Source organism: Mauremys mutica, chromosome 3 (genome assembly GCF_020497125.1).
Source record: "Mauremys mutica isolate MM-2020 ecotype Southern chromosome 3, ASM2049712v1, whole genome shotgun sequence".
NCBI classification, from domain to species: domain Eukaryota; kingdom Metazoa; phylum Chordata; order Testudines; family Geoemydidae; genus Mauremys; species Mauremys mutica.
In genome coordinates, this window is record NC_059074.1 from 140433698 (window position 1) to 140494645 (window position 60948).

At 42.2% G+C, this 60948-nt stretch overlaps 1 protein-coding gene and 1 long non-coding RNA gene across 5 annotated transcripts; both read left to right on the forward strand.

The window, feature by feature from the left end:
- Nucleotides 1-7144: 7144 nt before the first annotated feature.
- Nucleotides 7145-10125, forward strand: LOC123365941. Of its 2 annotated transcripts, none has more exons than XR_006577838.1 (3): nt 7145-7202; nt 8037-8166; nt 10060-10125. It is a non-coding gene; the product is annotated as an uncharacterized LOC123365941 (long non-coding RNA). The 2 variants fall into 2 exon arrangements; XR_006577837.1 differs by lacking the exon at nt 10060-10125 and adding an exon at nt 8504-8702.
- Nucleotides 10126-17989: 7864 nt separating this feature from the next.
- EFCAB2 (EF-hand calcium binding domain 2) lies at nt 17990-57910 on the forward strand. Of its 3 annotated transcripts, XM_045008896.1 has the most exons (8): nt 18249-18383; nt 18468-18507; nt 37036-37120; nt 47175-47247; nt 52831-52910; nt 53877-53919; nt 54020-54086; nt 57446-57910. In XM_045008896.1, exons 1-8 carry the CDS (start codon nt 18366-18368, stop codon nt 57559-57561), a joined length of 522 nt encoding a protein of 173 aa, XP_044864831.1. In that variant the 5' UTR covers nt 18249-18365; the 3' UTR covers nt 57562-57910. The 3 variants fall into 3 exon arrangements, with proteins under 3 accessions (XP_044864829.1, XP_044864831.1, XP_044864830.1); XM_045008894.1 differs by lacking the exons at nt 18249-18383; nt 18468-18507 and adding an exon at nt 17990-18186 and having other exon boundaries at nt 57446-57908; XM_045008895.1 differs by lacking the exon at nt 18249-18383 and having other exon boundaries at nt 18401-18507.
- The last annotated feature ends 3038 nt before the right edge of the window (nt 57911-60948 follow it).

Here is a 60948-nt window from a genome sequence, read left to right on the forward strand (position 1 = left end):
CATTGTCTAAGTTCAGCTCCTGTAAAAGTTCTGTCTGCCTCAGTCATGAGCTTCCTCTGTAGGCTGACAGTTTCGTTGTTTTGGTAGAACAGAGATGTTGCAGAAGGTCATAGTCATAGAAGGAGAGGCAATCATTCAGGTAGTTAGGCTTTGATTATTAGTTCAGGAAACTTGAACTTGACTACATTCAATAGAGCATCAGTGCAGAGAGTGGAGGTGTGGTGAAGTGCTCATAACAGCCTATGTTGCTAAGCAGATGGGCTATTGCATTTTGTTCCAGTTGAAGTGTTCTCAAGGGCTTAGTTTCTAGCTATAATGAATTACAATAATCAAGCCTGGAGGTTACCAATACATGGATCGCTATGTCTTAAAGGATGGGGCACAGTCATCTGGATAGTTGCAGGTTGAAGAGGAAGATTTTGCTGCTATGGCTACTTGGGCATAGAGTTCAAAAGGCCCCCAAGGCTGAGGAACCTCAGTAGTGGCTCTTGACAGTGAGAGATGTTAGTGAGGGGGTAAGTTCATTCAAGTGCTTCCCTCTGCCTATTAGTATCACCTCTGTTTTGTCTTTTGCCAGCTGGGCTGCTTTTATCCAAGTGCTGATTTTGATAGGCATGGAGAAAGCTGGGAGATAATGGTGTTCATGGTTAATGTGAGGGAGCAGGAATGGTGTTCTCTGCATATTGCTGACACTTCAGCCCATGTTGTCTCACCAACTCTCCCAAGGTCTTCAGGTAGATACTGAAGAATACTGGGGAAAGGATTGAGTCTTGTGGGACTCACAGATGAGACATTTGAAGGTAGAGAAACATTTACCCATAACTCCTCTCTGGGTTCAGTCTGAAGTGAAGGATCTGAGACACTTCTTCGTGGAAGTGGAAAAGAAGTATTTGGAAATCAATAGGCTCAAGTGCTGCTGAAAGGTCCAGCAGTGTAAGTATGGATATATATATATATATATATATATATATATATATATATATATATATATATATATATATATATATTATATATATATATATATATATATATATATATATATATATATATATATTTAATTTATCACTGGGGGGCAGGAAGTTATCCAGCAGGGCTGTTTCTGTACCATACCCTCACCAGAAGCCTGGCTGAGAGGGAACTGGAATTCTGACACCTTACAGGTGTCGCTATACCTTTTTTTGTTTTTTTTCTCTTTAGCTTCTAGTTAACTTGCTTAGAAAAAGGAGATTAGATAATGATTGGTAGTTTGGAAGGCCTCTAGTGTAAAATAATAGTTTCTTTAATATTGCTTGTATAAAAAATGAAGAAGGTATCTCTGTTTTTTATGAATACCATATACTCCATAGTTTACCTGCTTGGTATTATTCTGAGAGTCTGCATGAAGTTACATCAAAGGAGGCTGTTGGGGGAAACAAACAGGAAACGAAACAATGATAGTGAGAATATCAAGGATCATTAGGAAAATGATGAGGGATCTATTAACTGGGAAAAGCCCACCTACCTGGCTTCTGCCAGGCTATCAGGTTTATTTTTCCCAGGCCTTTGCCTAAGATGAAATGGACACTAACCCATTAAAGCCCCTTGTATCAAGAGGAACAAGTTGTTGGTGGGCAGAAGCAGCTGTAGGTGAATCTTTGACAGAGAAACACTGTTAAAATTTTTCATGCGCTGTTTGTCTCTCTCAGGCCAGGAGTAGGGATGTCTGGCTTGAGTGAAGCTTACCAAAAACATGTAAGGAAAAGAATCAAGTTTAGGTAAGACCCAGACATATAGGCCTTTTGTTGTTTTATTACTTTTCTCTGCTTGCTATGTACCTTTGGGCGAATAAATAAAACATTATTTTGAAGAAGCTATTTTTAAGTCACTTTAATCAGCTGTTAGTAACAGGGTCCTGGAAAAAAACTGTTCAGAGGTGCCAAACACAGTTGAGCCTTTTGTGTTTCTAAAATTGGTAAAGAATTTAGTACAAATGTGGTAGGACTGTGTGGTTCCACCCAGAGACAGGGCAAGGTAGTAGCACCTGTCACAAGAGAGGGGCACTTGAGAGGGACTAAAAAAAAGATCTAACATGCAGCTCGCCCTGTACCTGTGACAGCTTGTTTGGGGGTGAATGGTAAGTTCCCTATAAAAGGAGGTATTGACAGTCTGCTAGTAGAGGTCCTAGATGTTCATTCTTTTACCATCCAGAAATTGCAGGGGTCAGTGTGAATGGAATAAATCTTCGAAAAGAGGGTGTTCTTGGTGGCCTAAAAAGGTGATCACCAATAAGATGCCATTGATGCTCTTCTGTGTCTTATCCTTCCTTGCATTTGCACAATGAGAATAAAAAAACCCACCAAGCTTTTTTAGCTCTTGATCCTTCCATTTTGGGTTACGACTAAATACAGAGGCCATTTGTGAATGCCTAAAGTAAAGCAGCAATGAGCCATGTGGCTATGGAGCAATTAAGGGCTTGTTCTGAGAGTCCAGTGGAAAGCAAAGCTTTTCCCACATCTCAAGATTACTGTTGTCATATCCTGATTGGGGAGGGGTAGACATTTCTTCCCATCCCGAATTTGACAACCAGTTAAACCCTGAGCATGTGACCAAACTTTGTTATGGTTAAACCTCTAATCCTATTTACACTCTGAGATACTATTGGTAACTAAGTAATTGTTCATTTCCGTCCCCCACCCCACCGCCCTTGACTCCTAGAAGGTAGATTTTGACAGTGTATCTGGAGACAGAGGATTTCAAATGTTGATTGGCCTTTGAGAATAAAAACTCTTTACTTATATTTATTTTTTGAAATTGACTGGTTCCACATATTTTAAATGTATGAAGACAGAGATGGTCTCTCAAAGAGCTGGAACCCAAACTATTGGAGGGGCAATAATTTAAAAAATGAACTGGGTTCTAATTTGGATTGTGAATCATCAACAGAATCATTAAATAGGTGACTTTATATTACAGAGTCAATTCTATCCTCAGTTACACCTGACAAAAGGAAAAAGCAATGAGGTTTCAATAATGTAACTAATGGCAGAATTTGGCCTGTAGACTGTTAATTAAAAGTGATGATGCATGAGCCCAAAAGAACCCAGCTTGACTTTCAGATCCTAGATTGAGTTTGCAGAATTGGCAGCTAGAAACACATCCATTTACTTGTGAACTGAGCTTTTCTTGGTATGGTGTCACTGAGACAACAAACCTGCCATTTCCATTATACCTATTTTACAGAGTCATTTTTCCACAGCCAATCTGTTCTTTAAACACTTGAGCCTATTGGCATAAAGGCCCCAACTCAGGATGGCATCTTTGATGTTCTCCTCAGGGCACCCAGAACCATAAGCCTCTGGGCTATCTCTCTGCCTCAGCAAGAATGAGCTCTGCTGGGGCTTAAACTGTGTGTCAGCTCCCTGCCATACCCATCTGTCTGTCTCACCAGCCAATTCCTCGAGACACCGCCCATCTAAACCTGGCCTTACAGGTAACAATCAGTGAACTCTTCTTCCCGAGTTCCCCAGAGACATCTCTCTGTAGTGTCCAGTCCCTCTCACCGGACACTCACAAAATTATGTTCACTGACTCCAAAGAGACAATACTCGCACCAGCCTGTTGGTTTAGCTGAGGACTTACCCTTTATTTCAAAGTTACAGCACTGAGATATTCTTAGTTCATAGTAAAACTAAAGTTTGTTAATAAAGAGCATAGATTTAAGTGATACTAAGCAAGAAAAAAAGGCAGGATTACAAACAAAACATGTTTTCTAGTGTCCAAGACCCACTTTATCAAGCCACAATCTTTGCCTAAACAGCTTTCTCACTTACGTCAAGTTACCAGCATCTCTAGCCCTTCTGTCAGGAGGATCCAGCATTCTGAGAACTAGAGGGTGCTGTCTTCTTTATCCCCTAAGTAATGGATAACTAAAATATCTTTTTGATCCCCTTATATTTGCCAGAGTCCATTGCCTTTGTCTTAAGAGCTAGGAAAACCTCCTGCGGGTTCAGACTCTAGTATGTCCCTCAGTGTACTCACCAAGTTGTTACCTCTGCTGCTTGTTAACTTGTTGCTTTGCTTGCCTTATATATAAAAATGTACTTTCATTGGGTCAAGGTTTGTACGCCATAGACAGACAGGTAAATCCATATTCCTTTACCCAAGACAGGCTTATTTATCAATTCTCTCCACAACATATTTCAGCAATGTATTTCCAGCACACATACATAACTCTTTATACACAACCCATAAACACACCAAGCAAGGATATTCTTGACCAGAGTGTCACCAGTTCTTATACCCTAGAAGACACTGTTTGACTAAATATTCTGACAACAGTGTGTTGAATGTGCCCTTTGCCACCTGGCATAAAGGGACTCTTAGGGTTACAGCATCCCAGGGCAGGACATAAGTATGTGCTTAAGGCCTATAGGGCTTAAGCACATGCTTAAATATTTCCCAGCATGGAACCCAGAGTAGGCAAAGGCCATTTGCTAAGTTTAGTGGCTCCTGTCTATGCTTTCCTAGAATTTGTATATTAATATGAAGTTAAAGTATCTATACTCATTGTAGTATTACTAGAGGGGATTCACCATGACCATGTACAATTGTACAAATTTGTCTTGTTTATAATAATGATTTTAATGCAGGCACTCTATCATACCATTATTGGTCTTTGCTGCAATTGAACAATGTGTTCCCACCTTTTATGTTACTGCTAACCAGAATTCCTAAATCCATTTCATAGTTAGTAATTTTCAATATTTTATCCAGCAATGTATAGGTTGCCTTATTTTTAGATGCAGAATAAATGCATTTGTTCATGATAAAATTAACCATCCGTTTCATAGATCCTAAAGCTTTAGGTCAATTAGGGAATAACTTTATTTCCAATTTTTATGCCATGAACAGCTTTCTCCATACTGTGGCCACACCCTGGAAAGAGCATGGAGAAGGGTGCCAGAAATTCAGTGACTGAACTAAGCCAATAGTAGTTATAGTTGTGTTAATTTCTCCTGCTGAGATATTCCCTGTTGGTGCTGGTTATTCTGAAGGGTAGCAATGAAACTCTCATCATAGTCTGAAACAGCATAGTCTGGTTTTACAGTCCCATTTTGGGTATTTTCTTCTCACATGGCCAGCCTTTCTCAATGGACCTGGATCCACAAGATGATCTTTCTTTCCCCTTCAACTATTGAGACTCAAGCTGTTTCCTTCCCAAATCTGTGTGATCACTAACTTGTCTTCCAGGAATGAAGAATGTAATAAGAACTCCCTGGTTTGTTTTGTTTTTTTAGGGGGTAGAGTAGGTGCAAACCATAACATTTAAAGACAATACACATAATTAAAAACACATCATCTTGCTAATATATGTCTGGTTTAACTGAGGATGTAAATAGGTAAGCCAGTTCTGCACAGAACATAGGTATTTAATTTTATTATTGCCTCTTGTAGTGGTTACTAATTCACTTTCCTCATGAGGGAGAATGCATAGATTTTTTTTTGCCCTTACCTATATGGATTTTTTAAAATTGTAATTGTTCCAACAGAGGGAGCTTCCAAAGTCAATGTCTTATATGACAATTATTCAGAATGAAGATTTTGTGCTTAAATCTAGCAGCCATTCTATTTTATAGAGGTTTTTATGGTATGCTTGTCACCATTGCATCTGAGTGCCTTCCAGTAGGGAATTAAGCAGTGTGAATACAGGGGCGGCTCTATGTTTTTTGCCGCCCCAAGCACGGCAGGCAGGCTGCCTTCGGTGGCGCGCCTGTGGGAGGTCCGCTGCTAGCGCGGATTTGGCGGCATGCCTGCAGGAGGTCTGCCGGTGCTGTGCCATCAGTGTCCCCGCCGCCAAAGCCGTGGGACCGGCGGACCTCCCGCAGGCATGCCGTTGAAGGCAGCCTGCCTGCCGCCCTCACAGTGACTGGCAGGCCGTCCCCTGCAGCTTGCCGCCCCAGGCACGCACTTGCTGCGCTGGTGCCTGGAGCCACCCCTGTGTGAATAACATCTGTCACAAGTTGTTTGTTCTCTCATTCTCTTCCTAGGGGAAGGAGAATGAGCAGTGGAGTGTTTTATTTTAGTAGGGTGGCTTTTCTGGGTGTTTTTAATATACATGTTACTATGTATTTATGTTATAGAAGGCAAGGTCAAAGAAATGAACTTTGCACTTGGAGTAGAAGGTGATGAGGTTTGTGATGGTCCTTAGTTCCTCAGGGAGATCATTCCACCATATTCTTGGACCGGCCCCCGCAAAAGTTCTGTCTCCCACATAGATGAGTTTTAGCCTTGTTATGGAGCACTCCATTGTACCAAAGGACATGATCTTCATCTTGGACCTTTTAGACCGTATTTTAGAAATCCTGGACCCAGGCCATAGAGCACTTTATCAAGTACAAGGTCTCAGCCCTTTTCAGTCTACTGGAAGCCAGTGTAGAGACCAGAAGACAGGTTTGATGTGCTTACGGTAGCCTGTATTGCTGAGAAGAACCTCTGCAGCATTTTGTACTACTTGGAATATCCTAAGTGCTAAGGGCTTCATGCGCAGATATATTAAATTGTTTTAGTCCAGTTGAAAGATGACAAAGGCATGAATAACTAAGGGCAGATCATTGTCCACTAGGATGAGACAGACTCTCTTAGCCAAAAGTTACAGAAAAAGCTACTTATGGAGGCTGCCATGTGGGAGCTTAGCATCAGTGAGGAATCCACAAGGCCACAGAAGGTATGTCTACACTGCAATAAAATACCTGCAGCACAGCTGTGGCTGGCCTGAGTCAGCTGGCTTGGACTGCAGGGCTATACAATTGCAGTGTAGATGTTCGGACTTGGGCAGGAGCCCAGCCTCTGGGACCCTCCCCCCTTGCAGGGTCTCAGAACTCAGCTCCTAGCACAAACATCTCCACTGCAATTTTATAAACCCACAGCTGGAGCCCCATGAGGTCAAGTCAGCTGATCTGAGCCAGCCACAGCCTTATATGGCAGCGTGTCTGTACTTCAGACTACTACATACCATTGGGAAGATATCTACTTAATATTTTGTTCAGCATTCAAAATACAGTACTAGAGGCTGTATGGAAAGTACTGCCCAGGGTATGTGCAAAGGGCCCTGGAATGTGGGAACCTCACAGAGGGCTGTTTGTGATGCAATCTCTTGGGCACAAATGGATAGAGTTAAGAGTATAACGTCAAACTTTAGTGGATTCAGTTCTTATATCAACAATGTAAGCTTCTTCCATTGCTTTCCCTGCCATTATTTCCTTAAGAATTTGAAACTATTTTTCCTTAAAGCTTTAAAGGGTACATTCTTTTCAGAACTCTTAAAAATCTTGTGTATAGCAGCTGACATTCCAAGCTGTTCAATTAGTTGCTCCGGGTTTCCTTTAGCATTTGTCTGTGCCAAAACATGATTAGTAATTTCAACCCACTCATACTCTTGAGTGAGATGTTTGTGCATTAAGTTAAAAGGGACATAGTCACATAGTTTAGGTCCCAACACTTGATTATCACTATAATCGTTACAATTTTTCTACATGTCATTTTTCAAGGCATATTGCCAGGAAACTAAAGAAAAAAAAATCACTATTTTAAGAGACATCCAGCACTGTGTTCTGCTCTTGTAGTCAGCCGAGAGATTGAAGCCTTGAACAGTCAGGAGAAAAACAGGTGCTGACATTAGGCCACAAGTTACTTTTAAGCAGAAGGAAATTCTAGACTGGAACAGGAAACACACGCAAAAGAAATCTCAGTTTTACCATACCTTTCCCCCAAGCAGTTGAGAGTCCATTCACAGGATGGGACTAAATGCTGTTGCTGAGCTAAATAGAGCTGTAAGTGACAAAAAACTCTGCAGCCACATTAAAGGAAGCAGAGCTAATGCTTGTGGAAAGAAGGGACCTTTTAGCTCTTCAGTGTAATGCTCTCCTGAATGAGCTATTCTGGCCATTAATAAAGTCTTTTCTTGGGCATTGCACATTGGAATGTTGATATAGTTGGAACATGAAGGGGAGTCAGGTTTTTCTCTTGCTTGCTTAATTTGCTTTTACATATTCTTGCAGCCCTTATGTTTGTGAGAAATGAAAACAGGCCTGCAAGAAAGAGCTGACCTCAAAGGCCTAGTCTGCTGAGGAGGCCAAGGCACAAGCCTCTGGGGAATCATTGACTTGCTGGGATGATATCAAGGCACAGGTCTGTGTGAAGTCATTGCCTTACCTCCTTATTCTTGCATGCACTTATTCGAGGTTATAGGCTATTGTGAGAAATAAAAGATCTTGATGAGGAGCATAATGTTTCTGCCCAGTTTCAAACCAGGGATTTCACATTCTATGGGAGTGGGTTGGATACAAAAAAAAAATCTAAATAAAAGAGTAGAATAAGATTTTTAAAAGGCATGTGTTAGGTGATGGGTGAGGAACCTCCGGCCCAGATCTGGCCCGCTGCTTCATTTCATCTGGCCCACAGCAAGCTTCTGTGCCATGGGCCAAAAGCCCCAAGCCTCAGTGCCCGCCTCCCCCACCCTCACCAGGCTGGAGCTGCAAGCACCAGCATGTCCCTGCGGCCCCTAGACAGAGGAGCGATCAGGGAAGCTCCACAAGCTGCCCCCACCCACAGCGCCAGCTCCGCAGCTCCCATTGGCCAGGAACCACGGCCAACGGGAGCTGCAGGGTGGCGCTGGGGCAGGGGTAGCGCACACCACACAGAACCGCCTGGCTCCTCCACCTATGGGCCAGACATGCCAGCCACTTCCAGGAGCAGCAGAGAGCCAGGGAGCCTGCCTTAGCCCAGCTGTGCAACTGACCAGGAGCTGCCTGAGGTAAGTGCCGCCCAGAGCCTACACCCCAAACACCCTCCCACACCTCAACTCCTTTCTGGAGCCCACATCCTAACCCCCTGCCACAGCCCTAAGCCTCCTCCCACACTTCAAACCCCTTGTCCCCAGCCCAAAGCCCCCCCGTACCCCAAACCCCTCATCACCAGCCCCACCCCAGAGCCTGTACCCCCAGCCAGAGCCCTCACCCCCTCCTGAACCCCAGCCCAAAGCCCACTCCCCACCTCCCTCATTTCTGGCCCCACCCCAGAGCCTAGGGGAAGCTCTGGGCCACCACACCCTCCCCCCCACAGGGCTGGAGCTGCAAGCAGCTGCTTGCCCCGCTACAGGGGAAGCCCAGAGCCTCCATGCCCCCTCCAAGGACTGTATGTGACCCCCAACTAATTTTTTATATGGGTCAATGGCCCCGATAGAAATTTCTCCACCCCTGTGCTAGGTGAATGTGATATGCACTCTGTGACAGATACTGTGCTGAATTCAGAGGCTCCAATGAGTTTTTTTATTAAATTAGGCAGCCAGAGGAAAACAAAATGCCAATGCCAGGGAAAGAGGAGTAATAAAAAAAATGAAATTGCAGAGCTGGGAATGGGGAAAGGAGGCAATGAGAAAGGCCCTGTGTTAGTTCTGAATGATGATTTCTCACCATTCCTTAGTTTCAAGCATAACTGCTTGCAATGGGGTGCACGCACCTCTCACATGCTCCAGCTGGTCAAGTGTGTGCAGGCCTGCCCTTTCTCTCCCTCTAGCCCTCCTTGGGCTTAGGTCCTTAATTAGTCCCATAGTCTATCACTGGTCTCAGCACCATACTTCCTGGCCCTCTCTGGGTGTTTCAGACCCCAGCTCTCCTGCTGAGAGGCTAAAAGGTTTAGTTCCCCTTCTGGGGTGCCTCAAAGTCCAGGTCACTTCCTCCAGTGAGTAATAGGGTGAGGGAGACCCAGGCCCACCCTCTACTCCAGGTCCCAGGCCAGGGAACCTGTAGATAGCAGCCATCCATCATGTTCCTTCATCTAAGCCACACCACCACTCTAATTTCCTGGACCACTTTACCATGGCCCCACATCATCTTCACCCTTACCTCAGGGCCTTGCCCTCATGGAGTCTGAGCAACCAGCACAGAACTCCTTCTCAGGGTATGTCTATACTACCCGTCGGATCAGCGGGTAGTGTTCAATGTATCGGGAATCGATTTATCACATCTCGTCTGGACGCGATAAATTGATCTGCTAATCGACACCCACCTTACTCCACCTCAGCAGGAGGAATAAGTGCAGTTGACGGGGGTGCCGTGGCAATCAACTCGCCGCTGTGAGGATGGCCAGGTAAGTCGAACTAAGATGCTTGGATTCAACTACGCAAATAACATAGCTGAAGTTGCATATCTTAGTTCAACCCCCCGCCCCCCACCCCGCTAGTGTAGCCCAGGCCTCACTCTCCCTGGCTTCTGGCAGCACTGCCCTGTCCAAGGTCCTGCAATTTTCTCAGCCAGTCATACACACCATCCATGCTCCTCCAGCTCTAGCAAGGAACTGATCTCACACTGGCCCTGCAGCTTGTCTTATACTAGCCTGCTGGGCCCTGATTGTCTGCTCCCTGAAGCCTCTCTGATTGGCTGTGTCCCACACAGCCGCTCTAGGCAGTTTGGAAGACCTCTCTTCTGCCCTTTTCTGGGGTGGGGTGGGGTGGGGCCCTCCAGCAGGGGGCCTCTGAACCTAGTCTATCCCATCATGCAGCTACACTGCAGAAACCCTCCTAGTCATTTCCCCAGTGTGGACTGAGAGTTCTCTTTTGGTGAGGAGGTGGAACCACTAATAGTTGAGGTGGAGGCAAGCTTTGACGGATGTCAGAGTGCAATGTTTGTTTGGGATTCTTCCTCCTTCTCCTGTCCCAAGAGTCCCTTTTTATCTCTGTCCTGCCACCCTCCCCAAACCACCTCCCCCAAAACTTTCATCAGCTTCAGCTGGAATGGGTTCACACTCCTAATGAGGTCAATAATTTCTTTTTTAGTAATATTTAATATTTCTGTGCACTGGTAGCATAGATCAGATAGACCACAACATTTCCTGCTGCATTACAGAGGCTGTGGATGAACTCCTAGGGAAACAGATCCTAAAGACAAAACCTTGGATCTCATTGTGACGCTGGCAGACCAAGTGCCAGCTCATGCCAAGGCCCCAGGCCTCCCTGAACAGTGACAAATGCATAGCTGGAAACCACTCTGGCTTACCTGTGTGTTTAGTATAGCTAAAATAGGTATTATACTTGTAACAATGTGTTTAGACTTTATGAAATGCTTGTAAATTGCTGCAAGCATTAATCTCATTTATGGTATCTGTAACCCATATTGTAAGGTAATACTTAAGTGTCTATTTTGCAACTATAAAAATGTTTGCTCTGAAACTGTAAATCCAGTCAGGAAAGAAACATCACCAAGTGTGAAATACTGGTTTGCACCCATGAGGATGCGTTATCTCCAGCCCATCAGGAAGGCCTGTTGAATCCAAATGGGCCATTGTAAGCTACCAGAGAACAAGGACTTTGTTGATTACTCCCAGCATACCCATGAAGGGGGATGTCCAGAAGCACTCATCACATCAACTTGGACTCTATGGAGATGGGGATAAAAATCTCTGACCAGAAGGAATTAAAGTCTTTTAATGCCGTTTGGACTCTAAAGGCAAAGATTCCTAAACATAAGCAAGAGATCCCCAGGATTAACCTGGGTTAGCCCGAAAGGATTTATAGAGCTGACTTATTTCAGCAGCTCTATTGCCATCTGAAACCTAAGACTGCAGCTCATTTGTGTGTGCGTTTACCTGTTTTAACCTTGTAAATAACACTCTTTTCTTTTTCTTAGTTAATAAATCCTTAGTTTACTATAGGATTGACAACAAGTGTTGTTTTTCAGAGTGTTTCAGAATGCCCCAGGGTACTGTCTGTGACTCCATATTAAGGCTTTTGTGATGCCATATAAAAAGGGAGATGACTGTTTGCACTAATATAGTCACCACTGTTATAAAATTGCAATAAATCTTGTACAAAGTGTGCCTTGTAAGGTATCATTGGAAAAGTTGTGATCTGTTGAATAATGCTGTCTTGTTGAAATACATGTATTATCACTGGGTATGAAGTCATGAAACTTTGCTATGTGTTTGTGTCTCAAATATGTTGTGCTCCTGGGTAACACCTACAAAACAGATTTACATTGAGACTAGCCAGCCATGTGTTGATGGGCCATTAAGGAGAATCAACTCTTCCAGTGGGCCCCTCCTGAAGATGCCTCAGCAAGCACAGAGACAATGGATGCCTCATTACTCAGCAAGGCACTAGAACATGTGATTCATGACTCCATGTTTGAGACAGTATTTTTCCAGGTACATGGAGGTATAAATTGGAGACTGTGACATCATCTCTGCCTCATTCCTGCCTCTCATCTCTGGCCTGTGATTTCTAACAAAGGCAGCTTGACAGTTGTATTGTGCCTGAGGAGTTTACACTTATTGTTTTGTTGGTGAAATCTACATACAGAACCAGGGCCGGGTCCAGGATTTTTGCTGCCCCAAGCAGCAAAAAGAAAAAGAAAAAAAAAAGCCGTGATCGCGATTTGCAGCTCTGCCGCCGCCGCTTCAGTCTTCGGCGGCTGGTCCTTCGGTCCGAGAGGGACTGAGGGACCCACTTCTGAATTGCCGTGGAAGACCTGGACGTGCCGCCCCTCACCGTTGGCCGCCCCAAGCAGCTGTTTGCTGGGCTGATGCCTGGAGCCAGCCCTGTTCAGAACTCACAATAAGTCTGGGGGTTTGTGCCCTTCTTCTTAACAGTCTGCCCTGTTGTTGGTATTCTTGCTTGTGAGCCACTCCATGCAAAGACACACATGGAGAATATTATCAAATTGTGTGATCAATGAAGGAAGCTAAGAGAGAACAAAAGAAGATGGATGAAACTGCAAGAGAGCAATGTTCCCATATGACATGAGAAATAGATGCACTGATTAAAGTGGCAAAAGAAGATTGGCTTGGACAACAGTGGATTGATATACAGAATCCTTTGTAGCAAATGACATTAGGAAAGCCTACCAAACCATCAAAACTCTTGAAAGGTTTCCCTGGCAGGAAAAAAATACCATTTCACCCGACATTTGGGGTAAGTATTGCTGACAACTGTATAATATGATCAAGCGAACTCTAAGTTGGAAGTGAAAGAGGCAGAGGGGATCTACTTGAGAAGCTTGACTTACTCTGATGAACCTCCTCCTCCAATCTACAAAGTTGAAGATGTGATGTGGACACTGAAAAGCAATAAGGTCCCTGGAGTGGATAACATACAAGCAGAACTAATTCAAAGTGGTGGAAAAGGCATTCATCTGAGTATACCATATGCTTGTCAATGTGATTTGAGAGTCTGGTAAATGGTCCAAGACTTGGACACAATCCCTGATGGTTCCTATTCCTAAAAAGGGGGACCAAGCTATCTCATTATTGACACATCAGAGCAAAATATTATTGCACATCATCCTGAAGAGAATTGCACGCAAGATAAAGAACTTTCTGGCTAAAGAACAAGCTGGGTTTGGACCCAAAAGAGGTACAGTGGAGCAAATATTCAATCTGTATGTGCTGTGTGAGAAAGTGATGAAGATGATGGGAATGTGGCCCATGCCTCTTGATTTTGCTAAGGCATTTGACAGCATGTGGCGCATATCTCTTCAGGCAATCCTGCAGCTGAATGGAGTTGGTGAAAATGTAATAAGTCTGATACAATATCTCTGTGGAAATGCAATGGCTTCAGGGTGTGAGCAAAGTAGTTGGTTTGACTTGAGGATAGGTGTCAGACAGGGCTGCATGCTATCACTGACCCTCTTCAACTGTTATCTTGAAGAAATTTTAAGAAGAACCCCTGATGGAAACCTACAGGAGGGTGTACCTGTTGGTGGATGAAAAATTAGTCATTCACCAAATGGGATCATTCACCAGATGACATTCACCAGATGGGATCATTGCAAGAAGAGGTGCAAAATCAGCTAAAAAGAGTAGTGGTGGAAGGAGAAAAATTAGGTCTTAAGATATCACACAAAAAGACAAAGACAATGGTGGCAGCTAAGTCTGCTGAAAAGGCAAAAATATTCTTACCCAAATCTGAGGAGGCCCTGAAGTGCATTGAGCACTTCAAACACGTAGGTAGTGTGGTAAACATCACTTAGAGATCTGACATAGAACTGGAATCACAACTGTTGCTCTAGCGGCATTCAGCCACATTTGGAGAAGCAAAGGAATTACCATGAAGTGTAAAATGAAATTGCTGCCATCTCTTGTCTTCAGCATCTTGCTACATGTTTGTGAGATATGTCTACACTACCACTTTTGTCAGTATAACTTTTGTTGCTCAGGGTTGTGAAGAAAACACACAGAGGAGCGACATAAGTTACACCAACAGAAGCACCAGTGTAGACAGTGCTACAATGCCAGGAGAGTTTCTCCCACTGACCTAGCTACTGCCACTCATTGGGGGTGGTTTAATTGTGTCATTGGAAGAGCTCTCTCCTGTTGGAACAGAGCGACTACATGAGAGATCTTATAGTGGTGCAGCTGTATCAGTACACCTGTGCCGCTGTAAGCTCTTGTGTAGACATGACCTTAGGAAACAGGACACTGGAGACAGAAAGTCTCTTAAATTGAAATTCTACAGGCAATTGCTGTACATTAGCTATACCTTGTACCCCTGAGTAACGAAAAAGTAATTGCCCAAATTTACAGCATAACTGGAGCGATACCTGATATCATCAAGATGATCAAAGAAAATTTGAGTTTGCAGGACATGTGGGTGGAATGAGCCGAGGAAGATTGCTGAAGCAAGTTTGCAGGGACTGGTGCCAGGTGCCAGGGGCCAGGGGCAGGAGGGTATTCATGGCAAACATGGTTCGATGATGTGGCTAACTGGGCGGGATGCATTATGGTGTTTTTCTCAAAGCTGTGTGAAGACCAGGAAATGTGGAGGAAGATTGCTGGCCAAAGACTCCAATATGTTGTGTTTACTTTTAATTGTGATGTGATTCTGTGGTGCTTTGCACTAAGAGAGATTGTATGTATGTATGTAATATTTAGAGTAATTTGCCCAAATGTTTCCAATCCATTCATAACCATTCAAAAGCATCTACTTTACTCAGAGAGCATAAGATATTGTACCAGTAGGCTAATTATATGTTGTCTTAGGACTCTTATCAGGCCCATTTTTTTAATTCTACATTATGTTTGAGTAAAAGAAAAAGACAAAAATAACTGGTGCAAGGGGTACAAGGTGTGGTCATTTCAGCAAATAACATGTTATATATTAGAAAAACATAATTTGTTTTATCAAGCAACGAGGTCTGGCTTCTGTTCAATGTTATAGCTGAACTGGCTGGTCTAAATTTTTATTATTTTGCATGAACTCTGAACACTCCATAGCTGTATGTTTGTTTAGGAAAAAATAATCACCCACCTCTGCTTTGCTGCGCTTCAGCATTAGAAAAAGAAGCAGTTACTTAGGGCAAAGACAAAGGTCTAGTTCTGGGACTTTCATAATGAATGTGCTTGATGTGAAATCCTACATGAATACTGTGGATGTATCTCAGTGAATCCTTGACTTAAACATTAAAATTCCTAAATAATCTTGTTTTCTCATTTTAAAAAAATAATACTCCAAAATAACAAATGACACACCACTCTCAGTGCAGCTTAATTTTATTCTTTTATCTATATTTTATATTTTTCAACTTTTACAGTTGATTTTGAGTTTGAAAAAACATGAATTGCATACATGTTTAAGTTCTAAGCCAAAATTCCAACCTGGATTTCCCCTCAATGTCAGTGGATATACAGAATATTTTAGCTATCTCCATTTTTCTTTTTTTAAGAATAAAATATCTTTTAATTGTTTGATGCATAGATGGAGATTTCTTTCATTGCTACTAAATGCTATTTTTTTTAAAAACTGATACCGTGAAAGGGCAAGATTGTATAATTCACAGCACAACATTATTAATTTGGGAAGGCTACCCCAAAAGCAAACATTTTAAGGGGAGAAGGGGCTCTTGATAGAAAACTCATATATTAGGAACTTATGCTACAGACAGAATGAAAGGGGATTGCTTACTACTGAAATCTATGGGACTATGTGGCAATAAGAACTATACTTCATAGTGTGCAAGACTGGGCCCAGGGACTTTTCTTCTGATCAGTGTTGGTGCTGATTCTGCTTTTAAATCAGCATAACTTGTAAAGAGTGTATGAGGGTAAGTATAAATTTACCAGTATACTGATGGCAACAATAACATAACACTAAACATAAAAAACCAAAATTCTACAAATAAAATCCACTATCTGGGTGTAGCCAACCATTTGAAACTTTTACACAAAGATAGTGTGCTGCCTTCTCTGCACATTGTCTATTGGCCTGTAATCTCCCGAAGAAGATAAAACATAGTGGTCAGATTCCAAGAAACCCCCATTTAAAATATTTTATTCATTTTTATATTGTTTGATTGTAGTTGCAGTGTTTGTGAAGAGTCATAAGCATTGGGGCTAGGGAGAAACACAGGGAAGTGAGTTTATTTATTTATTGTTGTTGAAATTAATGGGAGCTGTGGTTTTCAGTGGTTACTAAATTAGACCCAAAAGGAGATTCCGCCATGGTTGCTGCATAGACATGGAACCGTAGGCACTGCAATGTAAACAACAGTGACCTATTTTTGCTTTGCAGGGTATGTGGACCTTTAACTGCACCCCAAAACTGTGCTGAAAGTTTGTATGATGGGTTAAGGCAATGGCTCTCAATCTTTCCAGACTACTGTATCCCTTTCAGGAGTCTGATTTGTCTTGCATATGCCCAAGTTTCACCTCACTCAATAACTACTTGCTTATAAAATCAGACATAAAAATTCAGAAGTGTCACAGCACACTATTATTGAAAACTTGCTTACTTTCTCTTTTTTACCATATACTTATAAAATAAATCAATTGGAACATAAATTTTGCACTTACATTTCAGGGTTTAGTATATAGAGCAGCATAAACAAATCATTGGGTGAAAAATTAGTGTGTACTGACTTTGCTAGGGCTTTTTCTGTAGCCCAGGGGTTCTCAAACTGGGGGTTATGACCCCTCAGGGGGTTGTGAGGTTATTATGTGGGGGGTCACGAGCTGTCAGCTTCCACCCCAAACCCCACTTTGCATCCAGTATTTATAACAGTGTTAAATATATAAAAAAGTGTTTTCAATTCATAAGGGGGGGTCGCACTCAGAGGCTTGCTATGTGAAAGGGTTGACCAGTTCAAAAGTTTGAAAATCACTGCTGTAGCCTGTTGTAAAACTAGGCAAAGATCTAGATGAATTGATGTACCCCCTGGAAGACCTCTGGATGCCCCCATGGGTACACGTATCCCCAGGAGCAGCACCAGAGTTTCTGGTGCCCTAGGCAGAATTCAGGGGGCGGCATTTTGTGCGCTCCCCACAGGGCGCGCGGGAGCTTCCAGTTCCACTCCCATCGCGCCGCCGAAGAAGGACCCTCCGCCGAAATGCAGCGGGCGACAGCGGCAGTCATTGGGCTGCTCAATTGCCTGCTGCTGTTTTCCGCGGCATGTCGGCAGAAGGTCCTTCTTCGGCGGCGCGACGGGAGCGGAACCAGAAGATCCCGTGTGCCCCATTGGGAGTGCACAAAATGCCACCTCCCCGAAGCCTGGTGCCTTAGGCGACTGCCTAGGGTGGCCTAATGGAAGCGCCGGCCCTGCGTACCCCTGATTCAGACCCCCTGGGTAAGGCACAAGGTGAACAGTGAGGTGCCCTGGGGTCCCTGCAGCTCTGTGACTTGGAACAAGTCACTTCCGCTCCCTTGGCCTGTTCCCCCAGCTGTAAAGCGGGCTGCCCTCTACCTTGCTCGGCAAAGCCCCCAGAGGGCTACGGCCACACCGCGAGGCTGCGCTCAGCAGGATGAGCAGGCGATGGGGGGTTAGCGCGGGGCAGGGCCCTGGCCGAGCGCTGCTCGCTGCGGGCTGAGAGCACACACGCCCGGCAGCGCGTCTGGCCTCCGCCCCCCCGACGCACACGGGTCTGGGGGCTGCAAGGTGTGGGCGCCTCCCCAGGAGCCGGGCGAGTGGAGCCGCCCGGGGGCCAGGTCTTGTCAGCAGCGGGACCCGACGGTGCCTCCGCCCCTCAGGATGAGGCGGCGCTGCCGGGCGCCTGGCCGGGCCGGACCGGGCCGGGGTTTGGCCGGGGGCGGAGGCGCTGCCGGGGTTTGGCTGGAGCTGGGAGCGCGCGGGCGGGACCGGGCTGGCAGGAGCAGCCGGCGCCCCGCGTTGCCATGGTTACGGCTGGGGGCCGACATGGCGGAGGAGAAGGAGGGAGCCGCAGCGGGTAAGAAACCGCCAGGGCAGAGAGCGGCTCAGCCCCCGCCCCGCCCGCGCTAGAAACACCCCCCGGCCCCCGGGCTCCTCGAAAGCCCAGAGACCCCGCCTGAGCCGGAACCGGAGGCGAGGGGCCCGGTGACAGGGTGGGGCGGGGGAGGGGTAAAGATCCTGCGGGGACACTGGGAGATGGTGCAGGGCAGGGAGGTGGTGCACAGGGGACACTGGGAGATGGTGCAGGGCAGGGAGGTGGTGCACAGGGGACACTGGGAGATGGTGCAGGGCAGGAAGACCAAACCTGCCCAGACCAACACATGGAAGGAACATCCTGGTAGGTTTGTTTCTTCACGTTCTTCGCTGGGGTCAAGAGTGTCACACACACACACACCCTTTTTATCTCGCCACTGTGCTTTTGTTTCCTGTTATGATGCATCATATTACAGTTATCATTACTAACTTCAGGGAGTTCACAGTCCAGAATTAAAAGCCAATATCAGCTCACATGTGAACCAAGGCTGAAACCTGTCTTTATAGTTTTAATTTTTGGATTTATGGTCTTGCTCAGTTTGTCATTGTGAAACTCCTGGTTTGCTAAATAAAAACAATATTGCCCTTTGCAGGGCTTTGTTACCATAATAAATATTATATATATATCACCTTCGTTCATAAAATGATTTAACAAACTATATACAGTACTGTACATGATGAAAATAATTCATCTACCACTGAAGTGTATTTGTCTGAGGTGAAGGATTACATTTGGCCAAGTACTCTAGGGCAAACCTTACAAAAAGTGTCATGGGATTGTTAATGACGGTGGAGAATAGACAGGAGTTTTGTTTTACCACAGCAGAAAGGCACTCACAGTAAACTGTACACAACTCAGTTTATCTACGTTGGGTGAACAAACAACCAATCCCCTCCTGGGATCTGACTTTTCCAGAGAATCTAAGTAGTTGGAATCAGATGTTTCAACCAGTTAGCTGTTCTGTCTGTACAATTTGTTATACTTAATTTTCAAATATAGCTAGTCATCACTGCCAAGAAAAAGTCATCAGTGTGATATTAAATGAAGTGATAATGGTCATGGTATTTCAGTATAGGAGGCATTAACAAAGGCTATGTTTAATGGACCACAAGTATGATTTATAACAAGAATATTCAAACATCATGAATGCTAACCTCATTATATCCCAAGATAAAAGCAATAACATTTGATTTCCCATGATTCTCAATATTTTTATTTATTTTAACCTTATTCCTCCTTTCACCCCCTACTAACAGTTGTGATTCATAATTTGCAAACTCTAAACATTGTATTTGAAATAATCAGATTTCAGAAGTGAACAATGTAACATTTGTTAATTAAGAAAAATGGTATGATCAATAGAGCAGTTCTACAGAAATATTTGTTGTTAATAACTGTGATGAGAAGTTGGAAATTATTGTTATATGTATTTCTAAGGAACCCATCACTGTCATATGTAGGCACCATACATAAATTAAGAAAAAACATCAACCTTCCTTCAGAATAAAGAACTGTTTTTTTCTCTCCCTCCATTCAGTTTTATGGGGCTAATAAATGAGTTCGTAAATCTATATAGTTCACTTGGTCTTGTAGTCAGGGCCACTTCATGCATAAATCTTAGGGGAATGCCTACCAAAAGGGAGAAGTCTTGCATCATGATCTGAAAGTAGTAAGACTTGGTCTCATCCTGATTTCTGCTTATAACAGATTCCACAGCTGAGAGCCTTCTACTTACTGAGCATTCACCAGCAAATTAGAATCTGGGTTGTATCAGCCAGTGTTCATGTTGAAGCAGCTACTATGGTGACTTGAAGAGGGCTTTTGAAGTAGGTTGACCCTCATTTAGACACATAGGACTTTAAAGATAAGGACCAGGACTTTTAATAATAACTGGAATTTGCCAGTGTCGCACACAGAGTATTGTGATGTACTTTCATTGGTCTGCTCAGCGGACTAGCTGCTGCATGTGTGTAGTTCAGGTAATTTGGTAGAGTGAGATGCAGTAACTCAGTCTCAAAATAGTTCCACATCTTCTAATATAACAATACTTAGTTCTTATGTAGTGGTTTTCATCCATACTTAGCCTCTTCTGTAAAAGCACTTTAAATTGTATGATTATTATTCCTATTTTACTGGTAAGGAAACTGAGGCACAGACTAGCTAAGCAGCTTTGCCCAAAGTGACACAGCATATAATTGGCAGAACTGGGAACAGAACTCAGGGTACATGACTAAAAATCAGGAAGTCTAGCTACTGACTCATAATACCACTTAGAGAAAGTGGAGTGGAAAAGGTCTATCTAGTGTCCTGGCCAACTAAAAGTAACATTTTAGCATTTCTAGCTCCATGTCTTTCTGGCCATAATTTAATAGGATATTGGGTTTTTGCACCATTTTGGCAATATAAGACCAGACAGAGGAGACGGTCAGAGTTCCTGGTGGATTGTGTGGCTAATGTTATTAATGTTCTGGCATTCTGCACAGTTTTCACAGTGAGAATATTTTTTCTGAAGATGAATCATTGTGATATTGAAGAAATCCTGCATCTCTTGTTCAGTTTTGTTTTCTCAAGTTTTGAACATCATCCAGAACGTTATTTCTAATAGGACTAGTTAAGAATAATAATATCTCCTTTGAGAAGGATAGTTCAATGGTTAAGGGCACTAACTTGGGACTTGGAAGATGTAGGTGCAGTTCCCTGTATTTTTAAACTTCCTGTGTGATCTTGGGCAAGCCACTTAGTCATTCTGTGCCTCAGTTTCCCATCTGTAAAATGGAGATAATACTTTCCTATTTCACAGGATTGTGAGAATAAATACATTGAAGATTTTGAGGTGCCCAGATAATACAATAATGGGGCCCATCTAAGTAGAGAGATTTACAGCCATTCAGTGGGCTTTTCTAATGTATCTAAGTGAGTTAGGTGCCTAACTCTCATTGAAAATCAATAGGAGATAGGCACCTAACTTGCTTTTTTAGCATTTGTGAAAATTCTGCTGTGATGGAGCTTAACTCCCATCACCTGCAAGGCAAGGGAAAGAACTTAGTCCTGCTCTGCACCTGGGGGGTAATTAAATAATTGCCTCCTGGCCAGAGAAGGTGGAGCTAGGCCTTATAAGTAGACTGAGGGAGGGTAGTTGTGTAGAAGAGAGTAGTTTCTAGCATGGAGATGTGCTGGGGAGGATGACAGGAATTGTGGGTGAATGCACACTACAGAAGCAAGATAGCTCTTGCAAGTGAAACCTTGAGGTAGAGCTAACAGGGGAACTACCATGAGGCCTGAGAGGGGTGGAAGGACTGTTATTTTTGAAGATTTGTTTGGACTTATTTGTGCTACTCTTGAAGGAGTATAGGCTTTTATGTGACTTGGTTGGAGGGCCAAGCCACAGAACACCTAGTGGGGGAGACAGGAGAAGATAGAGGCTAAAAGGCTATTACAGGTCCAAGGGAGAGCCCCAGTAGGTGGTACTAGAGCTAAAAACCCCATGCAATGCTGTGATCTGAGATGAGGGGAGGCCTATGAAGTGAGGATGTGCTACTGTGCATTTGCTATTCCTCATAATGCCCTTGTGAGGTAGTATTATTTTCTTTTTACCAATGATGAGCTGAAACAGTGTGGTAAAGTGACTTGCCTCATCAGTCTTCAGAATTAATCTCATGCTGAGATGAATGGGAATGGTTTGCTTCCCTTTTAGATGAAGTGTTTCTGCAGACTGTAGGTAGGAATCAATTAGGGCTCTCAGAATTGAGGCATCTAAAATCACTAGTTGCTAGAGCTGGATGGAAATCTTACAATGAAGCTACATTTTGTCAGAAAATGCTGACTTGCTGAAGTGAACGTTTGCCAGATCTGTTACAGATTTGATAAAACTTTTGCTGAAACATTAGGAAGCCCACATTGCAGGGCTGCCACAGACCCTAGGAGCCAGGCCTAGGACATCCAGGTCCATGACAGGGACCATAGCAAAGCTGAAAGCCTTGGCTCCCTGCCAAGAAGCAGCTGAATGAAATTGACATCCTTGTTAGTTTCACAATTGCTGTTCATTCAATAACAGCAATAAAACTGACAAGAATATGGATGTCCTACTTTGTTTTAGGATTGCCATATCTTCGTGTCTTCAGAACAAAACTTCCAAATTGGTACAAAAGTAAATTTGTAAATACTGAAACTACTTGTTAAGCAAAACTCCTGAGTTTTGGCCAGTTACACTAGTCACTTTTGACAATCTTGGCCCTAGTTTTTAACCAATTCACCAGTGCTCTACAGTATAAAATAGAAATTGCAGTGTGTATATTGTGGTTCAGAGAGCACAGTACATTAATTGCATTGCCAAATTAGCCTTTGGGGTATTCCCAGAAATTCTTTGTTGTAGGCTTCTAGTTTTCATGGTTAGTGCTTCCTTTGGGGCCTATTATTTTAAACTTTTTTTTCTTCATCTGAGTTTAAGTTTGAGTCTGTTATGGATGTACACAGCAAGAGACAGTATAGGACCAAATTCTGCCAATTCTTGTGCATATGCTGAACTTTATTTGCACAAGTCATCCTGTTAACTTAAATGATTATTCACAAGAATAGTCTCACTGAAGTTAATGGGACTACTTGTGTGAGTAAAGTTATGCATGTGCATAAATGTGTGTGGGATCAGGACCATAGTCTATACCTATTCTCATTATCTATTCTTTTGTTTCTTTATTGTACTGCTACTTTTTTCCTAATGGTCTTCTGAAAATGTATTTTATACTCAGCTGATTCTACTATTGCTCTTTTTTTGCTCTGTTTCTCTATATATACAGAGAAGCTGTATATACAGAGAAACTTCTGTCATTCTGTTCTTTCCCTTTTCATGGTGCTTAATTCAATCTTTTTTTTTGTGCTGATGGTTTCTTTACACTTTGACATAACATGTCAATGCTCCCAAGCTTTAACATCTCATAGGTTAATGCTGCTGTTGCAAGAACCTGAAAGCAAGATGTCAAATGGTGCCCTACTAGAGCCTCATGTAGAACTAGTGAAAATAGGTCTCTTTTCTTCTTCCAGTTAAGATTTCATAATCATATAAAAGGCAAGTGTTGAAATCCTTATTTTTATGGGAATGTCATGTAATTGATCAGACTTTCTATATAATAAAGTATCAGAGGGGTAGCCATGTTAGTCTGGATCTGTAAAAGCAGCAAAGAGCCCTGTGGCACTTTATAGACTAACAGACGTATTGGAGCATGAGCTTTTGTGGGTGAATAGTGGGTATTCACCCACAAAAGCTCATGCTCCAATACGTCTGTTAGTCTATAAGGTGCCACAGGATTCTTTGCTGCTTTTATATAATAAAGATGGTCTTGGGAAGGGGGGTGAGAGTGAAGTTAAGATTCATAGATATTAAGGCCAGAAAGGACCAATAGATCATCTAATCTGACCTTTTGCATAACAGAAGCCATAGATTTTCAGCCAGTAACAACTTGTATTGAGCCCAATAACTTGGTTTGACTAAAGCATATCTTCCAGAAAGGCATTCAGTCTTGATTTGAAGACTTCAGCAGATGGAGAATCTACCACTTCCCTTAGTAGCTTGTTCCAATGGTTATCAATTGCTTTTTTTAGTAGTTTGATTACTGTTTGAAATATGTATTCACCCTTGACAACTTCATTCCCCTACCTGCATTTTGCAATTTAACATTTCATATATATGATTATATTACATTTAAAATCAAATACAGAACATTGCCAACACACACATTCAGAAACCATGAGTGAGACCCCATCCTAAAATGACAAGAGTTTTTTTTTTTTTAAATCACAATTTTTAAGCCAAAAATAACCTAGGGTGGTTGTTCTTTGCTTCTGGATTTTGATCCTGTAGGTTACTCTTACATCCATTTCCCAGCTTTTCTTTGTAACATGAAGGGCTAGAAATGTACTACTTTTTTCAATCAGAGATACAAGGTAGGTGAGGTAATATCTTTTTTTGACCAGTTTCGATTGGTGGAAGTGACACTCTTTCAAGCTTCACAGAGCTCTTCTGGTCTGGGGTAGGTTACTGGTCTGAAATTCTGTTTTAATGCCCTGATTCCAGGAAATGGGACTTTAAAAAAAGCACTAAATATTGCAAAACTCATATTTAAATCACAAGAGCTGGCAATACTGACTACAGGTAGCCTACATTAGTGTAACAGATACCTTCTTCTGGCTCCTTCCACATGTGTGTTACCAATGTCTACACTAGAAGCCTTACAGCAGCACATCTGTACTGATGCAGCTGTGCTGCTGTAAGATCTCTTGTGTAGCCATGGGAGAGAGCTCTCTTGTCAACATAATTAAACCACCCCCAACAGACAGTGGTAGGAGAAGCCCTCCCACCAACATAGCGCTGTGCACACTACCACTTATGCCGGCTAAACTTACATTGCTTGGGCGGGTGTGTTTGTTTTTCTCCCCTCATAAAATCTATACTCCTGAGTGACATAGTTATACCAATATTAGTTTGTAGTGGAGACTAGAGCTCATTTAGCAATGCTGGGAGCCCAAGCATAGACAGGCTGCTGGCTGCTATTGAAATTTTAAGCACTGTATTTAGGCACCCAAATCCTATTGAAATCAATGGGAATTAATTGATTATCTGAGGATCTAATCCTGTGTCCTTTAGGTCTTTTCAGAGCATGTAGAATCAATACAGTGCTTAGGTCCTGATGCAGCAAACCACTTAAGCACATGTGTAACTTCAAGTAATACCACTGAATGGGAGTACTAACGTGCTTTAAGTTGCACATGTACTTAAGTGCTGTCCTGAGTCACAGCTTTAAAATGGATTATGCAGTTTTCTGCATGTTTTCTAATTTTGATAATTTTTGCACATTACAGCCACTTGATTTCCCTCACACTCTCAGGCCTTGGGAGGCAGGCCAATCTTTGCTTAAAGACTGCCCCCCAACCGGAAGCAACTACACATCACAGAAACACTAACCCAGCAACCAATCTCTGTAACAGGGGTCGGCAACCTTTCAGATGTGGTGTGCCGAATCTTCATTTATTCACTCTAATTCAAGATTTTGCGTGCCAGTAATACATTTTAATATTTTTAGAAGATCTTTCTGTAAGTCTATAATATATAACTAAACTATTGTATGTAAAGTAAAATAAGATTTTTTAAATGTTTAAGAAATTTCATTTAAATTAAAATGCAGAGCCCCTCCAGACCAGTGGCCAGGACCCAGGCAGTGTGAGTGCCACTGAAAATCAGCTTGCGTGCTGCCTTCGGCACACGTGCCATAGGTTGCCTATCCCTGCTCTGCAACAAACCCTGTTGCCTTCTCTGTCCCCATATCTACTCTAGCAACACTATCATAGGACCCAGCCACACCATCAGGGACTCATTCACCTGCACATCTACTAATGTGATATATGCCATCATGTACCAGCAATGCCCCTCTACCATGTATATTGGCCAAACCAGACAGTCTCTTTGTAAAAAGTTAAAGATATCAGGAATGGTAACATACAGAAGCCAGTAAGAGAACATTTCAATCTCCCTGGACATTCAATAACAGATTTAAAAGTAGCCATTCTTCAACAAAAACAGACTTCAAAGAGAAACTGCAGAGCTACAATTCATTTGCAAACTCAACACCATCAATTTGGGTTTGAATAGGGACTGGGAGTGGCTGGCTCACTACAAAAGCAATTTTCCTTTTCTTGGTATTAACACCTCATCAGTTACTGGGAGAGGACCACATCCTCCCTGACTGAATTGGCCTTCAACATTAGTTCTCCACTTGTAAGGTAACTCCCTTCTCTTCATGTGCCAATATATATTTATGCCTGTACCTGTAATTTTCACTCCATGCCTCTGAAGAAGTGGGTTTTTTGTCCACAAAAGCTTATGCCCAAAAAAATCTGTTAGTCTTTAAGGTGCCACCGGACTCCTTGTTGTTTTTTTGGATACAGACTAACATGGCTACCCCTCTGATACTTTATTATGGACTGGATACACACAAACTTTCAAACTTAAAGGTTCATCTTATATTTTGAGACTGAAGTAGACAACAAAATGCAGTTATGTTTATAGACAAAGCCACAGCTGACTTTTAAGGCAATTGTGGATTCTCTGGAGAGAGAGATTTTCTTGTTTCCATGGTGCATACAAGTGCAGAAATTTTGCAGATTAACTCTACCTCTAGCTCACTAATTCAACAAGAAGTTATCTGGTTTGTAGAAAGCTGTCAATAATATTTTGTCTTCTGAACAATACCAAGATCAGATTCACAATGCTTAAAGGGATTTGCAGCACTCAGACAAATGATCTTTTCTCCAACTGTAGTTAATATGCTATTCAGAAGAATTTGGGTTTTCATTCCATGTCTGTATGGTAATTTTTTCACACCTGAGATTTACCCCAGTTTAGAAGTACTTTTATGTTGTGGGAACAAATATATATTCAGTGACATTTGCAATAAAATTTGGCAAAATGGAGTCCGTGTGAGGAGCTTGATCTACTGGTTAGCATAGATCTGCAATGGACCTGTTGTGTGAAAAGTCCCATCAATTTTTTAAAAGTGGCTTCTAATGCTGGATGCCAGCTTTAGAAATCTAGGGTCTGATTTGTTTTCCAGAAATTGTAAACATCCACAATTCAAAATGAAGTGAGTGGTAATGGTCGGTGCTCAGAACCTCTGGAACATAAGGCCACTTACTTAGAGACTCCAGTATGGATTTAGGTGTCTAGCTTTAGGCATTCATGTATGAAATTTTGGCGTAGGTAGCTAAAGCCCAGCACCCAAAATTAGAGGCTACTTTTGAAATTGTTCCTGTTAGCGTCTGTCCTTCTGCTTCCTTATCTGTAAAACAGAGATAAAACAACTAATTCATTGGGCTTTTATGAGGATTAATTAACTGATAAATTTACCACATTGAATATGTCAGATGTGGCATGATATATAAAAGTGCAAAGTATTGTTCGATTGTAGGCAAATAGAAAACTCAGGTGCAATGTAGCACATGGGCTTCTAGTAGCCAGTCTTAATAAATGATGATACATAAGCAATAACACATGATGAGCTTTGTGTGTTAGTCAATAAATGGACACTATCTGTGGTGTGATGCTCCCATACTGTCGTGATGTACGCCATAGAAGGCCCTAGATAAAAGCTCAACGTACCAAAAGTTGACATTCATTGACTGACACAGGCATGTGCAGAAGATGTGCTATTGTATTTATAAATAATTATTTTAAGACCAATTTTTAAAATTCTTAATCCTTTTGCTGTTTTTTTCTGCTTTACATAGACTTCCTCTGAAGGGCCAAAACCAGCACTTCAGAGAGGTGAATCTGAGATTGTACACTAGGCAGAACATATGTGTTTTACCCATAGACCAAGTATTGTCAGCAGAACTCTAGTGGTTACGGTACATATGTATACAATGTCATACTTCTAAAAACTTTAGCCTGGTCTACACTAGGCGATTAAACCAGTTTTAGGAGCGTAAAACCGATTTAACGCCACACCCGTCCACACTAGGAGGCACCTTATATCGATTTTAATGGCTCTTTAAATCGGTTTCTGTACTCCTCCCCGACGAGAGGAGTAGCGCTAATATAGGGATTAACATATCGGAATAGAGTTAGTGTGGCCGCAAATCGATGGTATTGGCCTCCGGGCGGTATCCCACAGTGCACCACTGACCACTCTGGACAGCATTCTGAACTCGGATGCACTGGCCAGGTAGACAGGAAAAGCCCCGCAAACTTAATTCATTTCCTGCTTCCCCAGCGTGCAGAGCTCATCAGCACAGGTGACCACGCACAGCTCATCTGCACAGGTAACAATGCAGTCTCCTGAGAATCGAAAAAGAGCCCCAGCATGGACTGCACGGGAGGTACTGGATCTGATCGCTATATGGGGAGAGGATTCAGTGCTAACAGAACTGCGTTCCAAAAGACGAAATGAAAAAGTATTTGAAAGAATTTCTAAGGCTATGACGGATAAAGGCCACAGCAGGGACTCAGTGCAGTGCAGAGTGAAAGTTAAGGAGCTCAGACAAGCCTACCAGAAAACCAAAGAAGCAAACGGAAGGTCCGGGGCAGGTCGAAAAACATGCCGCTTCTATGCTGAGCTGCATGCAATTTTAGGGGGCTGCGCCACAAGTACCCCACCCCTGACTGTGGATTCCGAGGTGGGGGTTATAATCTCTGCCATGGCTGAGGATTATGCAAACAGGGAAGATGAAGATGAAGAAGAGGAGGACGACCTAGCAGAGAGCACACAGCACTCCGTGAGCCCCAGCAGCCAGGAGCTTTTTATCACCCTGACGGAATTACCCTCCTCCCAGCCCTCCCAAGCAACTATCCCAGACAATGACGCCATGGAAGGGACCTCTGGTGAGTGTACTTTGCAAATAGCAAACATTTTTTTTTAAGCAAGTGTTTTTTAATGATTGATTTGCCCTGAGGACTTGGGATGCATTCGCAGACAGTAACTTAGAAAAGTTTGTTAACATGTCCGGGGATTGAGAGGAAATCCTCCAGGGACATCTTGATGAAGCGCTCCTGTAGGTACTCCAGAAGCTTTTGCAGAAGGTTTCTGGGCAAGGCAGCCTTGTTCCGCCCACCATGGTAGGACACTTTACCACGCCATGCATGTAGCAAGTAATCAGGTATCATTGCATGGCAAAGCATAGCAGCGTATGGTCCCGGTGATTGCTGGCATTCAAGAAGCATCCGTTCTTTATCTCGCTGTGTTATCCTCAGCAAAGTGATATCGTTCAGGATAACCTGGTTAAAAATCAGGAATTTAAGTAAGAGGGATGGCCATTTTCCTACTGGGTTCGTGGACAGCAGCAGCTTAAAAAAAAATCCTTTCCTGCACGTAGCCAAGTGGGGGGAGGGGAGGAGTGAAATGCCGATGATCTTTTTTGTGTTTGGTCAGCGGGGCTTCCCCAAGCTACCAGCCACGCAGGGGGTGGGGGGTGGGTGGGAAGGGTGTTGATTAGCAGGGAGCTAGCGTGGTATTAGCCATGCGTTGGGGGGAGGGGTAAATCACTACAGAAGCCGAAAGACAGTGGCTTACCATGGCCGCATGCAAGCTGAATTCTGATGCCCGGACCTGTGTCTGTGAGATCTGTAACTCCAGAGCTGCAGGCACTCAGTATTAAGATGAAAAATGCGACCTTGTAGGGAAATCACATGTGCTATGTAAGGTGAATAGTGCTGTTCACTGTGAAAGAGTATAACCATTGTTCTGTAAAATGTATCTTTTTAAATATTTCTCTCCCTCATGCAGCTGCAAATTTTTCAAGCGTCCCTCCTCCATCCCAAAGGCTAGCACAGATAAGGCGGAGGAAAAAGAAGACGCGAGATGAAATGTTCTCGGATATTATGGAAGTTACACGCAATGAAAGAGCTCATCTGAATGAGTGGAAGGACGTGGTATCAAATTACAGGAAAGATGCCAGTGAACGTGAGGACAGGAGGGACACCCGAGATGAGAGGTGGCGGCAGGAAGATCAGCGGTGGCGGGATGCAACTCTGGGGTTGCTGCGTGATCAAACTGACATGCTCCGGCGTCTGGTGGAGCTTCAGGAACGGCAGCAGGATCACAGAGTGCCGCTGCAGCCCCTGTATAACCACCCTCAACCCTCACCGTGTTCCACATCCTCCTCACCCAGACGTGTAAGAACGCGTGGGGGGAGGCTCCGTGCACCCGCGCACTCCACCCCTGTGGACAGCCCAACCAGAAGGCTGTCATTACTGTGAAATTTTTTTAATGGCCTTCTCCATCCCTCCTATCCTCCTCCCAAACCACACCCTTACTTCTCTCCCTCTTTTTATAATGAATTAATAAAGAATTCATGATTTTTAAACAAGAGTGACTTTATTTGCATAAGTAAGCTGTACTCGAAGGGGGAGGGTGAGTTGCTAACAGGGAATGAGTCAATCAAGGGGGGGTGGGTGTTCATCAACAAACACAGCAGTCACACTGTACCCTGGCCATTGATGAAGCTCGTTTTCAAAGCTTCTCTGATGCGCACCGCTTCCTGGTGTGCTCTTCTAATCTCCCTGGTGTCTGGCTGCACGTAATCAGCGGCCAGGTGATTTGCCTCAGCCTCCCACCCCGCCATAAAGGTCTCCCCCTTACTCTCACAGAGATTGTGGAGAATACAGCAAGCAGCAATAACATAGGGGACATTGGTTTGGCTGAGGTCTGAGCGAGTCAGTAATGTGCGCCAGCGCGCCTTTAAACGGCCAAATGCACATTCCACCACCATTCTGCACTTGCTCAGTCTGTAATTGAACAGATCCTGACCACTGTCCAGGCTGCCTGTGTATGGCTTCATGAGCCATGGCATCAAGGGGTAGGCTGGGTCCCCCAGGATAACGACAGGCATTTCAACATCCCCAACTGTTATTTTCTGGTCTGGGAAGTAATTCCCTTGCTGCAGCCGTTTAAACAGAGTAGTGCTTCTGAATACGCGAGCGTCATGAACCCTCCCTGGCCATCCCACGTGGATGTTTGTGAAATGTCCCTTGTGATCCACCAGTGCTTGCAGCACCATTGAAAAGTACCCCTTCCGGTTTACGTACTGGTGCCCTGGCGCTCCGGTGCCAAGATAGGGATATGGGTTCCATCTATCGCCCCCCCCACAGTTAGGGAATCCCAGTGCAGCAAAGCCATCCACTATGGCCTGCACGTTTCCCAGAGTCACAACCTTTCGTAGCAGCAGCTTAGTGATTGCTTTGGCTACTTGCATCACAGCAGCCCCCACAGTAGATTTTCCAACTCCAAATTGATTCCCGACTGACCAGTAGCTGTCTGGCGTTGCAAGCTTCCACAGGGCTATCGCCACTCGCTTCTCAACTGTGAGGGCTGCTCTCATCTTGGTATTATGGCGTTTCAGGGCAGGGGCAAGCAAGTCACAAAGTTCCATGAAAGTGCACTTACGCATGCGAAAGTTTCGCAGCCACTGGGAATCGTCCCACACCTGCAACACAATGCGGTCCCACCAGTCAGTGCTTGTTTCCCGGGCCCAAAATCGGCGTTCAATGGATAGAATCTGCCCCATTACCATCAGGATCTCCAAAGCGCAGGGGCCCGCGGTTTGAGAGAATTCTGTGTCTATGTCCTCATCACTGTCATCGCCGCGCTGCCGTATCCGCCTCCTCCTCGCCTCAGTTTGAAGGTCCTGGTTAAACATATACTGCACGAGAGTGCGCGAGGTGTTTAAAACATCCACGATTGCGGTATTGAGCTGAGCAGGGTCCATGCTTGCTGTGCTATGGCGTCTGCACAGTTCACCAAGCAAAAAAGGCGCGAAACGGTTGTCTGCTGCTTTCAGGGAGGGAGGGGTGAGGCTGTACCCAGAACCACCCCCGACAATGATTTTTGCCCCATCAGGCACTGGGATCTCAACCCAGAAATTCCAAGGGGCGGAGGAGGCTGCGGGAACTATGGGATAGCTACGGGATAGCTACCCACAGTGCAACACTCCAGAAATCGACGCTAGCCTCGGACCGTGGACGCACACCACCGATTTAATGTGTTTAGTGTGGCTGCGCGCAATCGATTTTATACAATCTGTTTTGCTAAACCGGTTTATGTAAATTCGGAATAATCCCGTAGTGTAGACGTACCCTTTGTTTCTTATAAAGTAATTGCATGAAATCCAATGTACTCTTCTGGATTTTAAGGATTTAAAGAATAATATTGTTTGCAATATATTGTGCCCTTCATCCCAAATGACTTTACACACTACAGTATTATAGCACAATGGCATCTCTTTATAGTTAAGGTTGAGAGTTCCTTATTGTTTAAAGGATGATTATTCTAAGAGCTCCAAAATCCATGTGATTAGGGAGAGAGTCTCAAAACACACTATGCCTCATGGGTGTGTGGGGTAGGGCCAGGGATATGGGAATTAGAGGTATGGGGGGTGCTGCAGCTCCCCCAGGTTTTACACAGGGCTCTGCTCCTGGCCCCACACCCGGGGTCCTGGCTGTCGGTCCCATGGTAAGGGGGGGGCATAAGGTAAAAAGCTTGGGGACCCCTACTTGGCAGTTTCACTGGCTTTCAACACCCCTACTATAAAAAGTATTCCAGCGCCACTGGGTAGGGCTTGTGCTCCAAATTCAGGATCATTTGAGCAAGGGATTCCTATGATACTGTCTACCTAAAATCAGCTGTTTACAAAATCACTTGGTTCTTCTGACTTCTTTTGTGCTCACCAGGGGCTCAAACTATGCTTAAAATCCTCCCCAAACTGATCTCAGCTGCTTAAGCTTTAGCTCAGCCAGGGTGGGGCAGCCGCCCAGGGTGTAAAGCCACAGGGTTGCTTGGGCTGGCAATGCCAGGCAGCTCAGGCCAGCCCTATGTGGGGGTAGCCCCCATGGGGAGACCCCCCCAACTCACCTCAGCATGCCACCCAGCCTGTCTGGGTTGGGGGAGTGCAGCCAAAAAATCTAGGGGGGCACATGACTCCACATGCCTCCCATGCATCACCTCTGGTATGAAGTGCAGATGTGCTTGTTTGCCCTGGATGCTAAAGTGCCTAGTTACAGCTTTGTTGTGTGTCTGTGGAAACACAACACAAACAATGCACCTTCTCTTCGTCTTTTCTTATGTCTACTTATTATGCCACCCACTTACAGAACCATTCCCAATAGCTATTGCTGGCTCCAGGGGGAGGAGTTAAGGGTGAGCTTTGGGGATGGTGTGTTCCTTAACGCTGTATTTCCTGGGTTTCAGAAGTTTGTTTGTATTGCCTTAACTCTTCAATTCCTGATTTTCTGAGATTTGAGTAAAAAGAACAGGAGTACTTGTGGCACCGTAGAGACTAACAAATTTATTTGACCATAAGCTTTCATTGTCTCTAAGGTGCCACAAGTACTCCTGTTCTTTTTGCTGATACAGACTAACACGGCTGCTACTCTGAAACCTGAGATCTGAGTGTTGATGAACTCATCATGCTGGAAGGGCAAGGCACTGGGTAACTTTAACTCTGTGTTAACATAATGGGGGTTAAAAGACATCTAGGTACCAGTGGCAAACACAGCTTCTCTCACATTGCTTTCACATACTCTGAATATTTAATAAATCAAATTGCCAGATACAGAAATATGTTTACTTCTACATTTATCTCTAATAAGCAGACTGTAAATAGAAAATACAAATTATGTCAAGACTTGGAAAAATAATTGAAAAAGGGGAAAACATTTGGAAAAAATCTAGTATTTGGGTATAACTATGAGGAGGAGATGGAGTATCTCATTACATATGGACAATGAGCTATTGACTAGATCTTCTAAACCAGGGGTCGGCAACCTTTCAGAAGTGGTGTGCCAAATCTTCATTTATTCACTCTAATTTAAGATTTCGCGTGCCAGTAATACATTTTAATATTGTTAGAAGATTTCTTTCTATAAGTCTATAATATATAACTAAACTATTGTATGTAAAGTAAAATAAGATTTTTAAAATGTTTAAGAAATTTCATTTAAATTAAAATGCAGAATCCCCCCCCCAAACCAGTGGCCAGGACCCAGGCAGTGTGAGTGCCACTGAAAATCAGCTTGCGTGCCGCCTTCGGCACGCGTGCCATAGGTTGCCTACCCCTGTTCTAAACGTATTCATGTTATTGCTGTCTAGAGGCATGATGCCCTTTTAATTCTCTGTAGGTTACCTACAGTGGAATTAGTAGGTGAGATGTATGGAAATCGCTTTGCAATTATGAATTTACATTATACTTGTGTGACTTTATTAGGTTACTTGTTAATATAGATACACATCTGAATAATTTATATAATATTTTCCCAATTCATGTGTGTGAATAACCAGCATAAGAAGTTAATTTCTTTATTTGCTTAAAATGCAATATATATTAATTTTGTGAGTTTCAAGGGTGCTGAGCAACCAGCATCACCTAGTAATGTCAGTAGGAGCAGGCCATAATTAAACATTTTTGTATGTGGGGCAAGAACACTTCAGAATGTAACATTGTATAACAAATTCATCAGGCTGCTCGAGACTTGACCTTCTCTTGTGAGCTTCTACTGCTACCTAGCATTTTAGGGGGATGTTTCATCTTGGCCCAACCTGCCTGTCTGTCCTCCTGATGCCCTTTCTTCAAACTGTGACTTCTCAGTTCTGCAAAAGGAATGGCAGGCTTTGAAACTGACATGGCTCCATTGCATAGACTGTCAGAGCAACTGGCCTTGGGGGGAAAAAGGAAGAAAAAGCTTAGATGTTTAATGATAAAATTTAGTGATTTTTTTTTATGAGCCACTTTTTAAAGTTCTCATTATTCTGATGATGGCAGAGCGACATCTGTTTAATTTCTTCTCTTCCCTGCCCTGACTGCAGCAATGATTCTTTGAAGAAATAATGTCACAAAGAGGACAGGTACGCTGCTAAGGAGTGGGCTTAATCCTCATCACAGAGAATAGCATGGATCCTTTCCAGATTGAGAGCAACCAGGAAAATTAATGTGGGAATCTCCATCCTCACCATTCTCAAAAAGTGGGAGTGTCTGGAGCTTTGTGTAGCTCTCATAGGAATGAGTTTAAAAATCCTAAAATATTGGGAAATCTGCCAAAGATAATAAATGAGGGGAAATTGGGTTGCAAATAGCTTTTATATTTAACATTTGATGAATGAATTTTAAGGCATCTTCTTTCCCAGTTGCTCAAGTGTTTTAGAAACTAATTGAACCTGAGAAAATGAAAAAATTGACAAGTACATGAAGCATTTTAGTGATATAACAGGTTATGTCCTTTTTCAATGTGTGACTTTTCTGGGAGTAAGTAGTTGCATGCAATGGAATCTTCACACACGGGAAGAGGTGGGGTGGAGATTTGGGGGAAGAGGTGGAATGAGGGCAGGGCCTGGGATGTAGCGGGGGTCAAGCACCCCTCGGGAAATTAGAAAGTTGGTGCCTCTGCTCAGGGGTATAGATTTTTCACACCCCTAAGTGATGCAACTGGGTCGATTTAACTTGTTAGTGTAGACCTGGCCTTAGTTTAGTGGGAATTACAGTTGCTCAGTAGGGGCCTGATCCAAGACCCATTGAAGTCAGTGGAAAGACTTCCATTAACTTCAGTAGGCTGAGGATCAGACTTTAGGTGCTCGGCACCACTAAGGATCAGGTCCACCTAGGTTTTAACTGCAGCTGAAAGCAATGATGAAAACAGTTTAGCTTTAAGTGGATACAAGTACAAATCACGTTCAGGGTTTTAGCCAGTTTTTGAAAAGGTGCTACGTGGTGCAGTTTTGTAGTGTAGGGAAGGTGTAAGACACCAAATGCAAAATAATGCATTTGGAGCCTGATCCAAACCTATTTCTGTGGGAATAGGAGTCTTTCCATTGCATTTAGTATACTTTTGGTCAGACCTGTAGGCTCTAACTGTAGACCAGACTATACACTGATGGAGAATTGTAATGTTGTGACAACTGAAGAAGCCAAATTGGTAATAAGTTACAGTAAAGACAAATAAGATGTTAGTGCCTGATCCTCTCCTGCCTTGTACTTTTTATAACCGTTTACACTTGTGTAGAACAGTGGCTCTCTACCTTTACAGACTAATATACCCCTTTCAGGAGTCTGGTTTGCCTTGCGTGCCCCCAAGTTTCATGTCACTTAACTACCTGCTTACAAAATTAGACATACAAATATAAAAGTTTCACAGCACACTATTACTGAAAAATTGCTTACTTTCTCATAATTATATGGTAAAAATAAATCAATTAAAATATAAATATTATACTTACATTTCAGTATGTAAATTCCAAGCAGTATAAACAAGTTATTGTCTGAAATTTTTGTTTATACTGACTTCACAAGTGCTTTTTATGTAGCCTGTTGTAAAACTAGGCAAATACCTAGCTGAGTTGTTGTACCCCCTGGAAGACCTCTGCGTACCCCCTAGGGGTACGCATACCTTGGATGAGAACCACTGGTGTAAAATATATATAAATGCTACCAAATCAGAATTCTCTACTCTCTGACACTTGTGATAGCATTTTACACCTATTTTCACAGATATAAGTTAATACACAAGGAGCAAGACAGAGGAGGATTAGGCCAGTAAGTTGTATCAAAAACATTAATATACACAAAGAAATACAGTATTTTACCTATGTACAATACCATGGTGAGGACTCAGTAGAGTTATTGCATCCATTTTGGGGAACTGCACGTCTGTGTGAACAGACAGGTTCTGGAGTGGGTCCAGAGAAGAGTTACAGAATTGATCAAAGTGGGGGAGAAAAAAAATCAAAACAGAAAAACTCTCATAAGTAGATGCAGGAAGAAAAAAACTAGATGAATGAGAAAGACAAAAATTAGAAGGGAAGGAGACCAAGATAAGGAAGAGAAATAAATTGAGAGAAGGAGGAAAAAGAAGATGGATAACAGGAAGAACAGCTACTCTGCTGAGAGCAATGCAAAGAGGGCACTAAAGGGCGATGCATCTATGCCTTAACAGATGGAGGGATTGTTGCTGTGATGTAGGACCCTTTGAACAGAGGAAGAAAGTAGAAGGAGAAAGATGAGTCCTTTCATCTCTCCCTTCCCAAAAAAGAAAGGGATTCTCAAACACAGAGGTGTAAGATTAAAGAGGCAAAGAGTAAAATGTTTAAAGACATAAAGGAGTGGAAAGAGATACTGACATAAGATCTGGTGGTAGAATGGAAATGTGTGAAACCTAAAGTTAGGGGGAAATTCAGAGAAAAGTGAATTGTTCCATTTTAGGGTGGAGACTGTATTTGAGTCTTTCTTTCAGATGATACTTAAACTAGAAATAAAATTCATTGGAGTAGCTTGGTGAAACTTTTTTTTTGTTTTTATGTTTTGCAGAAGCCATAATAGCAGACATTCAGAAAAAGATTACAGATGCTTTTGAAGTGTTCGACCATGAATGCAATAAAACTGCGGATGTCAGGTTTGAAAATCTTTTCTCATAGAAATATTATGGAATTTTTTTGCAGAGCAAAACACTGCCCTACATCCTAAACCACTTTAACAATAAGCAAAATTGAAATAATGCCCTGTGACCTTGATTCTGTAAACATTTATGTACATGCTTAACTGGACTGGTGTGAGTAGTTCCACTGATTTAAGACTGATACTGGATTAGGAGCGGAGGCAGTGGGCTGGCTGGGCAAAGAGACTGACCAAGGAGCTGGGGTTGAGGAGAAATGGGGGTTAGTTGGGCAAGGAGATTGGGATGAGGAGCCCAGGGAGGGGAAGACTTAGATTAGATGACAAACTGGGTGGGGAGAGGGAGGACCAAGACTGGAACAATATCAGGCCTGGGTAGAAGAGAGGCAGAAAGGTTTATAGCCACTGAAGTACACACCCCTCCAGAACCTGAAATGGAACCAAAGAATGACATTCTGGGGTGCAGTCCAGACCAGTGAGGGGCTGTCACCCTTGCCCTGCAACCTGGGGTGCCTCACAATGCTTTGCCACTGTAGCGCCTACCTGAGCTGCACACAAACAGCCTGTCAGCATGCAGGTCACACCCTGAGTGTGTATAGCCAGAGCCCTGGTCTGCCAATTCTGACCCCAGCAGCCTGTCAGCAAACACCAGCTACATTCTGGCTTCTTAGTAACCTTGGTTACTATTTGCAGGGTGACCCCAACATACTCCCAGTCTCTAATTTTCCTCCAGATACATGTGTTCTGCACTGTCCAGACCTCTCCAGCACAGTTCAGATATATTAGGTCCATTGCCCCTCTTAGGGGATCAATATATAATAGTTTACTATCCCAAATAGCATTACCCACACAGTTCACAACACTGGATTAGTTTTGATTACATAATAAAACAAGTTTACTTAACTACAAAGAGATGGGTTTTATGTGAGTGCAACTACAAGGCATTAAAAGCAGAAATGGTTATGAGAGAAATAAAGATAAAATGCTTCCCAGTATTAAAACGTAACAAATTAAAATTAGTTCAATATAAAATTCTGACCAAGTGCTCCCAGCAACAAGGCTGACCCAATGACTAGGATCTCTCCCAAAGTCAAAGGGGCTGGTTTCTTTTGTCATCTTAGAGGAAACAGAAGAGATAGGGGGATGGAGCTTGCGGTGTTTTTGCCCCTCACTTTTATAGTTCAGTCATACTCTGAAATGCATTTTCTTGAGGGTTACCCCTAGATAAAGTTCATTCCTGCTGTGAGAACGGAGACAAGGAGTCTGGTGGTGAAAGAGGTTCCATGCTGCTGTTTTCTAAAATGCAGCTAGATCTTTTTCTACACCCCTTGTTGCCAAAGAATGGCCATTTGACAGGTGATTGCCCATCACCTTTGATGATGCCTGACTAGAGGGGTCAGTTTATCCTTTGTCTTTGAGAAACAGGTTTACCCACTCCCCAGACTTGTCTGGTAAACACCCTTCAGTCATAATGTCAGCTTATATTCATAACTTTACATATAATTTTACTATATACATCTCACCATGATATTATTGATCGGCAAGTTATTAGCTTTCAAATTATATCTTACAAGGGATATTTGGTACAAAGATTATTACAGTGATGTGTAGGGTGTGAATACAAGGCTGTATTTAATTACACCAAGGTTGCCAAGTCTCAATATTCCTTTGCTGTCAGCAAATATCTGTAAAATTCACAGGCAAAGTATGTGTTTCCTCCTCCTCTAATGCTGGTCCATGTAGAGGGTGACAACTTACTACTGTAATTAATCTCTCCATTAGCTCAAGTGGCAGAGATCTGCACTGTGGATCTAAAGGTCCAACCTTGATGATGATCCATTTGGATGTCAATATGAAGCCACAGATGGACCTTCAAGTTTTTAATGTCCTTTTTTGAAAACCTAGGAAGTTGCGTGTGCGCGTGCACAAGCACGCACGCACACACACACACACACCCTGTTAAAAGGACACTTAGGCCTGGTCTACACTAGGGGGGGTGTCGAACTAAGGTACGCAAGTTCACCCGTCCAGACGCCACGGGATCGAAGTCCGCGGCTCCCCCATCGACTCCGCCACTGCCGTTCGCGGTGGTGGAGTTCCGGAGTCGACGGGAGCGCGTTCGGAGTTCGAACTATCGCGTCTAGATTAGACGCGATAGTTTGAACTCCGAGAAGTCGAACTCTACGCGTCGACCCGGCAGGTAAGTATAGACCTACCCTAAGAGTGTAAATGAAGTAGTTAAAAGTTAGGAAATACTAGAATTAAGGTTGCCAGTGCAACCCAAACTTGGTTCCCTTGTGTGTATGCATTATGCTATAGTCTTGAATTATATGATCATACACTATTTTTCCCACAGGACCTGTGCCTCATTCACTGTACAGGATGGACCTGGTTTGGGGATGTCTGACATGCCCCACGGTACAATTTGGACTGTGGAATTACTGAGCCTCCTTAATTCTCTCACTAAGGGTGCCTTTTACTCAGCTCTGCTAATGACAAGCAGCCCCTTTAGGCTTTGCTCCGTGAAGGCATGCCCAAAGTTATATGAATGCTCTCTCAAGCCACTCATGAGCTGAATACAGGGAGACCCCAGTAAATTGCTCTGCCCCAGAAATGTGTGTCGTACACTGCTCAAGACTTTCTTGATCAATGCAAGCTCATTGATTAGTTCGCCACTCTGTCAAAGTGTAGTGGATGTGCACCAGCCTCTGTAAGCTGAGCAGATCCCCCCCAAGCACTTTAGACAAACTCACTGGTTTAGATTAAACATCAAAATAAGTTTATTAACTAGAGAGAGAGAGATTTAAGTGATTATGAGTGATAGGCATATAGATCGGAGTTGGGTATGTAAAAAATAAGTAAACACGCATACTAAATCCTAAACTTTATCAGGCTAAGCAGGATTTGAATCAGTTTTTCTAACCCTACTGGACATTGCAGCTTGTTTTCAGTTCACAGTTCAAGGAGACTTCTCTTTGTCTTCCAAACGTTCTTGCTTCCAGATCGTGAGATGGGGGAGGAGAGAGGTGAACTGATGATGTCACTGTCCCTTATTTTATACTCTCCTCCAGGTGCTGGAAAAATCCATGCTATCATGGGGGTTAAGCTACCCCCTTGGTGTACATGAGCTGCTGACCACCCTTCATTACAAATTGTACATTTTTTGTTTACAACTCCCCCGCTGGTGCATGGCCAGTGATGGTCACTTAACACTGGGTATTGGTCATTCTTTTGTTGCTACTGAAGAGCTGAAGAGTCGGTGGGCGTTTCCCAGACTCTTAACATGTTTCAGTAACAAGTATATAACAAAATCTTATAACTTCATATATAATGATGATACACACATTTAAACAGGATAGTGAGGTTCATCAAATTGAGACTTTTCAAATGATACTTCACAAGGCATACTTTGTACAAAACATATTATAATCATATAATAGTGGTGGATATGTGGGTACAGAGGGTAACATGGGGTATAGTATGTCACAGGGTGAATCAGGGTTGTGTAATGAAGGAGTCTGTAGCACCTGTGCATCTTTTGTTGCAGAAGTTGGAAGGTGTGTAGTGATTGAGGTGAGGCGTTCTAGGAAAAGAAAGGATGGCCTCATGGTTAAGGCAGCTGACTGGAGAGTCAGAGTTTATTCCTTCCTCTGCCCCAGAGTTCCTAAATTATGTTGGACAAATCACTAAAGCCAAACTTTTCATAGGTGGTCACTAATTGTATCATCCTCATTTTCTTGGTGCCAAACTTGAGACCTGGGTCTGATTCACAGAAGTTCTGAGCACTTGCAACTGAAATTAATGGGGAGAGCTATCTTTTGCATATATAAAGTGGTATATAACGCTAAGTACTGTGAAAACTCAGGCCCTAGATTTCTCAAATTGGGCACCCAAAATTAATGGACACATTTAACCTTAATCTCTCTGTAAAATGGGGATAATATCTTTCTCACTTCACAGGGATGTTTGTGAAAATAAATTCATAAATATGTGAAGCACTGAGATACTACAGTGATAAGCATCATTGATAAGTCCTTGAGGAAATAAATAATTCTATCTTCAGAGCAGGGTTTGAATAATGTGGAGTAAATAAGGCATGGGGTCCACGCATGGAACAATAATGATAAAAAAAAAAGTATTGAATAGCTCCTCATTCAGTGAGCACTGTCCATCTTGTGCCCAGAATGAGACAGGAGAGTTGTGGAAAAATGGAATGTGATCAGGTAATTAAAGAGTGTATCATAAGGCATACTCACAAGGTGGTCAACTAAAGGGTATACAATTAACTTTAATTCTGGCATTTCCTAACTTTTGAGTCTTTGGCTTTGCAACCTTACACTCTTTTAACATATATATTGTTTTATATAATAAACAAGGATTGAGTTTCAGAGAAGAGACTTCAGAGATAGGCCATTGTCATTAGCATTTACTTTCAGTCGTGTTTTCATTATTCTTTTCATATTTTTACTAGTGTAAATGCACTGAACAATTTTTTTCACTAGTGGAATCTCATCAATTCAGTTACCAGGTGTTCAGTTCTCCAGTGTAAATATAGCCAAGGGTGACTGGAGAGCATAAGAAATTATGACATTAGAAGAGACTGGAAACTGAAAGACTGAAATTGATAGTGGAAGAGATTTTTATTTCAGACAGTTTTAAACCCTTTTTCCCATCCCCCCCACTTTTTAAAAAAAGATTCAGCACCCCAACCTCTCCAGTTAAGGGATGAGGGCTCACAGTACACACCTCTGACGAATCACCCCTCAAGAAGCCTTACAGCAGAACTAGGGAGAAGACTTGACATTCCTGATCGTTATAAAATAAAACCAGAGAAAAATCCTTTAAAAATGTTCCAGCCTTCTTTTATACAACCTAAAGAAAGGAAAAAAAGGAGGGGGACATGAACTCAATTTTTAAAAATATCTGTGCTGATTACTTGGAAAATAATATCTCATGAATCCCAGAGTGTCTATTTTAATACTTTATTTTGAAAGAAACATGCCCTGATTCTGAAACACTTTCATACATGTTTATCTTTAAGTGAGTATTTTCCATTACTTTCACATACCACATACTTTAAGCATATTTGTAGGGTCAGGGGCAATAATGAAAGTGATTGTGGATTTGTTTTGCCATGCATTTACCCAATATTTATAAGAACATAAAAATGGCCAAACTGGGTCAAACCAAAGGTCCATCAAGCCCAGTATCCTGTCCTCTGACAGTGGCCAATGCCAGGTGCCACAAAGGGAATGAACAGACAGGTTATCACCAAGTGATCCATGCCCTGTCACCCAATCCCAGCTTCTGGCAAACAGAGGTTAGGGACACCATTCCTGCCCATCCTGGCTAATAGCCATTGATGGACCTATCTTCCATGAATCTATCTAGCTCCTTTTTGAACCCCGTTATAGTATTGGCCTTCATAACACTCTCTGGCAAGGAGTTCCAGAGGTTGGCAGTGCGTTGTTTGAAAAAATACTTTCTTGTGTTTGTTTTAAACCTGCTATCTATTAATTTCACTTGGTGGTCCCTTGTTCTCGTATTATGAATAGGAGTAAATAATGCTTCCTTACTTACTTTCTCTATACCACTCATGATTTTATAGACCTCTATCATATCCCCCCTTAGTTGCCTCTTTTCCAAGCTGAAAAGTCGAAGTCTTATTAATCTCTCCTCATACGGAAGCCGTTCTATACCCATAATCATTTTTGTTGCCCTTTTCTGAACCTTTTCCAATTCCAATATATCTTTTTAGAGACGGGGCAACCACATCTGCACGCATTATTCAAGGTATGGGCATACCATGGATTTATATAGAGGCAATATAATATTTTCTGTCTTGTGATCTATCCTTTTCTTGATGATTCCCAACATTCTGTTTGCTTTTTTGACTGCTGCTGCACATTGAGTGGATGATTGCAGAGAACTATCCATGACTCCAAGATCTCTTTCTTGAGTGGTAACAGCTAATTTAGACCCCATCATTGTATATGTATAGTTGGGATTATGTTTTCCAATGTGCATTACTTTGCATTTATCAACAGTACATTTCATCTGCCATTTTGTTGCCCAGTCACCCAGTTTTGTGAGATTCTTTTGTAGCTCTTTGAAGTCTGCCTGGGACTTAACTATCTTGAGTAGTTTTGTATCATCTGCAAATGTTGCCACTTCACTGTTTACCCCCTTTTCCAGATAGTTTATGAATATGTTAAATAGGACTAGGCCCAGTATAGATCCCTGGGGGACACCACTATTTACCTCTCTCCATTCTGAAAACTGACCATTTATTCCTACTCTTTGTTTCCTATCTTTTAACCAGGTACCAATCCATGAGATGACCTTCCCTGTTATCCTAGGGAAACTTGCTTAAGAGCCTTTGGTGAGGGACCTTGTCAAAGGCTTTCTGAAAATCTAAATACACTATATCCACTGGATCTCCTTTATATATTTATATTTATAAATTATATATTTATTGGATATAACCATCTAAAAATGTTTTAAATTAGTATTACTCTTTGATCTAGATCCAGAGAGTTAGTAATTAAGTCATCTATTTATATTTTCTGCACAGTCTTTGTTATTGAATTTCTTAATATTCTGATGACCTAAATCAGTACTTTTTCAGCAATGCACATTTACTAAGCTCTCCAAGTTTAGGACATTCTGGCTTTTCCTCAGACATCAAATGAAATAATTTTTCGGTTGAACTGGATCTGCAGAATTGTAGGATATGTCTCCATGTACAACTTAGGCTATGTCTACACTACAGCTTACCTCAGTATAAGTTACGTTTGTAGCTCAGAGGTATGAATGAACCAACCCCCAGAGCAATATAAGTTATACTGACCTAAGCGCTGATGTGGACAGTGCTGTGTCAATGGGAGAGCTCCTCCCACTGACATAGCTACTGCAGTTTGCAGTGGCAGGAGTAATTAAGTCAATGGGAGAGCTCGCTCTTGTAGGGTTACAGTGTCTGCACTAGCAGCATTACAACTGCATCAATGCAGCTGCACTGTTGTAAATTCTGTAGAGTAGCCATAGCCTTTGTAGCTACTCATGCTTCTGTAGAAGTATTTGAGAAAAGTGTGTTCTTTCATTTTGAATACCAATGAGGAAATCAGCTTACACCTTGCTGTCTTTCCTGACCTGGCTAGGAAAGAGCTTTTAAATTAGTCTTCTTTTTCCTCTTGATATTTCTATCTACTAGGTGCTCATTTTAGCTGTTATTTGCTTCTGTATATTCTGCTATTTTTTTTGTATTACTGTAGTGCGTAGGAGCCCTGACCTCATTGTGACAGGCACTGCACATGTGCATGCACACACAAAAAATACCAGTCCCTCTCCCAAGTTGCTTACAATCTAAGGATAAGACGAGACAACAGATAGATACAGACAGGCGGGGGAGTACAAGGAAACAATGAGACAGTATTGGTCAGTATTTGACCAATGGACAGTGGTCAAAGCATGCTACCCACCGTGAAGTTTGCTAAAATCTTCATTTTATTTTGAAGGAAATGCTGGGACAATAAAATGATGTGAATAAACTTTTCTTTGACAGTTTCTTTCTTGAGATGATAAACCGTAAGATATGCAAGGGGAGGTTAGAAGGTCTATTAAATGTAACAAACTCACTACTTCATGTCAAAATTATTACCCTATAAAAATCATTAACAGTATTTCTTCACTAACCCTTCCCTGATTCATAAATGCAATTTCTTTTATCTCAATGTTTTATCACATTAATAATAATAGGTGATTATGTTGTGTCAGAGGGTGGCAGTACAGCACAATTCTTAACCATGGTCATAAAAGCATTATGAATATTATCTCTTGGAACATCAGATACCCTTGAAGACAAGGAGAGATTTTAACCTATTTGCAGAAAGCCAATACCAATATATGGCCTGACCTTTAAGCATGTACATACAAAACTAAAAAGAAACAAGCTTTGCACTAGAAGATGTTCTGCTCTTCTTCTCCTCACAATATAAATTATAAAGATTTTTTTTTGTGATTTATGCAAAGTTTGTCCTGCAAAATATTACACTTCATTTGATAAATATGAGATTAGGATTATATTTCACCTCAGTATAAACTCAGATTAACTAGATGAGCATTGAATATATATCTATTCACTAACTCAGATTCATCAAGTAGGTGAGCATTATGCTTAGAGTCACCGTCACTTCTGTGTGCTAGAAACTACACTGGCAGAAGCCAAAGATGGTACACCAACTGGGCGGGGGAGGCTGGCAGGGAAAGATAGTGATTCAGCTGGGGTCTTTAAAGCTTCTTTACCCTATGCCACCACTAGAACCTGGCATTTAACTTCTTTTAATCCTGGACACCTAAAACAAACTACATGGCCTTATTTTTACAACCCTTGTCCACCCATCCTACTATTTCCCATCTGCTGCTGCTGCTGTTACTTTTCATCATGTGTGCGATTTGAATGTAAGCTCTTCAGGGACTGTGTCTTCCTCTACATTTGTACAGTGCCTAGCACATTTTGGGTGTTACTGTAATAATGTGATTGTTTTGTAAGTGTTTTATTTTCATACTACAACTTCCACTAGAAAACTCTAATTGTCTGTTAGATGCACTGGCAGTGATGGATGAACCTCAAAAGTTTAAGCATCCTATAGCATGGATGTTATGCAAGGTTATCTGAACTTCTTTGCTCTGGAATTGGACTGGAAAAATTTCAAGAAACACACAAGAGTTCCTGTGTTTCTTGGTTTACATCACACCAGAAATATCATGAGAAGTTTTCTTTACAGTATTTCTTTTTTCTTCTGATACTAGGCCAGCTCTACTCTACAAAGTTTGTACATCAGTCAAGATGTGAAAAAAACATACTCTCTAGTTGACATAGGTTTGCCAGCCAAACCCCCAGTATAGACGCAGTTATGCCAACAAGGGCACTCTTCTATCAGTATAGCTAATGTTGTCCAGGGAGGAAGTGTTAATATGCTGGCAGAAAAACACCCTCTGTTAGCACTTAACATGGGGTGGATTTGTGTTGGTATAGCAATACCAGTATCACTATATTGGCAAAGCATTTTTAATATAGACAAGGCCTAAGATGCAACTGGGAAGTGCAAAGATGGGTGGATATATTTTTTTATATTCACAGTTTTTTCAAAATTGGAAAAAAATTAAGTTTGAGGTGGTTTGGGTCTTTTTTAATCAATTCAAATCAGTTTGCCCATCTTTCACCTCAAGAAACCTCAGATGAATTCATATGCACACTGTGACACCCTTTTAAATTTGTCAGATAGCATCTCTTGATATTTAATTTATGTTTCTATTTGAGGCATCACCAGTTTGGTCATAAATTTTATTTGGAACTTCATAACAAGTGCACTAGATTTGATAGTATGTTCTTCCATTCCTGAACCACTAATGTGTGCATGCAACATAGAGCCAGGCTGGTAATCTTGACCATGTAGTGGTGTTTTCAACTTCGATGAAGCTCACTCAGCAATGCTGCACCCACCTTGAACCTCTAGTAACATTTATATTTTATGGATAACTTTAAAATCATTTTACAATTATACAGGACTCTTCATCTCAATGGATCACAAGGGCTTTATTAACTATGGTATACAGTATAAATATAGACCCTGCTGAAATCCAGCCATACTGAGAAAGAGAACTGCAGACAGGAAGCAATCTGCATACAACACACTGCACTGCAACAGAGGGAGAGGAGATTTTGGGTTAAGGCCAAAGGGCAAACCCATACTCTTTCAAAAAGTGCCATGAGATTTTTAATGGCCACATAAACAAATAGGATCTTAGTTTTAAGGCCTCACTATAAACCACCATCCTCCCCATTTACCCCGACACTTGCTCTGGATTGATAGCTGGTTTTCTTGTACTCTATATAACTGCCATAGGTTTTCTTGCATCCAACGAAGTAGGTATTCACCCACGAAAGCTCATGCTCCAAAACGTCTGTTAGTCTATAAGGTGCCACAGGATTCTTTGCTGCTTTTATAGGTTTTCTTGTACTCTAGATTTACTGACAAAAATGTTTTCTTTTTCAGAGAGATTGGTACAATCATCAGGTCATTAGGATGCTGCCCAAGTGAGAGCGAATTACATGATATGCTTGCAGAGGTAAGCGGTTTGTCTTTTGTAATTTTTCTTCAATCTTACAATTTACAAAAGTTTTAATCTCTGCATTGCTGTGTGGGAGACCTGAGCTTGTTTCCCAGAGGCTGGAAATGTTATGGAGACAGGTCACTTAGCAAGGGAATCCCTCAGATTGCCCTGAGCAACCCCTAAGGCTGATATGGGAGAAACACTGATGGAATCTTTCCAGGTATGGCTATGCATTGGCTGACAGACTTGGGCTAGCGGGGCTTACACCAGTGCTCTAAAATAGCTGTATAGACAGCGTTTTGAAGTTACAGCTTAAGCTAAAACTCGGGGTCTGAAGCCCACCCACCTCCATAGGTTTCAGAGTCCAAGCTCCAACCCAAGCTGCAGCTTCAAAGCGCTGCCTATGCAGCTATTTTTAAAGTGCAAGCCCCACAACCTCAAGTCAGTCAACCTGGTCTGGGAGACTTGCTCCAAAGTGTTATGTGGAAGTACCTTCTGTCTTCTGCCAAGGATGGTTACTGTGACCCAGTGCCCAGGGGGTGGGGAAGTTCTTTGTCAAGAACCAAGAAAAAATATTCCTTTGCTGATGGAAAAATAAAAAAGTGAGTTCCAAACTGATCAGGTTACACAAACCCCAACTGTATTAACTTCTTGACACAATCAGGCCAAACAGAATGAACAATACCAATTAACTCATGAAATAGTATTGAGGTTGTGACTTTAACCTCAAAAAGCTTCTGAGGGAAGACCTGCCATGTATTCTTCATCTGACCCTCACGATTCCTACATATTTCACGTCTGATGCATTATTTAGTCTATTTCAGTGCGCCCTCCTTTGTTTCAGCAGTTCAACATAACTGGGGGAGCTAAGGATATGATTGTACTCTCAATGGTGATTTTCCCCTTTTTGTGGGTTTGTAATAACTTTAATGTTTGTTTTAATTGGCTTTTAAACATTGTATTGCCTTTTCTGTAATGCTAGGTCACAATTATTTGAACAGTATGAAAGTTAGAGACAATAGGATTACTAAACCAGTTTATCTGATTATGCTGATGCTAAGAATGTCTCAGCACATTGAACTTCTGTACCTTTACCAATATTAAATGGCTCAACCTCCTCATTCCAACCCTTTTTTTCCTGATTCTCTTTGAGTCTTCATCCTTTCTCCCAGCATTGTCTTCTCCTAAAGTTGCTATGCAATCTTTATTCTTAAATATAACATTTAAAGGAGTTTGATTTTTTTCTGAATTAATGCAGTTGTACTAGTATAACTAAGCAGAATTTGGTCCAAATACATTTTGAAACTAAAAATTGCATCCCACAAGTCTAAATTCAGGTTTAAAGGGAGTAATATTCTACAGTCTAGCTATTTACAAAACAGGAGGTTTTGAGTTCTCATGCAATGGTCTGAACAAGCAACTTAGTTCCTTTGCTTTCTGCTGCAGACAACAAAAAACTGAGATAGTTGGAAGCTGCAGCTCGGTATATAACCTGGTGCTGAATGTTCAGTGCCATGAGGTGATGCTTTTGGAGCCCCAACAGACATGGCTTTCTAGAAGGTTCCAGAAACGCCAGTCATATGAGTGTGAATGTCCAAAGCTTTCTCTTGAAGATGCACAGTAACTAGTCAGTAATTTTTTCTTGCTCATTTACTTCATCCTATAAATCCAAGTTCCCACTCCCCTAATTAAGTGCAGGGAGTAGGAAACTTCTACTGGTAAACACCAGTCCAATTTTTTTTTATTTTTTATTTGAACACTTTGATTTTAGATTGTAATTTGTCCGCTCAGTTCCTACTCTACTTTCACTTCCTAGTAGGAAGCTGGGGTCACCACAGTGATGATGCATAGGGTGGAGCCAGAGTTTGGGACACAGCAGCAGAAATAATATTTCCCACCACAGCCTCCTCTTATTCTCTTTGCAGGTGATATTAGGTTGAAATGCCACCTCAGGGGAAGGAAAGATCCCTTGATTTTGGAGGATTTCTTCCCTTGGAAGTAGCCTGAGGTATATATATCAACCACACACATCATGATGCTGGAGTTTGGCTCCCACCCAAAAAGTTTTGCTATCCCTGCCTCTTATCCGTATGCCAACTCCATCTCCCCTAGAGTCTCAAATAGCAGTGGTTTCACTCCCTGGCCCAGCTGACTCCGCTCTTTAGATGAGGAGAAAGTGCAAAGAACCAGCAGAATAGAAAGTTGTCTTGTGTGCTACAGCCTGCCTGCTGTGGTTTTGCTCCCCTTATTAGCAGAGTTCCCCAACTCCTATCTTCAACCAAGAAGTAGAAGACAGTCTGATGAAAGAGAAATTGTGCTCCAAAATATAAATAATACAAAAAAAATAATAATAACCACATGGATTGTTGTTTATTGATAAAAGAAAATCTCCCCACCCTGGTCCAAGATTTACAAAATAGAAGTGGAAGGGGATGGAGGAAAGATGGACACTGACCTGGAACTCTGGAGACCTTGGATCCAAACCTTTTCCACCATAGACTTTGTGTGACTTTGAGCAAATCACTTAGTTTTCCTTCTGTAAAATGGGGAAAATAGTACTTCCCTGTATCACAGCAGGGGTTAGAGTAATAATACTCACAAGACTGTGCAGTGTTCAGATACTATGGTAATGGAGATCACAGAAGAACCTAGAGTAGATAGATGAGTATAATAATGCTTTAAATATTTCACCCCGCAGTAGTTATTACTGTCATAGCCCCCATAAAGAGAGCAAAAAAATACAGGCAAGAAGATGAAATTGTAGTGAAAAAGCAATTTTAAGGTAGGAGTGACTATGAAGGTGGATAAGATGAAGATAAACATCTGAAAAACTTGAAGGACCTAAAGCAAAGCATTTATTTGGCCTCTCATTACCACCTGGCCAGTGTTAGGGAAAGAACCTATTTTCAGTCTTTCTGCATTTTAGAGTAGAGAAAAACCCAAGACACCTCTGGGCCTACAGTGCAAATGAATTGGGGGGTGCTTCCCTCACTTTGAGGTCAGTAGGAGTTGAGGTTGCTCATCACCTCACAGTAGCAGGTCCATTATCAGTGATGAAAGATTTCTTTTACCAGGAAATGCTTCATTGGGATAAAATGCAAACAGTAAACCTACTAAGAGAGACTAATCTAATACTTTATTTTGTAAGTCACATATACATGTTTTTGTTACATTGTGGATTCTGGAGCAGCTATGTTTTTTTCTTCCCAGTCTGAAAATTAGGACCACATTTAGCCCTATGATGAGCAGCTGCAAATCCCATTGGTGGAAATGGCAATTGAGAGTGCTCAGCACCTGAGAGGATCAGGCCTAATGGTTTTGGCTTTTAAACATGATTTATTTGCAGTATGATCTTTATGTGCCCTTTGGGACCTTAGTTAATGTATAATATAAGATGTCTCTGTATAGTTCCTATAAATAGTTACCACATTACTACTTCTGTCTTTTTGGTTTCCTGACCTACAGCCCATTGGAACATAGGTGCTTCATAAAACACCCTTACTACAGTCATTGTCTCAATATTTGTGAAGCATGAAATAGTTCAGTTTATTGACTAACTGTTATGTCATGAGAGGGAAATTAATTTTTGCCATCCATTTTATTGCATCTTTGCAGTGAATTCAGCTTTAAAATAAACAACCCTGTAATGATCAAAGACAGTTTTATTCATGTGTAGAACAGCTTCATTTTCTAGTAAAAGATTCTCTGTTATAAGGCACAGCAGACAGAGGGCAACACTGTAGCTTCAAGACACTGTCTGCACTGAAGGGGTGGGGGATGAAGATGGACTATTCATTGGTGGCTGCTGCTAGAATAGAGAGAGTACACACAGTAGCTGCTGCTACATGCTTTAACTGGGTGCTGCATGTGATGTCCCCTCCTCTGGCCCAACTCCACTGATCATGCAAAAAAGGACCGCAGGAGCCTTCTTGCCCCGTTCTTTCCTGAGGAATTTGGAACCACTGCCTGTGCTAGAGTTCTTCTATTCTTGCCTGGTAAGAGTGCAAGGACTGAGAGTGTGTCTTGTCCCCATATGGGGTTGGTTTAAACCCCATTGCTCTGTGCCTATACAAAGGTGGGCACAATGTAGCCCAGAGTGTTCCTTTTGGGAGTGAAACTTGAAGTCTTCAACACAGGCATGTTCCTGAACAATTAGGAACTCTTTTTGTTCATGCTGTTTGACCCCTATGGAAGTGTAGGAATGCAGTGAGATCCCTGCTAGAAGTCCCTGTAGTCTTTTCTACGGTGTGTAGAAAATCTTTCATTAATATACTTGGTTGGCAAGAAAAGCCTTTTCTTTGGTCATTTCCCCCACCCTTTTGTCTGTTTTAGGCTGCCTTGAATTGAGAGCCTCTGCCACTTTAGCCTCTCCCTTGACAGCACAGTGTGGCTGTAAAATACCTGGAAACAACCATTCAGTCTTTGGGGGAGAGTATACTGTATCTTTAAAAACACTTTGTACGATAACTTAGTATCGGTTACTGAGCATTTTGCACAAATTTCTAACCACTAGAGGACAATATTGAATCGTTCAGAGCTCCCACTGTAGCTTGTCTGGGGCTATAGTCTCTTCCTTTTAATTTTTTTATTTGATCACAAGTATTTCACTCAGATGCTGTGATGATGAGTGAGTTATAAAAAACTTACATAAATTGCTTAGAAAAAGTTAAATTAAAGTGAAAAATCTATTATTGCACACTCTTTGGCACACACTCTTGAGCTACATCTACATTATGAGCTAGAGGGTACAATTCCCCTGCTCACATATACACACCCGGGCTAGCTCTCATCAAGCTAGCAGGGGTATAAATAGTAGTGTAGCTGCAGTAGCATGGGCAGCAGCAGTGGAGGGCACGGCTTAGCCATGCTGAGTACAAACCTGCCTGAAACTGGTGAGTATGTATTTGGCACAGCTAAGACGTGCTTCCACTGCCACTGCTCCATGGTACCACAGCTACACTGCTATTTATACTCACACTAGCTCCATGAGAGCTAGCAAACATTTGAGCAGCAGAATCATACTCCCTAGTTCATAGTGTAAACATGGCCTTAGTTAGATGCTAGATTTTCTGCCTTACGCTCTTGAGAACAAAACCCAGTAATATTCACCTAGCATAATCAATTAACTACTACATATAATGTATCATTACTATTTATTTATTATAGGCTAGATTGAGCCTTTATGCTCAGCCCTGCGTATGGCCTGGGGAATAGCCGTGCCACCTGACAGGGAGCCATGGAAAAGAATTGTGACTCAGAGTCTCCTGTTCCCCTCTTGCTCTACAATGGGCTGACTGAAAGTGCAGCTTACTTCCACCCATGCTCCCCTCTTGCTACATGGGAGTGGAGTGCAATTTACATCTCCTCTATGTCTGGCTGGGTTCTGCCCCTACTCACCCACTTTACTTATGGCCGCTTGGGGATGAGCGAGGTCTTATAGATCCAACCACTTCTTTCCTGCCTGGCAACTTTAGGACTAGTCAAAATCTAACACTGCTATTTTTTAATGCAGAAGCCAACTGGTTCTCTGGTTCTCTTTTTAGTTTTCTAATGTGTTATCTAAGATTTAAATTTACTATCCTTCTGTTTTCATATCAGGTAGAAGAAGAAGAACCTACTGGGTATATTCGTTTGGAAAAATTTCTTCCAATGATGACAAAAGTATTAATGGAAAGAAGGTAATGGAAAAATAGATTTTTTTTCCTGTGTTGTAGCTTGGTTCAGATCCATGGGTGGTTGATTTTGACCAAAGATATCAAGTATGCCTTTATGTAACTGGAAAAAGTAAATATTTTGATTTTTTTAATTCTGATTTTGATAGTGATGAGCATTTTAGTTCAAACTGATTTAATTTAAAAATATGTTTTACAGTCACTAAAACCACAAATAATATCACAGAGTTTATAGTCACTGTGAATTATGATAGTTTGTTGCTTCTCTATTATAGTGTGAATCAAAATAAACTTCCCATTAATCTGATTTTGTGTGTCTCTAAAGAGATTTTATCAAAATAAAGGTCTTTAATCATCAGGTTTTGCAAACATGAGTTTTATTTATGGGTAGACAAAGTGTGTTTCTAATAACATAAATCAGCTTCATATTAATGTATTAACAAAATAACTGCCATGCACAGTAAATGTACATGATTAGCAGTCTAAAAGGTTAACTGCTCTGAAACTAGAAAGCTATATATACACACTAGTCAGAGACATGCAGTGGTCTTTTCAGTTACAGGTGGCCTTGATGTGTTTTCATTTGTCCTTCATTGTAACAGTATTACCTGTAATGAACTTATTTTTATTCTTAAAAAAAGGTGGGAGTGTCTTTACTTAAGTTTTGTGAACCACATTGTTTTATATCCAATGCTGCAAAGTTCTCTTGCATACAAAACTCCAACTGACTTCAGTGACAGGTAGTTCTGCATGATTGGGTTACACTGTTTCCTCTCATATATATTCTTGCAGCACACATAACTTGCAAGCTGCAAGTGTGTTTGTAAGTAAATTTTAATTTCAGTGTTTTCCTTTTTCTTTAGTGTTTAGGATTTATTTGTGTATTGTTTTGTTACTGTTGTGAGGTCCTGCTTCCAAAACTGCATAGCTCTCCAAGTCGTGGCACTAATTGTTCTAATTCAATTATTTCAGATACCGGCCTATTCCAGAAGATGTACTTTTACGTGCCTTTGAGGTCTGTAACCACAATTTTAAAGCATCTAGTTAAGGGGGAAATAGTTACTTGACTCAGTAAGTTTAAAAACCAAAAGGTTTTATTTATTTATTTTCTTTAGGTTTTAGATGCGAATAAATGCGGACATCTTACCAAAGAGGAGTTAGTCAAATATATGACTGAAGAAGGTAAAGATTTTTGCTAATTAACTTATAAAACTTATATTTAATAAAAGAATACTCACTTGAGTAAATGCTGCAGAACAAAACCTTTCAGTTGCAACTTCTCCAGAGAAAGGATGTTATTATCTCTTTTAACTGTTTGTACCATGTCATATATACCTCTGGCACTTGAAAAATAATACAATTTAATAATTACATTAATAATAATCATGAACAGTTCTTTGAGATGGCATCTGCATATTTCCACTTGTGACAGAGATCCTGATACCACTGAGCTTCCAGAACTTTCTAGAAAATCAGTGCCCAGATGAGCACCATTTTGTGGCATCAAATAGTCAAATTTATAAGAGGTTGTATAGTTTCCAACCACTTCATTTCTTTCCTTTCCATGGCTACCCGTAGATATAGGGACCTATGTTCTGTGTATGAGGAGCTACTTTTTTTTAACCAGAGATCTTCTGTTAATATGTTGTTTAGAACTGTAGGTTGTTTAGGTAGTTTCTGTGCCAATGCACATCTTTCTTGCAGGACCATCTCTTTTCTGGTTCAAAGGCATTATGTCCAACCCAAAAGGACCAGATTTAAGCAGTGTATTTTATGCCCTTCCATCTTCCCAGAGTTTGATGCACATATCTGCTGCCTGAAGTGTTTGTATTTGTTGTATGGGTTGTTTGGCATAGCAACTCTTTATGCCTTGTATCAGAGGGGTAGCCGTGTTAGTCTGGATCTGAAAAAACAGCAAAGAATCCTGTGGCACCTTATAGACTAACAGACGTTTTGCAGCATGAGCTTTCGTGGGTGAATACCCACTTCGTCGGATGCAAGCCCTTTATGCCTTGACTTCAAAAAGACAAACATACTTCACTCCTGACTTTCCAAGGCCTTTCCTTGGTTCAGGGCCCTATTCTCAGGCAGGGACACAGTAGTCCCTCATCAGTTCTTAAGCCACCTGCAGGAGGAAAACAGAAGACTTTGGTGCTGTGGTTTGTCCTTTCTCTGGCACCAGCTCAGTGGAACACTATGCTCAATCATTTAGGAGGCCAGCTCTATCATCTAAGTCTCTCAGTGCCAAGACATCCTTACTGCTGTGAACTTGGACAGTGCCTCCTCCCAGACAAGAACCAGATGGTACAGCCAGGGCAATTTCCTCAGTTCTGGAGTCTCTCTTAGCACTGAAGGAGCCTCCAACGTACTGACCTCTCTTTGGATCAGGGTTTTCAGTTGGTTTTGACATTTGTGAAGGTCTAGATTCTGCTCTTCTTTGCCCTCAAGTGTAGGGGCTCAGAGAGGTTCTCTGAACAGAAGGACTCGGTGCCACCACAGAGAGGGAAGAGGAAATATCACAGTGGATCTAGGAATTGTCTGGGTGGATTTGAAATGTTGGTTCCTCTTTCAGGCTCTCCCTCTCTTGGGAGACAGTGATGGTCCATCTGTGCCAATGTGCCTCTGTTTTTCTTCTTCATGGAAGAGAGCCTTCTTCATGGAAGGGAACCAATAGACTAAGATCTACTTCAGATCTGGAGGATGTAACTGACTCTTTTTCAGTGTCTCAGTTCTAGGGCTGCCTGAGTTAGCCTTGATGCTGTTCATGGTGGATTTGAGGCACACAAACATTTCTTGGGATGAGGGAGCAGTGTCTTCTGATAATTCACTTTTCCCTTCAGGCTCCACTAGGAGCTTCTCTCCCACAAGTGTGAATATGTAGACAACACTGTTGAAGAATTACAGTTACTGACAACTCTTTCTGGTAGCATGTGGAGTGATTCAAAGCTCAAGCTCTTACAGCATGTCTGAAAACAGAAGATAGATTCCCTAACAGGACAGTAGTAGAGAAAATACCGCTCCATCTACAACCTAATTTGCCTTTGGTGTTAAGATCAATCTATGACTGAATATGTGGATGTTTATTTACATACATATATATACACACACATATACATACACACACACACATATACATACATATTAAAAGACTGGTAGAATTGGGAATAATATTCTCTTTATTCTATAATGGAAGTTATCAGCCTTATTCAGGGCATTTGTATGTTATTGCTGAAATGTTGGCAGATAAGCATTTTAAAATTCTCAAATAATCACACACAAATAGAACAGTCTATGAATTCAAATTCTCAGATATCTTAATATACAAATTAAAATTAATATTACGGTGATTTTAAATGATAAAGCACCAAAGTTATTCTCGGTTCTAATTTAGAGAATTTAGAAAAATGTGTGATCTGTGAAAAACTTCAGCTCATACTCACAGAACTTTCTATTGTGTCAGAAGTATTGTCTATGGAAAACAAACTCTGATAGTTTTAGATGGGAGAGTTTTAAACATCTCTAGTGTAGCTGTTGTTGAAGGAAGGAGTTTAATGCATACAGTGCATTGCTCACCAGAGGGGCGTTCATCCTGTGCAGGGAGAAGGAATAAAATCATTCCTCCAAAGTACCTGTATCTAGTTGGAAAATGTGTTATGCTAATGTAGGAAAGATCTACGGTTCCTTGGACAATCAGAAGCTAATGTTTTTCAGGAAATCTCCAACCATTTCACTAATTTCAGTGCCACTCTTCCACCAGTGGTAGCAACTGTGGGAGAACAAGTGTAGACAGGGTACAGCCATGATGAAAATGGCTGTGCCCTGTCTACATTAACAGTCCCACTATTACTATCCCAGTTTAGCTGCACTGGTGCTAGTGAAATGGTGGAAGGTTTCCTGGAAGGATGGTGTCCCTAGCCTCTGTTTGCCAAAAGCTGGGAATGGATCACTTGATGATTAACTGTTCTGTTCATTCCCTCTGGGGCACCTGGCATTGGCCACTGTCAGAAGACAGGATACTGGGCTAGATGGACCTTTGGTCTGACCCAGTAGAGCCATTCCTATGTTCCTGAAAAAAGATGCTGCCTATAAGAGAATTCATCCTGATTGACTAGAGCTTTTGTTTTGAAATCACTCCCCATTACAGGGGGAAGTCCTAGAAAAATGATAAACATAAAATAAAGTGGTTTTGTCATGTATCATTATTTTTATCACCCCTGGGCAAACACTTTTCACAAAGTGACCTTTTCCAGACCTCAAGAAGAGCACTGTGAAAATTGAAAGCTTGTCTCTTCCACCAAACAACATTGGTCCAATAAAATATATTATCTCACTCACCTTGTGTCTCATATCCTGGAACCAACACAGCTACAACAATACTGCAAGTAACTGGTGTAAGTGAAAGAATTGGGTCCTGGGTCTGCCTGTCTTCTGTCTGAGTACCAAAAGGATTTCAAGGGAGAGCCCAAACACTAAGTCTATTGGATAAGGTTGAGTAATATATAGTATCAGGACAAACAGTTGACATTTCTGTCCTCTTGCAGGTGAACCTTTTACACAGGAAGAAATGGAGGAGATGCTGTCTGCTGCTGTAGATCCTGAAACAAATACTGTTCGTTACAGAGATTATATTACAATGATGGTAGTAGATGAAAATTAGGGTTATTCTGTAGAACTAATGAACCACTTAGTTACACCAGCGTAAATTTGGAGTTAGTCTGGATATACAGTGGCATCACAGAAATCAGAATCTGACACAGTGTTTGTAATGCCAATAAAATCTTCGTGAAAGCATTTCCTTGGATTTTGTATCTTTGAACACAAGAAACATTTAAGATGTCTGAAAAAGGGTTATTGAAAGAAGTATTGTATAGGAGATGGGAAAGAGGAGAGATGGAAAGCATGGAATTCAGATGTATAAGTGAGACACAAAAGAGGACAAATAAGAAACAAGAAATGATTTTAGAATTACATTTGAAAAAGTGAGGGGGGAAATGGGACTGTTGCAGATCAAGATAGCAAGCAGATCAGCGATGCTCTTAATATGGCTGAAATTTTAAATTTTAAAGGGATACTATCAATATCAACTTTTATATTTAAAATAACATTTCTATTTTAAAATAGCACTTAAAATTGAAAGTATTTTACAACTCTAATTATCAACATTTATTTTTTTTTACTTTTTGTATTTTACTCACCTTACGCAATGAAACTAGTCAGTTCCATTTCGGGTTCTCATTCACCAGTACACAGTATTTTGCCTCAGTTTTAAACAGAGCAGGGAAATCCAAAAAATGCTGCTAATTTAAATGTAAAATAAAATAAATCATTAAAACAGTTCTGTTAATATGGGAATTGACAGAAAAAATGCACCCTTTTTTAACATAAATAATTGAGACCTCACATTTAGGTTAACAGTGTGTCTTTTAAATAACAATTATGCTCAATTTTGAATGGAAAGATAATGGTGAGGAAATCAGAAATCTTTTTGTAACAACAGGGAAATTATGGAAGAACAGTTGAGGAGGCCATTGTGAATAAAGGTTATGCTCTTACAATTTTTTTTACTTTTATCTCAGTTATTTGTTAAGCATCAACAGTAAGCTTGGTTCTGTCTATGATACATATAGAAAGAAAGAAATGGTCCTTGTTCTGGGAAGCTTACAGAATAAGTATTTTTCACTCGTTTCACCTTTCATCTAAAGATCTCAAAGCACTTAGCATACATTAATTGAGCAAAACTCAGAACATTCCTATATTACGCATATAAAACCTTTTTACAGATGGGGAAACTGAGGCAGTGAGCCATGAAATGACTTGACCATCTCACACAGTGTCAGTGGAAAGTTGAGAACAGAACATAGGGTTCTTCTTTGAGTGCTTGTTCATGGTAATTCCAATCAGGTGTGCGCGCACCACATGCACGACTGCCAGAAGATTTTCTCCAGCAGTAGCCATGGGGTCGGCGTGGGCGCCCCTGGAGTCGTGCCTTCATGGCGCTCAATATAGGACCCTGCCGACCCGCCACCCCATCAGTTCCTTCTCTACCGCCTGTGACAGCTAGATGGAGCTCCCCATTGCTCTTGCCTCAGCAAGCACATGTTCTTCACGGTGTTCTTTTTAGTATATATAGTAGTACAGACGCCCACCGACTTACGCAATTGTTCCATTCCAGAAAGCCTTGCGTAACTCAAATTTTGCGTAAGTCGGAAACGTATACCCGTACATTACGCAATAATTTCCGCACCTCGAAAATCCTATTTCTTGCTTATGGAACTTTTTCTGTAAGTGCAATTTTGCGTGAGTCGGCTCTTGCATAACCTGGGGAGCATCTGTAGAATAGTTCTTATTTGTATAGTTAGTGTAAATAGCTTCATAAGTTTCCTTTGTGGGGCTTCTCCCTCAAACATTCCCCTGGTACCGGGGCATGCCTCTGTCCCCGGGATTTAAGGCTTGTACAGACTGTGGCAGGACTATGACCAGAAGTGACCCGCACACTTCATGCGTGAAGTGTCTCAGTGAGGGTCACCGTAGAGAGTGTTGTAAGATCTGCAGAGGGTTCCGCCCTAGGACCCTAAAGGACAGAGATCAGCGCCTCCGGATTTTGCTCATGGAGGCAGCGCTTTGGCCTCAGTCAAAAACTGGTGTGGGGGAGCCAGCCCCAAGCACCGCTTCGTTGGTGCACAGTGCGCTGGCATTTTCGATGCGTTAGCTGGTGCCGAGGAAGGACTCCTCTAGAGACCCTCAGCACCGCCATGGCTCCGCACACAGAACCCTGACCTCTGTGAGGCACTGGTCTCAAACCCTGGTGCCACACAAAAAGAAGAGGTCAGATAGAGACCATTCCCCAACCAGGTCTAAGGACCAGGCGGTCAGTAACCCTCCATCCAGTGCCCAATCACCACGGGTCATGTCAACTCCTGCCCCAGCAGGGGTCCAGTCGAGTCCGGACCCTCATCGCTCACTGGCCTCCCATCAAGAAGACCTGCAGCTCCCCTCCACGCCAGAGGCGTTCGAGGCAGCATTGGGCCTTCTGGCACTTATGGCACCAGCCTCCCCTCCAAGACAGGAGAGGTCACTGGCAGAGGTTCAGGCCCCAGTGCAATCCATGGACAAGCCGGCGATGATGGCTATGTGAGCACCATCCCCGGCGCATCCCCACTGGCACCAGCTGCCCTCATGGAGGAGCCACTCCGGTCCCCCAGTTTGTGGCACCCATCACTGGCACCGAGGGACTCTGTTTCTTCATGGTTGTCCCAATCAGAGACCTCAGAGTTGGAAGCAGAGTCATCATGTTCCAGTAGGAGCAGGAGGTGCTGCTCCCACCGAGACCGCCATCCCTACCTGGCACCATGGCCGGTCCAGTGGCAAGCTCCTCAGTGGCCATTCTGGATGCCCTGGGCCTATCATGAAAGCCAGGGGCAGAGCCACAGTTCCAGATCGGCATCAGTGGTCTTGGCGTCCTTTGGGCCTCTGATCACACTTTTGACACTGGGGATTTCAACAGTGACCCAGCCGACTTGCATACCAGTGTCGATGGTTCTGGCACTGACTGTGGCATCAACAGCTGTGGCTCTGGCTGCTGCTCCGACTGTGGCACCAATGGTCCTTGCTCCTTGGGACACCAGAGGAGCTGAGGGCAGAGAGCAGGCTCCTGTACCGGTCAGTCTCTTGTCCTCCTCCTCCCTGGATGTGGCAGTGGCCTGCACATCAATTGCCTAGCCCTGGAGGACAGCAGGATCTTACAGCAGCTGCTGAGACAGATGGCTCAGAATCTCAATATTAAAACAGAGAAGGTAGTGGAGGAGACTGACCTTATGATGGTCAATATCCTTTCCCTTCCCAGGCCATCCTGTATCACGCTGCTGCTGATCAAAACCATCAGTGAAGCCACTAAGACACTGTGGCAGACCTCGTCCTTGTTGCTGTCCACAATGAAAAGGTCTGAGCGGAGACACTTTGTCCCCTCAAAGGGTACGAACACCTGTATATGCACCCCCTGCTGGACTCCCTAGTAGTGGATATGGCCAACCAGTGTGAGAGCCAG

Excerpts from the sequence above, each read along its gene's own strand:
- EFCAB2 (XM_045008894.1), top strand. The coding sequence starts at position 17,991 with ATGAGGCGGCGCTGCCGGGCGCCTGGCCGGGCCGGACCGGGCCGGGGT. Across the intron at positions 37,121-47,174 it reads AATAAAACTGCGGATGTCAG|AGAGATTGGTACAATCATCA; the intron begins GTTTGAAAATCT and ends TTTCTTTTTCAG. Across the intron at positions 52,911-53,876 it reads AAAGTATTAATGGAAAGAAG|ATACCGGCCTATTCCAGAAG; the intron begins GTAATGGAAAAA and ends CAATTATTTCAG.